A 72089-nucleotide genomic window follows, 5' to 3' on the forward strand; every position below is an offset into this window, starting at 1 on the left:
TCTCTGCGCTGCAAAACCATGAATTGGAGGCAATGGATAGGCCTTCTCCAGAAACCATGGAAGCGAGCGGCGACTCCGAGGAGAACTCCGGTCTGGGTACTGCAACGGTGACGATGGTGACCGGAGAACGCGACGGCGATGATGGTGATGCTGAGTCACGCTGTGGTGGATATGATGAGGAGGATGGTAATGATGATGGTGATGAGGAGGAGGAGGAGGAGAGATGGGTGTGTTGGAGAACATGGCTTGTAGAGAGGGCTTCTGCGTGCCAACCGGCGCCTGGAGAGGACGTAGGGGGATGGCAGGATGGTTATGATGGTAGGGAGGAGATGGTGAATGATGAGATATTGGAGGAGAACAGGCGTTTCTGGGATGCTTGCTTGGCTGATGAATACCCATATTAGATTAGCTATAGTCCAATGTATTCTCGCAACTATGTGCCTTCTCTTTGTCTATTTCTTCTTCTTCTTCTTCTTCTTTCCGCTTTATTTTTTCTTTCTCTTGTTTCTTTTCAAAAAAAAAATAATGATCAAAATATCACCAATTGTGGATAAAAATAATAAGAAATTATTCGTGTCAAACACTTTGTACAAACACCTTTTTAAAGTTCAAATGAAATAAGAAGGATGCGCATGTTGGGCTACTCCTATATATGTTTTTATGTGGAAAGGGCGACCAAAAAGTGCCAATAAAACCGTAAAATTTCAGGTTTTTTGTTATGAGAGCAAGCAATCAACAGGTTAATAATTAGCTGCTACTGCAGTAGTATAACATCATATTTCTAATCCCAGTTGTGTCTGCATCTGTTAGATATCTTTAACATGATGATGATGATGCATCAAGGCGGCATATATTCATTCACAAGGATTAGTAGAAACATGAATACATTTACCTTATTACTTGCCATCTAAGATGGGTTAGGGAGCCAGTGCAGCAAGGAAATTAATACTGGCCAAGAGAGCATCAACTGATGCTCAATATACCACTAATCATTAGGGACAAATATGGTGGTGAAAAGAGTTCGATGCCTTACATCAATATATATATATATATACACACACACACCATGTGACACAAGAGAATTGGTGCAACTCATGGAGCCCATGCAATAGATGGTAGTTTTTTGCCTTCTCATATATATATATATATATATATATATATATATATATATATATATATATATATATATATATATCAGCATTCGAAAATCCATGCTCCTTTGAGAACTGTGACCATCCCATGAATGGTCCTCCACTGCCACAGCCAAAAACCATGGTGGTCCAATTTCCCCAACTATGCCATCATCACCTTCTTTTCATCTCTTTCCACAAAAGAAGAGTCTTGCTCAACTCCTACGATCCCCTCACACAACCATCAAACAACTCCAAAAAATCCATGCCCAACTCCTCCTCCAATACCCATCCCCTCCACTCCACCTCTTCAACTCCATGATCTTGGCCTATGCCTCCTCTCCTTTCCCCTCCCATGCCTTGGCCTTCTTCGCCACCCATATCCATCCTCCAATCCCCAATATGTTCACCCTGCAGTTCCTTCTCAAGGCCTCCTCCAAATCCAACTCCATCACTCACACCACCCAACTCCACTCCATCTCCTTCAAGCTTGGGTTCGATGACTGCACCAGTCTCCAGAATGGCTTTCTCCATTCCTACTGCACTTCTGGCCAGTTGGCCGACGCCCGCCGCCTTTTTGATGAAATGCCTCACCGCGATACTGTTTCATTCAATTCCATGATTCATGGCTATGCCGAGCTGGGGGATATGAGCTCTGCGTCCTGGCTATTTGAACAAGTTCCGGTCCGAAGTCCTATCTCGTGGACTTCGATGATCACCGGGTTCGCCAATGCCGGCGATGTGGTGTTGGCTAGAAAGCTCTTTGAAGAGATGCCTCAGAGGGATTTAATTTCATGGAATGCTATGATCTCAGGTTATGTGCAGAACAGGCAACCTCTCATGGCCTTGGATTTGTTTTCTCAGATGATCTCTGAAATTTTGAAGCCAAACAGGGTGACTGTCGTTAGTGTTCTTTCTGCTTGTTCGATTGCAGGAGCTTTGGATGCTGGCAAGTGGATCCATGTTTATATACATAAGAACAAGTTTCGCTTGGACCCATATCTGGGTTCGGCTCTCATTGACATGTACTCCAAGTGTGGGGCTGTCGAGTTTGCTTCGGATGTTTTTGTGAGCTTGATGGAGAAGAACACATGCACTTGGAATGCAATGATCAATGGTTTGGCTCTGAACGGCCAAGCCGAGAAAGCTCTGGACGTGTTTAGCCAAATGCAGCTCGATAGGAGAGTTTTACCTGATGCAGTTACCTTTGTGGGTGTCCTCTTGGCTTGCAGCCATGGTGGGTTTGTGGAGGAAGGAAGGAAGCATTTTTACTCCACGACGAGGAAGTATGGAGTAAGCCTAGTAGTGGAACATTATGCCTGTATGGTTGATCTTCTTGGGCGGTGCGGGTTTTTGAAGGAAGCAGAAGAGATCATAAGAAATATGTCAATTAAGCCAGACATCGTGGTTTGGAGAGCTTTACTTGGAGGATGTAGGATTTACAAGGATGTTGAATTAGCCGAGAGAGTTGTTTTGGAGATGGAGACACATGGAAGTGGTGATTATGTGCTGCTATCAAATCTTTATGCTTCAGTTGGGAGATGGGGAGATGTAGAGAAGGTCAGGATGATCATGAAGGACAAAGGGATTGAGAAAACACCTGGCTGCAGTTCAATCGAGATCAATAACACAATCCATGAATTCATATCAGGCGACAAATCTCACCCACAACACAGAGAGATCTATGCCAAGCTGGAAGAGTTGGGGACAAGAATGAGCGAGGAAGGATATATTGCAGGGACAGCGGAGGTTTTGTATGACATTGATGAGGAAGAGAAGGAACAGGCACTTGGGCATCATAGTGAGAAGTTGGCCATCAGTTTTGGCCTCCTCAGTACTGCTCCTGGGACTCCTCTTAGGATCGTGAAGAATCTCCGGATTTGTATTGATTGCCACAATGCCACCAAGCTGATATCTAAGATCTGCAATCGAGGAATTGTGGTTCGCGATCGAGTCAGGTTCCACCATTTCAAAGATGGGATATGTTCTTGCAATGATTTTTGGTAGGATACTGCAACAAAATATACATGATTAAATTCATAAATGCTGTCCATCATCAATAGATCAATGGTCACTGTATCATCACAGTTTTTCTGAAATACTGTATGTATACTGTATAATGTGCATGGCCCAAACAAAACAATGCAATTCCAGCATGAAGTTGAGCTATATTCACATTCTGGAACAAGCCAACCACCATTGAACTCTTTCTTTGTGATTGTTTTATATAGTAAAACTATTTAGAAATGCTGAGATAACCATTGCCACAAATTATAGATTAATGGTTGGCACAAATATTGTACATGGTACATCTCTGCAATTTTGAATTTGCTTCAATGGCATCAGTTTACATTGCCTTTTCATGTTAGCTGAGCTTTGTTAAGTGCCTTAAGCTATTAAAATTTTAAAGAACAGACCAAGTGTGTTTATTGACATGGCCTTCAGGGACTGGAAGAACTCTCCTCCAAAATTCCAGTCTCTCCCTTGCATTCCAATCCCAGTTTGCTCAAGCTAGATCTGTAGATATCTTTGCCAACAGTACTTCGCTGTAAATTTTCCAATGGTTCATCTCCTGCTGATTGTTAAAGTGACTTGATTGTCATCTAATATGCTTTCCAGTACCCCACAGATGTCCAACTCCCATTGGCTAATGAACTCTGTTTGTTGTTCTGTTGATCATATGGCGACAATAAAGGCCAATCTTTACCTTTTCTAGCATATTAAAGACTTGACTCTTGAGCTAGTTTTACACTAAAGATCTTGAAGTACAATGGTAGCATCATCAGATCCACACATTACCCAGTAGCCTTCTTTGTAAGGCCTCCTGCTTCAGAAAGAGCTCCACACTATCCTCAGGTGGACCAGAGAGTTTGGGACTTTGCCCAAGGGGGGAGTTGCAAGTGGTTAAACCAAGATACAATATGGAACTATTTTTGGTATTTTTAGATGCCTTAAATCTATCAGGGCTAAGGATCACAAATGTCATTTCACGGCGTAGATAATAATTTATCATGAAAATACTTAATCATTAAAGAGCTGACATAAATCAAGTATTCCTTGCATTAGCCAGTTAATCAGATTCCATTTGATAGCATTGAAGGCAGGGAACAGTACAGGTCTGATGCAATTACATCAAGATAAGGAAAAGGAGTGGTAGGAGAAAAAGATGACTATTTTTTGAGTGAATTATATGAATACTGAATCCAACTTTTTAAAGCATATATTATAAATATATATTGTTTTGACATACCAAAATGGAATTGGTTTTGTTAGATTGATTTATATTATATCATATTCTCAAGCCTTGTTTTCCCCTTGAACTAGAATTGTATTTTTATAACAGTTAGATCCCTCTTTAACAGAAAGTAGATGAAGTGCATACCACTGGCATTTAGAAGGCAATACCTTCACCATAGCCAATGTTCTATAGGCAACCAGCAGGTAAGATAGGAAAAAAATGGTAGATGCCATAGTCAGTCATCTCTATCCACATCATCACAAGGATACTTATAGACAACTAAGACAGGGCAATGGAATGCTGATCATCTGGTTACGTCATCAAGTAGGTTTTCGTTCGATTTTTTTTTCCTCCTTTTACAAACAGATGCATTTCCTTGTCTCTTTGTATCATTACATAGGTGATGGTTACATTTTTCAATAAAAAGAAAAAGGAACCAGAACCTCATATGAAACACTTGTGAAACTACTCCATTGCACAACATGATAAGAAGTAGCTGCAAACTGAGAACATCTGCTGAGCTCTGGGGCTCATCTTTATTTAAGCTATCAAATTTGAATTAGATTTTAGGTTTGGAACTTATTTGCAGCAAGGAATTCAGAAAAAATTGTAGAAGGCTAGTACATAAAACAGAAGAGAATGTAAAAATTGACAATGAGACATTGATTCAGATGTTTGATAAGACATCCAAACTACTTCGATTGTGCAGGCTGCATTAATTTTGTGAAAATGTATGCCAGAAATAGGGCCATCTGTGTCATTTAAAAGATAAAGCATTTGATTTGCGCTGACTACTTTCGGTAAGCATTCCATATTATGACAGAACAGGAAGGGAAGTAAGGATGACATAGAATCAGGGGCTTCCTTCATAAGAATTACCATTTAAACAGACCATAGAAATCTTTTCCTGCATATTTTCAATTTGCTTCTTCACTGAGACTGGAGTGGTAAAAAATCATATCATGAAGGCTTTATCAAGAATATCAGATGTTGATACAAGGCTTGCTCAAGTACTGATAAAAATCATAGCAAGGAGGCTTTATCAAGAAATATTCTTGATCAGAAAATTTACTAATTATGACAAATTTCATCATGCTAACATATTTCATGATGGGCTAGGTAATTCGACATTCAACACCTTTGACCAAAAAAAAAAGAACAAAATTTTACTAAAATTTTACTTATGGTATCACCAATAATACTTTGGGTTTGTGGGATCACTGATTGTTTCCTCTGCATCCAGTCTAGTTGTGTGCCAGCAACTCCTAATTAAGTAGCAAGCGCTCATATATGAATGCGAATTTCTGATGTGGTCTGACTACAGAGTATAATTCATGTTTCAGTACCTGAAGTGGGAAGATTTCTCACATTGATGGAGCTTCAAAGTGCTACAGAATAATGAAGTCTGCTACTTCTGGGGTGCAATGAGAAGGGGGCACATCATTGCTTCCAACCAGAGTCTTGTAATAATGGCAATTTCTCTCTTCATCTTCCTCCCACCAAGCACACAAGGTGGAGCAGTCATGGCATGATGGTGCACACAACTATAAAGTTCATATCAACCCAATCTACTTGGTGATTATTAAATTTAAAGATAATGACCTTAATTCCTTGGTAGAAAGTAAATGAATAAATAATACAGATACATCATATCAAACAATTCTCTCACATATGGTATTATTTAGATATCGTCCTATTAAGACTAGTATATTATAACAAGTTAAGGCCAAAGGAAAGATAATGTATTTTATTGATCTATAAAGATAATCAAGTATCATGCCCCCAAGCGCTAGTTCACCATTTGGATCCTTTAATCAACCAGCACCTCTTGAAAGCCCATAGCTCGTCCACAACTTTATTCTTCTATACCATCCAAATCTGCATATTTTTATTTTGAAAGATTGATATCAGTTTTTTTTACAGCTATGGCCTACTATGTTTTGATTGAATAGTTTGGATAATTTGATTACACTGTAAATGATAGTGATACATCAGAGAAAGGTTTTGGATCTAGAATCTATCACAGTTGTTCACCATGCTACCATGGCTTTCTTTCAAATTTTAATACCATAAAATCTTACATGACAAAGTACCCACCATCTATAATAAATGCAGGAATAGAGAGATAAACTAACAGAAGGAATAATGGACAATGTTAATCAATTATACAAGGTCAAGAAGTACACCGCCATATTTTATAATTAATAAAAAATCAAGAAAAAAATTAAAGTAGGATTTCTAAATTCATCACAAAATGTAGGAAAATAGCATGCCAGAATTTTTTTCAAAAAAATCCATCAATATTAGAGCATCTGAACATACTTAAAATTTTAGTTATGCAACAAACAGATGCTGGTTGCAAACTACATAAACAGAACTATATGGTTATGTAATATGGCATGGTGGAAGTACCTTTAAACTGGAGATATCTTCAAGATTAAAATGACGATAAAATTTCCTCAAGTCTTCAGGATCTCTAATAAGAAATATACTCTGCAGAGCCAAATGAAAATGCAGAGCAATCTTTAAGAAACTAACTGTATCTGAGACCAACAGCACAGATAGCAAAAGCGAAACTTTTGGCAGAATGCAAACCCATTTTGCTTCTTTCCTTGTTAAGACAATCGACCTTTAAAGATCAAAAAGGTCTCTCCGTATCTTGTCTTCTTTATCCAACCCGACTGACTTTTCATGACAGAATTTAAGTTTGGCAGTAATTTTTTCCCCTCTGTATTGCAGTCTTCCTTGAATTAAACAAATGAATTCAAACAAGAAAACATTAACATATTATTATTATGACATCTTCGCTTACCGATAAAGGAAAAAGAGGATGAAATGGTAATAAAAGAATGCAATGTAACAGAACCAAACAACTGGAAGCAAGAAGGGAAAGGAAGAAAGTAATGAACCTACAGTTGTGACTCTTAATAGTGATGTGAGTGTGATGAACCATTGTAATAAAGATGGTGTTGTGTTGCTTTTTCTTCATCCATCAATTAGATCATTGATATGGGTTCCTCCTTCCATGCTAAACCACATAATCATTTCTTCTCATCTCACAAGTTGGATGATTTTGGCTTGGTGAACATGGGGAATAGTGGTTCTTCTCGAATTATCTGAAAGGGGAGATGTATGCACACACACCAATTTTAGGATGAAATTGATACTCGAAGATGTTTGTCATGTGCCAGATCTTACCTAAATCTTATCTCTCCGGGTTGATGAGATGATGTAGTCTCTGTCAACCTTCGGTAAAAGTGTTTTGAAAGCTTACCTAAGGCTGTCTTGTTTTGGAGAAAACAAGATTTTGTTCTTCGTACTAGACATCAGTAAAATATTTATAATGATTAACTTATTGTAATGAAGATGGTTCTTCTTCCAATCTTTGGCACAAGGTGCTTGGCCACATATGTGAGAAGGGAATACGACCCCTAGAAGTAAATCTTGTTCAAATTCAAATGTGAGTCCTTGAGACCTTGTGTACATTATTTATGTGGAAAACACCATAGAATTTCCCTTGCTAGCTGTACTACAAGAAAGAGTAGAAAACTAGAAATTTTTTAGATTTGCTTTGTTCTGATGTTTGTGGCCCTCTTGAAGTTAAATGTCTTGGTGGCAATTTAGATTACGTTACTTTCATTTATGATGCTTCTAACAAAGTTTGGGTTCATGTTATGGAATCGAAAGATCAAGTATTTGAGCTCTTTAGATTCTTTCATGCCAAGATGGAAGGGGATACTGGTGAACCACTGAAGTGTCTCCATACCGATAACAGGGGAGTGTACATCTCCAAGAAGTTCGAAACCTATTATAGAAATCATGGTATTCGGCATGAGAAGGCAGTTCCTTGCACTCCACAGCATAATAGTGTTGCTGAAAGGATGAATCGAATCATTATAAAAAGAGTTCGAAGCATGTTGTCCATGTCCAAGTTCCCCGAGTTATTTTGGGGTGAAGTAGTCTAGACAGCAGTCTACTTGATTAACCATTCTCTTTATTTTCCTCTTGACGGCGAAATCCGGAAGAGAGTTTAAACTCAAGACCGTTTTTTATTCACGCTTGAGGGTGTTTGGGCGCAAGGCCTATTTTTACATTCAAAAAAAGAAAGAAAGAAAGAAAGAAAGATCTAGGTTGGATGAGAAAGCTCCGACATGGATCTTCATGGGATCTGCAGATGAGGAGTTCAGGTACAGATTATGGGACCTAAAAAAGAGGAGAATTATCAAAGTAGAAATGTGATCTTTCTTGGGGATGAAACTATGGAAATTATGAAGAAGCAAATGGAAAGGTCACATGTCATTAGCGATGAGCCATTGGAGTTTTTCTTCCCCCCTCCCATGATGCATGATGATGGGGGAAACGTGCCACAAGAAGAGGAGATAGTGCCACCAGTTGGTGATGGTCATGGTGATGGTCATGGTGATGAGGGGGAGCCACTCCATAGTGATGTACCCCAACATGAACATCAAGTTCAAGCTGATCCACTACAAATTCAACCAAGAAGGTCCTCTACAGTGCATGTACCATCTACAAAATACTCTTCTGATGAGTACATATTGCTCATGGATAGTAAAGAGCCTTTGTGCTATCATAGGGATAAATGGTTGGAAGCCATGCGAGAAGAGATGAATTCCTTGCGTGAGAATGGCAATGGGAAGATAGTGCTCAAGAATAAATGAGTGCTCAAATAGAAATATGAAGAGGGAGGCTCACTATCAAGATAAAAAGCAAAATTGGTTGTGAAAATTATGGGCAAGAGAAGGGCATCGACTTGGAAAAACTTTTCACACCCATTGTGAATATGTCATCCATTAGAGGGGGAATGGTCTTTGCGGCTTGTCACGCCCCGAGCCCGAGGCGTGGCAGACGCCGCACGCCCGCACGGCGGGCCGCACCGGCGTGCAAGGCATCGAATCATATCAAAGCAAATACAGATGTTCAAAACTGACATAATTATTTAAATTTATTCAAAAGCAGTCTTACAAAATTTCAAATAATATATGCTTACGTAAGTCAAATACTTTAATCAATCTAACTAAAGGACCAATAACTGAAGGAATCGTCGGAAAATCTAACGCACTCCTCAATCCCGTGAGATCAAGCCTCTGGATCTGAAAAATGGACAAAATAGAATAATGAGCTACACTAGCCCAGTAAGCAACAAAATACCCCAAAGTGGGGTCAGAGCATATCAGATCAAAATACAGGATAATGTCTGGAATAAATCATAAATAACATCGTTTTGTTGTTTTCAAAACTTATTATCATTTTTCCAAAAACTCTGATACCAGAATCTCAACATAATAGGCTACGGCCACGTAACCCAGTGGCATGGGTTGCACAGAGTGCCAGAAACTACTATTGTTAGTCACCGGTGGAAACGGTGTCCAGAAACCACTATTCTAATCACCGGTGGCGCGGTGTCGAAACCGGTTCCTCACAGATTACAAGTCGACAGGTCCAACGTATAATCCCTATTGGCGGGGCCAGAACAGAACAGAACAGATCATAGCCATGCTGAGAATACATATATATATATATATAAAAACAGATTTCATAAATTTTCCAGTCATAGTTTATGGATTTCAGAGCATAATTTTCAAATGAAATTTAACATGTCAGACCCATTTTACTAAATACAAAACATATTTCAGAATTTAATCTATTTATCAAATAATTTGAAAATCACACTTGAAGTATTAAGTTACTTACCCTCTTCTCGCTTAATCCCTACTTCAGATAGGCGGATCAGATTCACCTGTTTAAATTTAATTAATTCCTTGTTAATTTCAGAGCTAAGCAAAAATTCAAAAATAATACTACTGGGCACGGCCCAACAGGGCCCAGAGTTGGTCCATAATGAACATGGCCCGATAGGGCCCACATCAGACACGGCCCAATGGGCCCACATAGACTCGGCCCAATAGGGCCCTCCCAAGGTTGGCCTCTAATTTGTTCATTTATGCAATAAAATTCGTTTCAGGGACCAATGTCTAATTACATAGCACCGTTCCGTAATAAAACTTGGGTAAAAGGACCAAACAAATATAGTTGAGGGCCTTTATGTAATAAATCTTTCCTACAGGGATCAAATACAAATTTCAGAATACCTTTTTGTGAAATAATATATTGTCAAGGGCTAAACTGAAAAATTCCATTTATTGGCCAAATGGGTTCGGATTTTGGGTTCCGGGTTTCGGGTTCTGGGTTCGGGTTCGGGTTCCGGGTTCGGATTTGAACTGGGCCCAAGTTGGGCCCACAAAGGTACTGCCCAACTGGGCCCAACCGGACTGGACTGGGCCCAAGTTGGGCCTGCAATGGATAGGGCCCAACGGGCCCAGTTTGGCCCGTGATGGGCCTCCTCCTTCCCCAAACCCCCCACGGACAGGGGAAGAAGGAAAGACAGAAGAGAGAGAGAGGGCCGGCGGGGTGGCCGGCCTGGGTGGCCGAAAGCCACCCCTCGGTCGACGGCCAGCCGACCGCCATGGCGGCCGGTGGCCGTTGCAGTGGCTGACGGAAAGGAGCAGCAACCGAGGTGAGGGGCTGAAACAGAGAAAAAAAATCAATTATTTTGGCAATAGAACGAAGGCAAGGATGAGGGAAGCTCACTGGCGGTCGACGGAGGTGGTGGGTCTCGGCCAAGGGAGGCTCGATCCGGCAGCTAGCAGCGGCGACGGCAGTGGGGCTTCCAACGGCCAAACTAGATCGAAAAACAGGGGAATAAGAAAATCAAAGGAGCTTGGCTCCCGGGGTGGCTGAACTCGATTGAAGTGGCGCACGCGGTCACCGGAGAAGAAGGAGAAGCAGGGAAGAGAGGGGAAGGAGCGAAGGTGCTCGGTGGAGGATCCAAGGGAGGACGAAAGGGGGTTTTATAACCCCATTTCAACAGCTCTCCGCCGCGAAAATCATGGCGATGGGGCGAAATCAACGGCCGCTCGTGCGGCCGTGGGGTGGCTGTGGAACAACCGCGGGGCTGCTGCGTAACGCCCGCGGCGCCCCGCCCTCGCTGCGCCCGAAGAAGCCGGAGGGGATCGCGTCTGCGATCCCCTGCTCTAGCCCCTTCCAAAAGGGGAATGGGGCTGAAGTCGGCTGGGGCTGCCGACTTCAGCCTTGTATCTCACATTCTCTCCCCTAAAAAAAAATTTCGTCCTCGAAATTTAAAAGATCTAGGCCTTTCAAATTAGAATTGCTCAGCCCATTGAGTAATATAAATCCAAGATCTCATTCTCCTCGATCAAAATCAGTGTGATAGATAACTTTGGATCAACTATCAAAAATTTTCATAAAACTCGAAAGATTAACACTAGATAAGTGACTGGCTAAAATCTCATATTGAAATTATCATCTTGATGCATATTCACTCGAGATCGGATCAGGATCGATTCACAACAGGATTGATTAAAATTAGTTGTGTTTGGGATAGAACTTGACATAAAATAGATCTCATACACTTATCGTGGTAGTGTGCTGATCCCTCAAAGGATAATGACCAACCTTAGAATCAAATCATTATATGGCTAGTAATGTAATTCACAAAATAAACATGTACTGATGATCATTAGATAGCAACGGTCTATCTTAAAAATGATTTGCATCAAATCACAAAAGCAAGTCTGAGAAGGCAAAGTATTGATACCATGATTCAATATGCCACAAAGCTTTTAACTTAAACTTATAAATCATAAGATGAGAGTAGATAATGCATGGTTTATTCAGATACTTAACAAATTAGACCATATTTGGTCAACAATCACCGAGTCATGATACGCTCAATTATTATTATTATTATTTTCTTAGCATACCCAAAAATAGCAAATTCTATCCAAGAGATAACATAATCATATCATGATTGACCTGAGAATCAATAGTATACACCTTCCCTTATTAACAAAATCTTTCATTATTGAACAGCATAGTCTTTCATAATAACATGTTACCAAAACACAGTCAATATTTTTGACCAGTTTAAATTGACTCAGTCCATCATATTTTCGCTGCGCAACTCTGATCAATATTCTCCAAAATTTCTTAATGATCCCAGATCATCAACATTTTTTTTTTAATAATATCCAAGCAAAATTTTATCCTTGCTTTCCAAGAACACTAGGTCATGATTAACCCTTGAGATAGTTGATGCCGACTTCAGCCCCGTATCTCACATTCTCTCCCCCTAAAAAAAATTTCGTCCTCGAAATTTAAAAGATCTAGGCCTTTCAAATTAGAATTGCTCAGCCCATTGAGTAATATAAATCCAAGATCTCATTCTCCTCGATCAAAATCAGTGTGATAGATAACTTTGGATCAACTATCAAAAATTTTCATAAAACTCTCAAGATTAACACTAGTTAAGTGACTGACTAAAATCTCATATTGAAATTATCATCTTGATGCATGTTCACTCGAGATCGGATCAGGATCGATTCACAACAGGATTGATTAAAATTAGTTGTGTTTGGGATAGAACTTGACATAAAATAGATCTCATACACTTATCGTGGTAGTGTGCTGATCCCTCAAAGGATAATGACCAACCTTAGAATCAAATCATTATATGGCTAGTAATGTAATTCACAAAATAAACATGTACTGATGATCATTAGATAGCAACGGTCTATCTTAAAAATGATTTGCATCAAATCACAAAAGCAAGTCTGAGAAGGCAAAGTATTGATACCATGATTCAATATGCCACAAAGCTTTTAACTTAAACTTATAAATCATAAGATGAGAGTAGATAATGCATGGTTTATTCAGATACTTAACAAATTAGACCATATTTGGTCAACAATCAACTAACCCGAGTCATGATATGCTCAATTATTATTATTATTATTTTCTTAGCATACCCAAAAATAGCAAATTCTATCCAAGAGATAACATAATCATATCATGATTGACCTGAGAATTAATAGTATACACCTTCCCTTATTAACAAAATCTTTCATTATTGAACAGCATAGTCTTTCATAATAACATGTTAGCAAAACACAGTCAATATTTTTGACCAGTTTAAATTGACTCAGTCCATCATATTTTCGCTGCGCAACTCTGATCAATATTCTCCAAAATTTCTTAATGATCCCAGATCATCAACATTTTTTTTTAATAATATCCAAGCAAAATTTTATCCTTGCTTTCCAAGAACACTAGGTCATGATTAACCCTTGAGATAGTTGATGCCGACTTCAGCCCCGGAAGCGTGGTGGGCCCATAACCCACAGGTCCCAGGATCGAAACCTGGCTCTGATACCACCAAATCTGTCACGCCCCGAGCCCGAGGCGCGGCAGACGCCGCACGCCCGCACGGCGGGCCGCACAGGCATGCAAGGTATCGGATCATATCAAAGCAAATTCAGATGTTCAAAACTGACATAATTATTTAAATTTATTCAAAAGCAGTCTTACAAAATTTCAAATAACATATGATTACGTAAGTCAAATACTTTAATCAATCTAACTAAAAGACCAATAACTGAAGGAATCGTCGAAAAATCTAACGCACTCCTCAATCCCGTGAGATCAAGCCTCTGGATATGAAAAATGGAGAAAATAGAATAATGAGCTACACTAGCCCAGTAAGCAACAAAATACCCCAAAGTGGGGTCAGAGCATATTAGATCAAAATACAGGATAATGTCTGGAATAAATCATAAATAACATCGTTTTGTTGTTTTCAAAACTTATTATCATTTTTCCAAAAACTCTGATACCAGAATCTCAACATAATAGGCTACGGCCACGTAACGCAGTGGCATGGGTTGCACAGAGTGCCAGAAACCACTATTGTTAGTCATCGGTGGAAACGATATCCAGAAACCACTATTCTAATCACCGGTGGCGCGGTGTCGAAACCGGTTCCTCACAGATTACAAGTCGACAGGTCCAACGTATAATCCCCATTGGCGGGGCCAGAACAGAACAGAACAGATCATAGCCATGCTGAGAATACATATATATATATAAAAACAGATTTCATAAATTTTCCAGTCATAGTTTACGGATTTCAGAGCATAATTTTCAAATGAAATTTAACATGCCAGACCCATTTTACTAAATACAAAACATATTTCAGAATTTAATCTATTTATCAAATAATTTGAAAATTACACTTGAAGTATTAAGTTATTTACCTCTTCTCGCTTAATCCCTACTTCAGATAGGCGGATCAGGTTCACCTGTTTAAATTTAATTAATTTCTTGTTAATTTCAGAGCTAAGCAAAAATCTAAAAATAATACTACTGGGCACGGCCCAACAGGGCCCAGAGTTGGTCTATAATGAACATGGCCCGATAGGGCCCACAGCAGACACGGCCCAATGGGCCCACATAGACTCGGCCCAATAGGGCCCTCCCAAGATTGGCCTCTAATTTGTTCATTTATGCAATAAAATTCGTTTCAGGGACCAATGTCTAATTACGTAGCACCGTTCCGTAATAAAACTTGGGTAAAAGGACCAAACAAATATAGTTGAGGACCTTTATGTAATAAATCTTTCCTACAGGGATCAAATACAAATTTCAGAATACCTTTTTGTGAAATTATATACTGTCAAGGGCTAAACTGAAAAATTCCATTTATTGGCCAAATGGGTTCGGATTTTGGGTTCCGGGTTTCGGGTTCTGGATTCGGGTTCGGGTTCCGGGTTCAAATTTGAACTGGGCCCAAGTTGGGCCCACAAAGGTACTGCCCAACTGGGCCCAACTGGACTGGACTGGGCCCAAGTTGGGCCTGCAATGGATAGGGCCCAACGGGCCCAGTTTGGCCCGTGATGGGCCTCCTCCTTCCCCAAACCCCCCACGGACAGGGGAAGAAGGAAAGACAGAAGAGAGAGAGAGGGCCGGCGGGGTGGCCGGCCTGGGTGGCCGGAAGCCACCCCTCGGTCGACGGCCAGCCGACCGCCATGGCGGCCGGCGGCCATTGCAGTGGCTGACGGGGAGGAGCAGCAACCGAGGTGATCTCGGTTGCTGGGGCTGAAACAGAGAAAAAAAATCAATTATTTTGGCAATAGAACGAAGGCAAGGATGAGGGAAGCTCACCGGCGATCGACGGAGGTGGTGGGTCTCGGCCAAGGGAGGCTCGATCCGGCAGCTAGCAGCGGCGACGGCGGTGGGGCTTCCAACGGCCAAACTAGATCGAAAAACAGGGGAATAAGAAAATCAAAGGAGCTGGGCTCCCAGGGTGGCTGAACTCGATTGAAGTGGCGCACGCGGTCACCGGAGAAGAAGGAGAAGCAGGGAAGAGAGGGGGGAAGGAGCAAAGGTGCCCGGTGGAGGATCCAAGGGAGGACGAAAGGGGGTTTTATAACCCCATTTCAACAGCTCTCCGCCGCGAAAATCATGGCGATGGGGCGAAATCAACGGCCGCTCCTGCGGCCATGGGGTGGCTGTGGAACAACCGCGGGGCTGCCGCGTAACGCCCGCGGCGCCCCGCCCTCGCTACGCCCGAAGAAGCCGGAGGGGATCGCGTCTGCGATCCCCTGCTCTGGCCCCTTCCAAAAGGGGAATGAGGCTGAAGTGGGTTGGGGCTGCCGACTTCAGCCTCGTATCTCACACGGCTTCTGTAGGCTTTGAAGTTGAACAAATGGATGTCAAAACAGCTTTTTTTTTCATGGAGATTTAGAGGAAGGAATATACATAGAGCAGTCAGAAGCATGGTCTGCCATATCGGTCCGTACGGGTCGGTACCGACCGGTACGTACCGATCTTGCCTGAGACCGGTACCGGATTAGCGTGGAATCTGGTACCTGTAGGTTATCGTTGGAGAACTGGTATGGGACCGGTACGGGACCGGTATGGGGCCGGTACGTACCGATCCGGACCGCCACTGGTATGCCGACCGGTACCGGTACAGCGGTCCTTAGTCAGAAGGATTCAAAAAGGCCCGTAAAATATGTTTCGGCTATAAAGCCAAGTAGTTGTAGTTGTTACAGAAAAGATATCTTGAAAAAGGTTCTTGAGAGGTTCAAGATAAACAAAGTGAAGCCAGCTGGAACTCCACTTGTTTCTTACTTCCAGTTGAGTGCCAAACAAAGCCACTTAAATCAAAAGAAGGATGAAATAAAGAGTATCCCATATGCTTCAGCCATTGGAAGCTGCATATATGCTATGGGGCTCACTAGACTAGATATCGCATATGTCGTTGGCTTAATGAGCCAGTTTCCCCTAAATCTCAGGAAGGAACGTTGGGTAGCGTTAAAACAGATCTTATATCTTAGAGGCACTTTTAAAAGGTGATTATGTTGCGAAAAAGGCAATCTTGTGCTAGAAGGTTGCATGGATATGGATATGGCTGAAGAGATAAACTCAAGGAAGTCTATTTCAGGTTACTTGGTATCTTTTGCAAGGATGGTGGTGTCATGGCAATCCAAGTTACAAAATGTGTGGTCTTATCTTTTTGGAAGCTGAATTTTCGTTGCTACTACCAAAGCTTGCAAGAAAATGTTACAAATGAAGAAGTTTGTTGATGAACCAGCATTAAAGCAAAAAAAAAAAAAAAAAAAAAAGGAAAAAACACAAAACAAGAAAAACATTGGAAAGAAAAAAATCGTAAAATCTTATTTTTGTAATTATGATTGTGTGCCTCTATATTTTTTTCTAAAGATTAGTTCCTAAAAGTATAATATTATAATAAATATAATATTTTATATCTTTATTATTGTATTATACTATAAATATTATATTATATTATATTATATTATATCATAAATATATTATGTTATATAATATCAAATTATGTTATATTATTATGCTATAGTATATAATATTATATTAATATATTATAATAATATTATATTATATTACAGTAATATTATATTATATCATATATTTATGTATTAATATATATTATATTTTATTATTCTTCGTTGTATAGTACTATGCAATGTCCTTTATGATCATTTTGTCATAGCAAAAAGTATTTTCTCAGTTTGTTTACCAAACACATAAATAGTTTTTTATAAAAACTCTACTTCAAAAAGCTCTACCACCAACAACTCTGTCAACTAGGGCCTAAGGTGTCAAGCAACATGATTTGGGCAAGAAGTGCCGTGAAATTTAAAGCGGGTCGGAAAGCAAGAACAAATACAATGAATGAGAAGGATTTTTTTGGGCAACATTGCTCCAAATATCAATTGGATTGGGCCAGGCTCACATCTAGCCTAACGCAGCCGAACCCAAACTAGCTTCAAGTCTGTGAAACGTTGCCCAGCCTCAACCACAGCTTCAATGTTATCAAATATGATGGGCTCTCAAGAGACCGTTAAATCCACGCTATCTACAATTCCCTCGCACTCTGCTGATCCCAACTCAGAGTCAGAGAGGCGGAGGGAAGAGGAAAGAAACAGAGGGAAGGGAAAATGGTCTTAATCTCCGCTTCCTCCCCCCTAATTTCCCCATTCTCCTTCCCTTCAAGAAAAAAACCTCTTGTGGCCTCTCCCACCGTTCCTCGTACCAGAGAATCCTCTCCACGGTTCCAATTCCCATCGCGTACCCTCCGCCCGACTCCTCTCAGAACCCTCAAATGCTTATCCCGGAGGCAATCCACTGAAGAGTTCGAGAGGCTCTTCTCCAACCTCAACCAGGCCACCATGAAAAGAGAGCCGGGTATTCGCTATTCTCTCCAACTCATTTTAACTACTTAAGCTTTAGAAAACTCGGTGGGCCGTTTTCAGGGGTTTCTTTTGGATATCAGGCAGCGTTACCAGTGGAATATTTTTGGTGACCGGCACGACGGTAAGGATTTCTTATTCAACTGCATTTAAATGTTTTAGTCATGCAAATCCATGAACAGATGAATGATATGCAGTGATATCTGATATCAAATGCTGATCTAGACAACATAATCTATTCTGAAGATTATATAGTTGTAATGTGTTATTTATGGCTGTGTTATAGTAATCGTCTTAGTAACATGCGAAAGATTTGAGGAAAATTGGGGAATATAAATTGAAGAGACCAGTGATAAACTAGGAGAGGATGAATGCCAACAACCTTAGTAGACAAAGAATCTAACATAGTTAAGGAACTAGCAATGCCATTTTAAGCCCCAGATTCAACAGACCAAGAAAAAGATGGTTAAGGGTGAATTCTGACTCCCTGAAATTACTTAAAGCTTAATGATGAGGTGAGGCTCTCTGACCTGCATCCTGTAGAGAGAGAAGAAGCACAAGGAACGAGAAGAGGAAAACAGTGGAAGAAAATTCCACAAAGATCCTATTAGCCAATCAAAACAAGTTTGTTTGAACCACTTGCATAACAAAATCCAACTGAAAATAGAAAGCCTGACAAAAAGAAAAAAAAGGAAACATACTAAGATTACTTGACTATAAAATCTGCTGGCCCCTGCGAGGTTTGGCGGAATCCAACTAATCATAGTATTGGTTGGCTGTATTTTACGCTTCATCAGGCTCTTCTACCTTGGCTCACGTTGAAGCATGGTGATTTGAAGTTCCATCAGACTGAATCACCAACTGCAACTTGCAACAATGATTTATTGACCCCAAGCCAGTTTCCATTTAAATCGCAACATGCATTCTGGCAACAGACAGCACTTTCTTAGACTCTGAAGCCTACACTAAGACCAACACCACCACAGTTGCCTCCACCATGACCCTTGTGAACAATATGATGCCCGAGGCCATTGAGCACTTCACCAAGACCACTAAAGAGATACCAGGGGAAATAGACTGATCTCTCACCTGGGAGAAAAAAATTGATACTTGATGAGACTGGATTTGTACTCAAGGTAGTATCTCATACGGGAAGGAAACTTTACTGGTGGTAAGTATAGGAGCCTGCACATTTTTGATTATCGAGGTGTGACCATGTCAAGACTCCAGCCACATGGTATTCCTCTCTTTACTTCCTTTGAGTTTCATATCTGAGTGATTCATACAAATTCAGTTGTTCAAATAGTCTCAATAAAGAAATGTAGTGGTTGGCAAAAAAAAAATTTCTTGGAGGACTAGAATTTTAAAATTCAGCTTAATTACTTTTCTGAGATTGCATTTCAGAATCACATTATCTTAAAGGCTTTTGAAATTTTGTTCAAGTCTTCAGAAACATTGCAATGGGATTAATCTGCTTCTCCATGTCATGCCACAATCAAGTTGTAATATGTGCATCTTCATAATCCCACTAATCATCCTCTCTTGGTTAAAAAGGATACTTGAGTACTTCTTCACTTTAACTCTCAAACACACAGGGTCAATAGTTGCCTTTGCATTCTGTACTTGCCATTGATTCAACAGCGCCTTTTAAAGTATTAAAAATACATATTTTGGATATGTGATTTTGCTGAAATAAATAAACTAGTTCTCGTATTTTTGAGAATCTTGGGTGACTATGGAAAGAGAACGAGGAATAGCAGAGGTAGGAGCTCAAGTAGTCGCAACTTTCAACCTTGAAGTGCACCCACTAATAAATTCCTACCTTTGTGATGCCCAATCAGCACATCTTTCTCTTGATAGCTGCTCAGGTGAAGAGAAGGCCTTCAAGCAAGAATATGTATGATGTGAATCTCACATAAATTTATAAAGAACAGGAAAAGGTGGAACTTAGCTTTAGATCATGCCAGTGCTAAGATTTTGTTAAACGAGATTCAAAGTTTTGGATGGAATAATCCAAAGGTGATTTATCTTAAGAATTTTCTATAAGATCATGTGGTCACGCATGGACTTACACCATGGATCAAATAGGCCTTAAAGGCTAGAAGCCTAACACCAATACATTACACATTCTCAAACACAGACACACAAGCATCACATGCAGCAATTAAAATGCTTTCTAGAAGAGAGAAAATAATACCTGGAGGAGAAAAGATCAGTACACATGTATAATATGTAATAATATCAAAGTGCAGCAACAAGTATCAAAGAAATAAAGAAGAGAAGAAAGAAAAGGTATTTGCACCTATTTATTTTTGCTTTGCTCTTCTGCTTTTCTATCCCCAATGTAATGCCAAAGGACCAAAATGCCTCTATACTTCAGCAGTCCACTAATAGGTTAAATATATATAACATGACTGCTCATTAGTCTAGAACTTGATAAGGATGGGCCTTGTATTGCAATAATCCTAAAACATCCTTCTAATGAATGAAATCTCCCTTCTCTAGCAAATAGCATAGTTCAAAACTTTGTTTTTTTTTAATTCTGGACGGAGGAGTACTTCTGGGAAAATTCCACTGATTGATAAACATATAAATACTATCCATTATATACAATGCAATACTTGTATGAACCAATGTTATCTTCTACATTGCATGTGATAACTTGAACAGCAAACACTAGATATGCAGAGGTGCAGTGTTTCATTTTCTGCACATGCACATGCTAAACACATGAACATGTGATGCACGGGTTATTCTTGCAGTTAAAAATGAAAGATATTTTTCACTGATATACATACAAAATACAGGCAGATAGCAGGCCTTGATGTACCGGTAAGATTGCTCCATTGCAAGGTCCGCAATCTGGCTACCGGGTACTGTATCGATATTTATCGATTCGGTACAGTACGGTATACCTCTATATAGAAATAGCTCTCCAACCATTTTTCTCAGTTTTCATCTCAGTACATACAGACCGGTACGCACTTTGGTACACCTTGGTACATATCGGTACACCTCGGTACGGATGGTACAGAGCTTGTACTGAATTGAAAGTGTGTTTTCTACCGATTTTCTGCCAGTACATTACAGTATGCCCCATACCAGGAGGTATGGCAGACCATGCTCTATTGTGACTTGGGTGTTACAGGTTCAAAACACGAAAAAAGCCTATCCACACGCGGGGGAAGGCTGCACACATTTGATCCTCCCTAGACCTCCGCAGTAGTAGGAGACTCGTGCATAGAATGCTCTTTTTACATACAAAATACAGGCGCACAGTGTGTTTGTGTGTTTCACCCTTCTGAAAGAATAACTCATATTTCAAGCATATAGTGATTCATCAGTGGTCTTTGTTTTTCTCTATCTTGTAGATATTTATATATATTTTCTTTGATAAGCTTTTTCAATTGCCATTAAATTTTGTAGGTAGGTGCAGGTATCCTTGCTATCCCTGCAGTCACACAAGAAGCTGGATTTCTGGCCTCTGCAATAACATGCATTCTTTGCTGGATATATATGGTAATAGCTCATTATAGATTGGGTAAATTATCAGAGCCATCCTTTAACAGGTGACTGAAATGCCACCAAAGAACCTTCTAAAAAGGTGCAGCTTTTTACATGAATCAATGATGTTGTTATTAATTTTGATGTAGTTCTGCTTTAATCACAGTCCATGTAGTTTTACTTTCTCACAGGAAAGCAATGGTAATTTAGCACTCCATGTTATGTAAACAATTAAATTTGTATTTGAAATAAACTGTGCCAATATTTTGTCCATCTTCTAATTTGCAGGTTGTGACAGGATTGTTGATTGCAGAAGTAAATGTAAATACAATGTGTGAGCTTGGTTCTGGAGGTGTCTCATTGGTAACTATATTGTCTTTTTATATGAAATCTCATCTCTCCTACCAAAGGCTAGTATTGTCTGTTTTAATACTTCATTACTTCAGATTTTCATAATTCTGCTTGTTTTTGTTAACTAAGTTCTTTAGTACCTTTTCTTTTCTTTCTTTTTCTTTTTGATATTAGTGCAGAATCAAGCAGTATGATTCAATATGATTGATCTTATGGTTTTTGGACAGGTTGCTGATAGCAATCATTTGTTTGTGTAGACTTTCCTTCAAATATTTGCAAGTTTATGGTTAATTGCTAGTGCAATTTTATTTATACAATAAACCTGCAAGAAAAACAGAGTTCTGGAATATTCCCTTCAGATTGTCTTTTATATTTCAAAATACTCTCAGCTTCTCTCTCTCTCGCATATATCTCATATATCAAAATACCTTCTACTCAACTCAAAAAAATCCTCCAATTAATGAAAGAGAAGGGGAAAACAGCACCCAGCTCTATCCCTGATTAGGATATTTAAAGAAAGAGGGATTTCAGGGTTAAGAAAAGTAAAGTAAGGGGGAAAATCAAGGGAAGGGAGCTGTAGATTGGCTATTAGACACGACGCTGGGCTGCGAAAGACCTATGGATGCTTTGCACAGAATTTAATTATTATGAACCCAACTTTAATATTCAAGAGATGGGCCTGTCGTAGAACCTGAAAAGCTAGTGGGTGGCTAAATTGATTTATCTAATATATTGCAACATAAGCTTATGCAACCAAGGTGCATCCCCCCAGTGTTTCTCTAGACCTGGAAAGAGTTTAGATGAAGGGGAGAATCGCAAGGTTTGGTATATGGAGCTCTTCGTGTCAGAGATACAAATCAATAAGAAAGAAAATTCCAATTAATCATTTAATTATAAAGATGCAACATGCTATCAAACTTTATGCAATGGTCATATTAGTGAGAATACTAATATGAGGAACAATAATATATCAAATAATAGCCAACTTAGTATTAATATACCAACTACGAAGTAAATGGATCTTTCAACTTGTAACTGTGTACTCCATGTATACTCAAGGTATATGTTAAGTGTCCATGGTGTTCTTACATATTTGCTTTCCTATATTCTTTTGGTATAGTCCTTCTTTTACTTTCGTCTAGGGTTGATGGTCAACAGTCTTTCTCTTTATGTTAAGCCCTAAATGCTTGTTAGAACCATGCTGTTTACCTCTCAACTATAAATGAATGGGCATATGTTGTTGCTAATGTTCAGATTATGAAACGGAAGATATTGCCAGTTACTTAATTGCAAAGATGATTTTTTAGTTTGAGTCATCTAGGGTTTCACCACAATGAATATAGTTCCTTGTTGTTAATGAAACATGGAAGTATCTGACTCTTAGCATGTTCAGATCCATATCTATTTCACAATGGCATATATGTAAATCCTTGGATGGGAAATCATCTATTACATGACATCGCTTGAATTGCAACTCAGATTCATGGGCATATAGATGTGTTGTGGCAAGAATAGAATGCAGGTACCTGCACTGGATAGTCTATCATGACTAATACAGCGATCATTTGCTGGCTTTGGTGATAATTCAGGTGTCAATGGCCACGAGAACGCTTGGAAAACTTGGAGTTCAAACTGCTTGGTAAGTTCACAGATTGCAACATATTGTGCTGAGATTGTCAATTCTAAATCTGAATCCTTGTGTCATAATTCACTAGAAGGAAGACCATTCTGTTTGATGAATGTTGAAAAATTTTGTTTGCACGAAAATGCCTGTAATGAAACTTGCTGACAATAACCATAGTTTAAATAAGAAAACTGGATATGTATTGTAGGACAAGGTTTGTTCATTATGGTACAAAAATTATCTTGAATGAATGTTTAATCTTACTAAACATCTTAGTCCCCTAGATCTTAAATTGTTATATGTTCTAGTGAACAAGTAGAGTATTATGCCATGGCTGCTATTACATTTGAGGTTATCCATATTTGACCATTTCTCTCTTATGGGTGACAATCTCCATTCTCACTCCACCTTTTTGGACAACACCAAAATGTCCCAGAGTTGTCAACAATCCTCTGTTCCATGATCTAACCAACTTCTCAAATTTTGATTGCCACTTTACCATCAACTCACTCATACCTCTACTTTATAAATGGCCTAGGTCTGACATTTTTCAACCTGTCACATCTCCTTGCCACATTGTTTATGCATGCCTCAGTATGAGTCTAAAAGGTGGTAGTCTACATACCATGGATCACTTTTATATAGTTCAGGTCATATTTTACAATGTCTGACATTCTTTCATTAGCTACACATATACAAGGCGCGGGGTGGATAGTAGAGGTTTATATATAGCACAAGAGATAAGCTAATAAAAAAATATCATTCCTTTGATCCCTATGCACTTATGATAGATGGGGGACTTTTGCTAATTTGGTTGAATCATAAAATGTGTTGCTGTTTTTCTTCAGGGCTCTTTGTTAACAAGTTTTACTAAAACAGTTCTATGTAAAATTCAAAATAAATGAGTTTCATTTAGATGGTTGTTTGATACTTTTCCACAAAACACATGTCACCTAAATTGGTTAATTAAAACTTGAAAAAACAAGTTTTATGAAAACGGGTCCATCCCTAATTTTCATAAAAGAGGTTCACAGATAATGATGTTTTAGTATTAGTTGTTTAGGTATCATAGGAAGGACAAGGTATTCTCTGTTGTAAGTACATACTTGTCCCATGAGGCCCATGAATAGTATATAGCCCTACCTGCATAAACATATATTAAGTCATATCTACATAGACTCGTACACAAGCATGTATATATACACACACATGATCGTACTCGTGTTACATTTGTACATATTACGTGCATACAGACATATATAAATGTTATACTTTGCACTCAATTGGGCAAACTGGCAAGCATTTCTTTGTTAAATCTGTAAAAACGATTTAAAGAAGGTACTCAGGCAAATTTAGTAGCAACTAAGTACACATTATACCTAAACATTGTGGATTCATTTGTGCTTCTATGAACTGGCATAGGCTGAAAAAATTAGCCACAATATTTTGAAAAATAAAAATGCTATGATGTAGCTACAAGGCCTTGGAATCTAGGAAGAAAACCTTACATTGATGTGCTTCTTGTCCTCGAAATACATTCATACTCCACTGATTTTGAGAGAATTGGAAGGAAAGGGAAGTGATCGTACAGTAGCTAAAGCTTAATTTTTGGATAATCTTTTCCTTAGCTGGATTTATTTTGTGAACTTAGATATGCATTGTCACACATATTTCAAATTGAGACATCACAGCTGCTTTGAATCCACTGCATCACCTCTATCTTTGGCCAAAATTTTTCTAATCTTTCAGCTGGATAATTTGCTTCAGCATTTTTTTCAAGGTGTTGACATCATTGTTCATCTGCCTGCAGCTTGTCGTACATATTTATACATTATGCTCTTCTTGTTGCTTATGTGGCCCGTTCTTCAGAGATTTTGACAAATTCCTTTGGCATTCCATTGTATGAACCTCAACTTCTATTTTTTCTCGTCAGCATCATAAAAAGAAAGAGAGAGTGTTAATATTCCATGTTAATCAAGTTTATGCTTTATGGATATTGTACTTAACTCTGAATGTTAGATGTAATAGTGTTCTACTTTCACTAATTTACCTTAACTAAATTTTATTTTGGATAGATGGCATGTTTCTTGTGGCTTTAGTTTTATACCGTCTGCTTGTTCCCATGCATTCATCAAAACTGCAAGTTTGTGGACTTTTATGAACTCATTTAGATCCCATTTGGCATCACTGCCTGTTTCCAGTTTTCAGGTTTTGTTTTCAAAACGTAGAAACCAAGGCAGAAATTACATTGGTAACCCAATTTCTTTTTTTAATTTTTTAAAAACCCTTTCTCAGTTTCTGGAAATTATGGAAACTAAAAAAATCTGGTTTTCAATTTTCTTTTTTGAAACCAAAACAACCTATGGTCACCATCGCCCCTCAATCACTACTGCCACCACCACCCTTGAGGGCCCCTGCTGCTGTCCACTGCCTGCTGGCCACTGCCACTACCGGCCACTGCCATCCGCTGCGGCTGCCAAATGCAACCCAAGTGACTATCAAACAAGTTTTGACTTTTTATTTTTAAGAAAGGAAAAAAAAATAGAAACTGGTTTAGTTTTCATGAAAACTAAAAACTGAAAACTAGAAGTGATGCCAAATACAACCTTAGATTATCACATCATGGCCCATAAAGGACTAGAAGTTAACTCAGTTGTATGGACTTGTAGGATCAATGTAAACATGCTCATTCAAGCCATGTATCTTTACATTAGCTAGATATCTTTCAATTTCCTTATTGTTGGTTCTTGTTTGCATGCTCATCATCATCATGTATTTTGCATCAGAAGAATTTTAGCTAAACTCTCCTGATATAATTCTAGCTCAACTCTATATGAGTTTGAGCTTCTTTGTTTCTAATATGAAACCTTCATTTTTTTTTCCATCTAGCTTGTGTTTTATGGAAAGAGTCTCGGATTTGTATCATGAAATTGGGAAAGACAAAGCCTGGACAAAGTAAAACAGTGAAAAATTTTCAAAAAGATATTGGGAAAGCTTATCGTGAAGAATGAAGATAAATGTCAAAGAAATGATTTAGTCAAACTCAAAACAAATGGATTAAAGCTTATATGCTATGGTGTGATATGTGTATATTTGTCTTTCTGTATTTCATATATTTATATTTATGGATATACATGTCTAGTGCATGTATCTGTTTTCTCTTTTTTCTAGTGAGTGGGGGGAGGGGGTAACCAATAGGATTAGAGTTTAAATTCCACAAACAAAAACTTGAATAGTTGACGGAGCATGCTAAGACTTGTTTTGAGGAGATAATTGCTTGAAAATCACTCTCCTTGGCCATTCATCTCACAAAAAGACATCACAACCACAACCACCACCTTGACCACCTCTTTGCATGCTTGGTGTTGTGATTGCAACTGCTAATACCATATCCAACTTATGTTGCATCCACCACCATAATCCTACTATGTTTGTTCATCCTCAAGCCTTCTCCTTTGCAACAAGAAAGGGGCATCTAGTGTAAGTTGAGCACTAATTGTCAGGGCAAGAAGGGCTATGGGGCAATGTGTTAGTTGTTATATTGCCAACATGTGGGAGTGTGATTCTTTCATTTATTTATTTATTTAGGGTGAGATTTTGTATATATTCAACATTGGTTTTGTAATAGAGCAAGGTAATTGGCATCACAAATATGCATTTAGTGGATCTAGCCAAGGTTTTAAATCCCATGGGATGGGGAGTGTCTCAGTTTCTCCATGGAACGGGATGCCCCAGTCCCACCTTGTCCTGGTGGTAGTCTCAGGTACCCTCCATCTCTTTCCCCTTCTTCTTTCCCATCCTCTCCTTTCTTTCTTTCTTTCTTTCTTTCTTTCTTGTTCTTTTTTCTTTACTTTCTTCTTTCTTTCCTCCCTTTTTCCTTACCTTCCTTTCTTTTCTTTTTCTTCTTCTTTCTTTTTCTTATCCCCTCCTATGCTTCTTTCTTTCCTTTTTCTTCTTTCTCTTTCCTTTCTTCCTTCTTTCCTTCCTTTCATTCCTCTTCTTGTCCCTTACTTTCTTTCCTTCCTTTTTCTTCTGCTTTCTTTTCACCTTTTCTTTTCTTCATCTTTCCTTCCTTTTTTTCTTTTCTTTTTTCTTCTTTCCCCTCACGAATGAGTTTCAGAGTCTCGACCCCATCCCAATCTCATTTTCTCACAGAAACAGGATGGGACGGCTGAGACACTCCCATTCCCCTGAGACTTAAAACCTCGAATCTAACTGAAGGGTGAGGAGCAGGCTCGGGATCTTCTTTTTTTTTTCTTATTTGACTGAAATTATCAATTACAACATTCCTACATACATATGTATATACAATTGCACCTTCATGTGCAAGTAGATAATTACATTTGTAGTTATATACAAGTACGCATAGTATTTATCCAGAGTTCTTGTTCCGGGTCTATCCCACTTTCCTGTTTTTCCCTTTCCCAAATACATGAAACATAGTTCTTTGCACTTTCTTCGTGAGTTGCATGTTGTCAATTGCATTCTAATACTTCCAGCTATTTCTCTGTTCATGATGGAAGGTAGGTGATATTTTGCAGATGGGAGAGCGCAACCTTGTTTTCATTGGTTTTTGGAGGCATATGCTACTTTGGAAGGTTATGTGGCTGTGTCTTCTCATTTCCTAATATGTTCAATTAGGCTTATGCGTGTAGACAACTAGACAAAACTGTAAGTATCACTAATATGGATTATGGAAAGTTAGCCATTACAGATGTCAACCTTTCCAAGGATGATTCTATCATGGAAGTCAAGGCTAAAGATAAGCTCTAGTTTTAAGCATTCTCAGTCTTTTAATGATTATATATTTTGTGGGAAATATGAGAATATCCCCTACCTTTCTTTATATCTTAAAGAATAACATGGGGAGCATTACCTTTTTAAAGTCAAATTAGAAAACTCTCCCAATGCAAATGCTAAGGAGTGAGGTACAAACCAACAAACCACTTCTGTTGGCAAGAGATATGATAACAATCTCACATGACTTACTAAACTATATTCATATTCTATAATGAATATCAATAGTAACCTCTAGAGATTTGATGTTTAAGTCCTCGAAATCAACATTACTTTTGCTGATCATTATATATGTTATTTACTTATGCATATTTAAAAAATATATAATTAAATGTAACTATGACCGAGGTTCACCATACTGGTGCATACTGCCTCATACCAGGTGTACTCTATTGTATGGTTACTAAACTGAGAGTTGATAGTCCAAGATCTGCCGTACCGGTACTGGTCGGCGTACCGGTGGCGGCCCAGACCGGTCTCGTACCGGTTCATACCTGTTCCATACCGGTTCTCTAATGATAAGCTACCAGTACCGGATTCCACGCTGATCCGATACCAATCCCAGGCTGGACCGGTACATACCGACCGGTACGGACCGGTACGGCAGACCATGGTTGATACGAAGTCCCAGTATGCTGAACTGACCTCAGTATCGGGCGTACCAACATTGTACTAGCATGGTACCGATATGAGGTCTGGTACTGAGACAGGGAACTTTAACCATAACCATCCATCCTTTTTTGCCCAACTATTTAGGGTCCATTTTGTGGATCCTTATTTGCCAAGTGTTCTTATTTATGGCTAACTCTGGTGTTATTCCTAGTTTCTGTATGCCCTTCTCGCAATCTCCATCCTTATTATCTCAGACATTCCCTTCTTTTTCTCACAACCTTCAACACGAATTAAAACACCTTTTCTATTGTAGCCTTTTCAAATCTTCATTATACCCGTTCATACCATCTTAATTGATTTTTCATTATGTTGTTCTTAATTTGTGCAACTCCTCTAGCTCCTCCTAACATATTCATTTCTTAATTTATTGTTTCTAGTTTTATCACACATCCATCCTTTCTAGCTCTTTTCTTGAATAGATATGAGCTTGTTTATGTGGAGGGGTTTATATATTCTTCATCTTTCAAGCTCTACAATGACTCTGAACTTACATGTTACTGCAGCCAGCGAGTTATTGGTGCAATTAACGGATGTTTGGTATTCGGTATTATCGTGTCTTTCACATTTCTTGTGGTAACTCTCTCGTAAGAATAAATATCTTTTTCTGAAATCTTTATATCCATTGGTATCATTTTTTTAAAATAAAATTTTGAAGCTATATGACTGTGGTGTTTGTCAAATTAGAACCTTATGTGTTATGCAATGCCACTTTTGTTTCAAGAGGTGTCATCCACCATACCTACCATCTTCAATGTGCCATCATGTTGAGAATTGGTGTCAATTACCATTAAGAAAAAAAAGCCTAAGCTAAACTATCTTTGATGTCATTAAGGATTGTCTTTGTTTAAAACATTTACTCATGTTTGATAGCTACATATGCTTCTGTGAGCCAAAGCATCTTAACTTTGCTTTGCTAATACTGATAGCTTCATGCACCACATGTAACTTTAATTTTGAAAAACTACATTAATACTGACATATTCAATTATGAATCTTAGTGGAAAATCAACAATTTCGTCAAAAAGTTGAACCATAGGTGATTTGAAATGTCAATTTTTTTTACAAAACATGTTTGTCATAAAAAATCAACCATCTTTGTCTCAAGACTTGTAATGTTGATCTTATCCATCCAACAATTTTAGAAGCATATCATTTGCAGTTTCTTATCTTTCACATGTTTCCATACTCATGTAGAACTAGCCCAGAAGAAAGGTGCATGGATCTCACTAGGGGCTAGCCATGGATCAGCCTGGCTTGTTATGATACTCAAAACTAGCAGGAGTGGTCATGCTTAACAATTGAGTAATATTGCGCAGCACATACAAATTGTCAAGCCAAATATGGTGACTCATTCTTGACTAACGTGACCTTGTCCCACAGCAATTATATGATAGAACTTGTTCTGGATTTTATCAGCTTTCCATTTGATTCCAAAGTTCACCCTTCTTATGTCGCAGACTGGTTGTTTATATACATGAGTATACAACTTCAGCACTTCAAAATTGTTAAAATGTTTCTTTGATAAAGATTGTTAACATGTTGCAAACACATTTTCGTTATAATATTCCATATTCCTCCGGAATGAATAATAAGCATGCTCTATACTGATAGGCTTAGACAATATTTTAGGGAGTGGCAAGCGGAGAGCTGCAATGGAATTCTCTCCTTCAGGCCCATTTTGAGGCCATCCCACAAAGTATACCGATAATTGCACTTGCTTTTGTTTACCAGGTAACCCCAACATAACACTTATAATTGAAAATTGAATGCAAGTAACTCTGTCCATTTGCTACCTTTCAGAATGTAGTTCCAGTTCTTTGTACAAATCTTGAGGGGAACTTGTCAAAAGTGAGGTGAGAATTCTTCTTTGTGAAGTTATTATTTGTACTGAGTAGCTGCAATTTTGTTTGGGAACTTCCAATTTTGGATGCACTTTGTAGTTGCTGACAAATGACATTGAATGCTTTTCTCATTGTGATTAATTACTATATGATCTGTTAAGGTTCATGATCTATAAATTCAAGTCCAAGCTAATATTATTATTTTTGGATTATGTGGCGTAAGGATTGTAAAAAAGCACTTAAAATCCAAAAAGGAGTTTTAGCATCAAACCTTGTGAATAACAAACATTACTTGGATGAAGGATAAAGCACGTGAAGACAATTACTAGAAAAGGGGATGCATTCCAAAATGGAAAATGTGCCGCACAATAGGATTTTGTTATATAATGTGGTGATGTACTGTTAGAACTTCAATCTCAATATTTGTAAATTGCATCTTAAAGAAAAGAGATGTAATTAAGAAACTATACTGGAAAAAGCATAAGGTCATGCTGAAATAGAATTACATGGCTAAGAGGCTTCAAAAACAGATGTAAACCCAGAAGGCACTCCACATATCTGGTTGTAACTTCGGAATTGGCTTCCAAGCTTTAAGCCCCTCATTTCATGTAACATGAAACATTGAAACTACCTTCTAGTTTCTGGTCATCTCAAGACCTCGAGATAATATGTCCTCGTAAGTTCCAGCCACAGCTTAAAACAGCAAATGGTTGTTCTGCCTGAAAACTTATCTAATAAGAGTTTAGCAGAAATTGTGTTTTAAGTTCGTTAACCACATCAGATACCAAATACCAACTTGAATAGCCTGCCTCATTATTCTTATTTTTGTAGCATACGGTTCTGAAAGGCCATCTGGACCTAACCTGCAACTGGGGTTTGAATTTAAATACATGCATCTTCTAAAGAAAATTTCACTGCATTATCCATCGAAATGATCAAAAGTTATTTCTCTCCACCTGGTTTGAAGGTTTTATTATGTAGTACCATTTTGATGTATGGAAGCTCATTGAAGTTCGGAGATATTTTACCTCCAAATTATGTCATTAAAGAAAGCAACCATAAAAAGACTAATGGTCATCTGTGATCTGACCATAAAGAACTTTGACCATTGGGCTGAGCAAGCTTCCAACTTTCAGAATTGATGCCTTTAGAACTCTAAGTGCAACCAAACCCGAGAGTCATTAGTCTAACAACCTTGACCAATTTAATTTTTTTGTAACCTTAATTCTTGTCTCTGTAATTACATTTGCTCATCTATTTATTGTACTAGGTACACAACACAGCATGGCCTTTTTGGTTTGTCTTTGTGCTGTTCACAGGACTGGACACCTTAGCTTGGCCTTTCTATATTACATTTACCCTACACATAATGCCATCAGCCAAGTTGAGGCTGCATCAAATACCCTACTTGTTTGTTATACATCTCTCTCTCTCTCTCTCTCCATATATATATATATATATATATATATATATATGTGTGTGTGTGTGTGTGTGTGCATATAGATACAGATGGATAGAAAAACAAGATGTACAAAATAACTAAAATTTGGGGTTTATTAATTGATAAATAAATCTTCAGGCACTACTACTTGATAGGATTACAATCATTGGTCAAATATTCTCTCTCCTTGTTCCGCAATGTACATTGCACATGTTAGGCTTCCGGTACATATTTGCCTGCATATTTCAGTGTGATGTATTTATGTGTGTATTGTGGGTAGCATATGCATACATTTTTACCCATACATTTGTGGTGGTGGGGGATGAGGGGCATGATAATGATGCTAACAATTTTTTGGCCATAGATGTGCATGCTGATTGATGCCTAAACTTAAGAGTTGGTGCTAACCATGGTATGCCGTACAGGCCCGAACCGGACGGTACAAAGCGTGTCGTACCGTACTAGCCCAAACTGGGCGGTACAAAGCACATCGTACTGTACCGGTTCGATACCGGTATCCGGTATGAATGACATACCAATACTCGGTACGCCAAAAAACTTTGCACCGTACCGTACCGACACTGTGCTAGTGTGGCACGAGTACGGGGTTTGGTACCGAGACGGCGAACCTTGGTGCCAACAAATTAATGGCTTGTGCCTCATCCTTCTACAGAGGAACTACCTCGGCAACACCAATCCTTATGCATGTCCATGGTCAAAAAGTTGTTGGCTCCACCACCAACAATTTTAAATAAATGTCTGGTATGACTAATTCAGGCACATTTACACACACATGGGTGTGTTGGTGCACGTAGAATGCTTTTGACATTGAAGTGACCGCTAATCTTACTTCATTGTATTCGCATGGAATAGAAAAGGCAAGGAGAATTTTGGTCATTTATCCAGTGCATAATCAGTTGATCTTACATTTTGGATGCATATGATGCACTGGTAAAATGATGAGAACATCTTTTAGCCTTTTCCATTCCATTTGATTAAATCCCAATTGCCAGAGTGTATTAGTTATATTGATGCTATTTATCTACAATATATGACATTTTGCATGTGCACATGTTGCAGTGCATGTGACTGGGTTTATAATACATACTTACCTATAACATGTATGAGTCTTTCATTTTGAGGTGCAAAAGATGTTATATCTTTGACCATGCTTTTTATACTGGTTAGCAGATTTCCTTGCAGCATATTGGGTAATAAAAATCCAAACATCGAGAAGGTTGTAGTTCAATACCGATTGCATAGTATCATCTTGCACTCATAGCATTTCCTAAATCTATCCAGAACATGTACTCTCTGTATGATATTGCAGGACTGCAATTGTCTTTGGCACTGCTGTTCCCCTTGTTTTGTTTCTTATTTGGGATGCTGTTATTCTTGGAACTATACCAAATCTGAGTACAAGCAGCAGTGATGTCAGTGACCCATTAGAGCTGCTACGATCCAACAATGGAATCGTTGGAGTAAGTTTGGCTGTACTTGTCCTAGAGTATTACCTGGTCATGCTCTAATCAGGTGACTGATATGGGAAGAGGAATAATGTGATGAATCAGTCTTGCTTTTCATGTAATATCGTGCAGCCAATTGTTGAGGCATTCTCATTTCTTGCAATAGCCACATCATATATTGGATTCGTTCTAGGACTTTCAGACTTTGTTTCTGATTGTAAGTAGTTTCTCCATCTGAACTTTATTTCATCATTTAACTTGGATAATATGATGTTATAGAAAAGCACATGTTATATCACATTTGAACATGTGCACATAAAATGATAACAATTTGTACATGCCATGCACATGTCTAATCAGCAAGCGTGTACTAAGCTTACCATCGTTGTACCTTATTTTTTATTTATATTTTCTTTCCTTTTCTTCTGTGAGAAATTTGCAGTGCTTAAACTGCCAAGTGGCCAGAGCAAACCTTTCCCATATCTGCTGACTTTACTACCACCTCTGGTATTATCATTGCTTGATCCAGAGATATTTTTCAAAGCCTTGGATTTTGCTGGAACTTATGGAGGTAACTTTCCATGCTAAATTATTTTTTTCTATATTCCATGCAGAAGGTAGGCGTGAACTAGCAGATTGACACAATGTTAAAATCCAACTATCTTTATCTACTTAAATATATTTCATCAGCTATATTTTTACTATCTAAACTCCAAATGTAAATCAAGCATTCAGAGTATTGCATGTAAATTTGGAACTCAATTAGAATGTTAAAATTTTGTTTTTCTCACCACCATCTCCCTGCTTGGAGCTGAACCCAATCGCCAAATGGCCTAATTTATTTGAGGCTGACCAGACACATGCATGTATATGTACACACACGCACAAAAATACATACATACCCTGATGCAGATCCAGATCATTAGGGCCTTTGTGTTACGTCGTCCCAAAGTCGGCATGTGAATTTTTATGCAGTCATTTTAGGCCTTGTAGAATGCATCCAATGGTTCAAATTTGCAATTTTTGACTCCCAACACTAAAATCCATAGTAGGTGTAAAGTCCTCTCTTTAAACTCTATCTATTATATATAATTCACTACTGCAATTTTCTATTTTGTTTAAGCAGTTTTTCTTTTTATTAAATTTGACTGAAGTCCTTTTATTTTATTCATTCTGCACATGATATGTTGTTGTTTGATCGGTTAAATTCGAGCTGTGAAGGCTGCAAGAGGTTATAGAATTTTTTTGGAGATTATATAGGCTAAGTCAAAGCAAGGAAGGTATATGGCATACAATTTCAGTAAGAACATATCTGGTGAACAAGAATTTACTCAAAGTTTATGACCTAGATTATTTTGATGTTTGAATGTATAATAAAAAGTGGTTAGCTGGAGTTGTTTAAATAGAACAGTAGGTTGCAGATTGTTTCCTTCCAGTGATATCACATTGTTTTTACTATATACTCGTTAATATAACACATCTGCAAACCTATTTATGCCATCTATTTTATAACAATGACTGTTTGCCTTCAAACAGTAAATTGTTAGACTTATTAGGCTTGTTAATTTTAGTGGCCATTGATGCACTCACATTTTATTTCTCAAGAATATCCACTTTATTGACTGGTATCCTGTGAGTTGTGGACTTGGGATTTAGCTTTAAAGTATTCTTTTTTCAGTTTTGGTGCTCTTTGGAGTTCTTCCAGCTGCGATGGCTTGGTCAGAGAGATATTTAGATGCCTCACAATCTCCAAGGCTTCCCCCACTGGTTCCTGGTGGAAAGTTAACTCTCTCCATTGTCCTCGGAGGCGCCCTGGTTGTCATATTCTCAGAGATATACAAGGATGTCATAAACCAATAGAATAGAAGATGGCACATTAGTACATTAGGAGAAAAAATTAACAGCCCACAAGAAAATCTCCCTTGGAACATCTCAGATGTCTTAAATTTGTTATGCGATGTCATGTAAAAAAAATATGCTACTTTAACATTTTGTTGCTTCTTGATTTTATACTATTCCTAAGGTGGTGGCTGTTTGGCTTGAATGTTCTCGAGAAATGGTGACTTGCTTTCATAAATCAAAATTGCTTCTTTATTGTTTCATTCCAAGTCTTGGGAATTGATAGCATATACTTACCATGTAAATAACAGGTATGGTTAATTGCCTAGTTGTCTCAGAATTCTCTAAATCAAACCCGCTTTCTCCTCCATTTGTCTTGACGGCGCAAGTCCACGTAATCTTTAAGTTTGTGTTGCTGCTAGAATTTAGGTTGAGGTGGGTCACTGCTGAGATGTGCTGAGGTCGGCCAAGATCGAGATACGCCAATATCGGTTGATGTCGAGGTGCGACGAGGTCAGCAGAAACCAAAAAAGGCAGAAGATCAATCTGTATAAAAATTCACTTGCCAAAGACTGTTTGATGCTTAAATTAATAATGACCTAGAGCGGTACTTTCAAATTATACTTCAAACGTACGATGATTTGACTTTCTCCCCGGTGAACTTATTCTTCAGATTTTACGCAGAACCCTCTGCCAAATCAAGGAGAGTTACCAAGTTGAAAAGCCGTCACAGAAAATTTTTAAACTTTGTTTGGTCATACTTTGATCCATTAAGCTTAATTTACATAAATGATAATTTGCAGGTTTAAGAAACTATTCCTACAGTTGGGAGCTTAGTCAAGACGAGCCACAACAATGATATCCTTCTTTTCTCCAAACCAGTCTCTAGCCTTACACCAAAATCCTTCTTGAAGCTTTCAACAATAATTCAGCATTACTTCACTGCATTTAATCAAACTAAAAGACAGTCTTTAGAAACAAACAACAATTGTTTCAGGTCATAATCTGATCTGATCAGCTGAACAATAAAAGATGGGGGAAGACTGTCATATCTAACTAGTTAAACTAAGTTCAATGAACTTCAAGTTTCGTTACACAATAAAAGACGAAGACTTCTGTAAAAGCACCGTCAAACTCTTATTTAGGTAAAAACTGCTTTAATCTTCTTACCTTTGGAGAGAGTTTAACGTAGCACATATATCCATTACCACCAGTTATGCTCTTACATAAGGATCTATCTCAGAAAAGACCCAGGAAAAGGAAATATGGCTGGAAACAAACAAGGTTAGAAAGAACTGAAAATTCATGCAGAGTTAAAACCGTCCCAAAAGAACAGAATTCCCTTCCTCAGGAGCAAGCACCTGACCTTATTAGGCGCAAAATACATTTCTTTTACTTGATTTTCTGCAGAATAGTACAAAGAAACAAGGCGATATATGTAAACAGGGGCCTGCCACCTCTGTGGCTTTGACCGGAAAATACATTTGCCGATGCATTATATCCATATATACATACATTAAAATTTCCACCTGAATGAAGGTGCCACCAGTTTTGTTGCACCCACATCGAAGTTACAATCCCATGCAGCATCACAGACCAGTGTACCCCGCTTCTTAAAACCGGAGTGGTTTAGTTCTAGAAAGCAAAATAATTCGTTTGTCCGCTATAAACGCATCAACAAATGTAACAGGAGTGCAAGGACCCAACGGACACAAGACTGGCCTGAAGCAGAAGCTGCACAGATAATGCCAATAGTTTTGAGATGAGGAAATTCAGATGCGGAAGATAAAAGTTCAAGAAAAAAAAAGAAATTTGGAGATGAAACATCAGCCAGTTAAACAGAACCATAGGAAAATCAGAATTATGGTTATTTTATCCAATCTAGTTGTATATAGACTCTGTTTTGCCTGTCAATTCCTTCCAGCACTAGCACAACTGCACTACTATGACAAGAAATATTGGACTTTTAATGCGTGATAAAACGAAAAATGTAAGCCTTGCAAATGTCTTATAGCATCTGACTTGATATGACAGTAAAGCAACATGCACATACAACCATCCACAACCAAAGCAAAACCAGGTCTAATGGCATGAGTAAAAATATAACAAGGCTTGCATATTTAGAAATCCTGTTTAAACATTATTTATCCAAGGCTTAATCTTGTAAGAGAGAGAGGCTTCAAGGCCATTCTTCAAAATAACCATCCAAGGTGCATCCTCTTTCCTATTTGAGCTTTTGACCCCTTAGTCTAATCCAAGACATTAATCTCTGGCCAGCATGCGTATAAGCATACTGGCATACACTACTCTCCCACATTGGAGCCCTGTTTGGACAGCTTATACACAAGGAGACAAGGGCAAAGGATTGAAGTCCAAGAATCAAGGGGGTCCATAGATCTTGTGATCGCAAGATTTCTAAGGGCAGAAATTCTGGTACCCCAACTCATTTAAGAACACCTTTTCGGCCCACAGTTTGTTTGGTTCAGGCCCATAAACATACCAGCTGTAAGGGCGGGTAAGTTCAGGTCCACCTAAAATAATATGTAGAATGAATATATCAATATATAACAACATTACATGCATTGATATAAAGCTAATATGAATTCTAAATATAAACCCTAGCTCTAAATTTACTCCACGAAAATTCTACCTGAACTTCACCTTCTCCCTCCCTTCTCACCTCTCCTCTCTCAACCCCTTATCCTTCTTGCCCTCTCCCATTTCTTCTCCACTTCCTTCCCCTCTCTTTCCTCTCATTCTCACTTTCATCCATCCGCCATTATTGCAAGGAGATCTAAAAGATCGACTGAAAAATTTGCAAGGAGTGCCCCAGCTGCCCCAGCTATCCTGACCTGATCATCAAACTCAACACAAACTCTAACCTCAATCTTGTGCTTCCAGCCAGCCAACTGGACCCAATATTTGAAACTGCCTTGACTTGACTTACAACCCCAACCTTGTTATCACACCCCCCACCCCCCCACGCCCCTCCAAAAAAAAGAAAACTCACCTGCTACTGCCAAGATGCCATCATCTCTTAGTACAAACACCCCATCCCCACCATTTAGTAACCCAATACTGCAACCATGCTTTGTCAGCAACATCAAATTCTTAGATGTCACAGTTCCTCCTCCTTTCTCCATGCACTTCGGCCCTCATATGGATCAGGTCCAGCCTCACCTACCAGCAGGTTCAAGTCAGCCAAGTTTGACCTGCTGACAGGTTGGATCAAGTTCAGGTCAGACTAGCTAGGCCTTACCATCAAGCTTGAGCTGATTGACTCATTGCCACCTTAAATTTTCAAAATCGGATATTGTTTTACATGGATTTTGCATACAGAAAACTTGGACTAAGAAGCAATGACCTCCACTGCCTTGTCATGCTTCTTCCGTCTTCCCTCGTACATAGATAGCATGATCGGGCAGCCAAAGAAGCCCTTCATCTGCAAGGGAGCACAAGTATACCACTACTAAGCTTTCTATAATGCATTGGTTTTAAACTTTATCATTCATAGTTTTTTCAACATGCCACCTTAATGTCACCATCTCTTCTGCATTGTTTTATGCAAACTGGTCTAATAGCTGCCATATTATACTGTCAGTACATCAAGTATTTAGACATAGGTTGCTCTATTGGTGCGATAGTAAGATTGCTCTGTTGTGAACTAGGTGTCATGGAATTGAATCATGGAAACAACTTCTCCATGTGCGAGGTTAAGACTGCGTACATCTAACCCTCACCAAACCCTACAGTAGTGGGATCCTCATGCACTAGAATATTTTTTATATTAAGCATTTAGACATGTCAGATAAAGACAATCTTAGGTTCAAGACTCCAAACAAGTGCTTAAATCATACACCTTGCTATCATACTAGGTTCAGGACTGACAAGCACTTAACTCATATGCATTGCTATCATGCCATGACCAAGTATTCCAGTTCAACCAAAGAACAAACAAGCCCTTTGTCTAAATAGATTTAGACTGCTTAAATAAAAGACCCAACCAATCCCAACTAATTAAAAGATGTGAAGAATAAAATGTTATTTTATTTAGTGGCTAATTGATAAAATACAGCAGTTGTCAAATGTTGCTTCATATAAAAACATTGTTGAAATGACAGTTCTTGAATTTAGTTGTTCACATTAATCATTTTAGACTACTAAAATAGGGACCTTTGCAAAGGTTTCCGCTTATCAAGGAATATGTTGATTATCTATCCCCTCTTTTAACCATGAAAAAAAAAATGACACTACATAGACTCCTAAACAAATAAAAAGTCCTTAATATGATAGTGAATACCAAACAAAATTTAGGAGACAAAAGATCTATATTTTCAGCGAAACCTGAAAAAAAAACCAACCAAACATGGGCCAAAACTGATTGAAACTACCAAGACTCAACAAAATCCAAAACTAGAGTTTAGGTTCAACTTATTCCCAGATGAAAAAGATATATTTTTGCTAAAACAGATGAGCTCTGGCCAAAGCTAAAACCCTTCAATAAGATTTTTTCTATAGTTATTTATTTTTAATATATTACTAGTCTGAATCGTCAACCCAGTAGTTGATCTGGTAACCTGGTGAACCAGCATCTTGGACGGGTCAATATCTGGTCCCAGTATGACAACTATGCTCGTCCCTAACTTAACACTGCTTTGACTTGTTCTCTATCACCAGAAATAATATATGCCAAGGTTGGAAAAACAAACTCAGGAAATCCTTGCTCGTGCAACTCTTATAGCACAGGCAACTAGCCACTAAGTTGCATCAGTGTGCCCTAATTTGGACCTAATGCATGCATAGTAAGTGCCAATATGGGACTTTGAAGCAAATTATTTAGCATGTCTGTTCTCTCTATACATGCATACATGTGTACATAAGCACAAGCACAAATGCTTGAACACGCATGCATGCACATCTGTGTAAAATTTAACACATGCATGCAAGCAACATGTCCTGCACAATTCAACACGCCTTGTTGCCTCACCCACATAACATGGAACAAATAAAGCAATTTATCTATTTCATAACTCACTCAACAGGATTCAACCAGCATAGAGAAAAATAGATAGGATTAAGCATTTAAGTTTGCTCAAGCAGGGATGGACATGATCCCATGAGGAAGGATCAGTCTGATCTGAGTAGAAATAGGTTTAAAGAACTGGTGTGCATCATGTACAAACCAACAGACTTGAGCGAAATGCTAATGCAAAACACCCTTGTATTCAGCATAATACAAAGGATCCAGAAAAGAAGTTAGTAAATCAACAATATAACATGTCTCACAGTCAAACAATATGGAAACAGAATTGTTGTGCAATCTCGCACTTTTCACAGGTCGGCCTGTAGGACCTGATAATGAAGATGCAAGCCTCAAGCTGAATGATATACACGTCGGAAGAGACAACTATCATCATGCATGATACAGATACGACAGTCTGATGCTTAAATAAATATGCAGCTAGAAACTCTTTACACAGACAGCTAACAAAAGATCAAGCCTATCAGGATGTAAGAGCATTCATCCAGTGAAATTGTGCTTTAGCCACGACTGGAGTAGAATAACTAATGACTCCATCCAAATAACAAAAGAGAAGAAGGAACTTCATATCTAAATAATCAATTGGCATATGTTGCCAACTGCAAGAGCTCTAGACCCTTTTAGTGACAACAATCCTGGATTAGGTGATGCCAATTTTTAAGAAATGACGCCACCTTAATAATCTTAGAATCAGATATTCTTTGTTTACTTTTCATTCATTGGATATTCATAACAATGTACACTTTTCGTTAAAGAGAAGAAAACCTATAGAATTCAGAGTTTAAGATAGAATAACTTAGAAAAAAAAACTCACATGTATTTGGCACAGGTGAAATTGAAGGAACTCTGTCAGGAGGTTTGGCATATGTTACATTCTCACTTGGAGGTCGTACATGAGCAAAATAAACAGCAGGCAGCGGTGATGCTGGATGCATGTTTGGAGCTGGACCTGGTGAATCTTCATGCGCATGCGGACTAATAGAATGCTGTGGTGCAGACTCAGGTGCAGCAGAATGCTGCGGTGCAGACTCAGGTGCAGCAGAATGCTGCGGAGAGGCCACGGGTGCAGAAGTCGGAACTGGATGATAAGGTTTACTCTTGGGTCTGTTTGAGTATCCAAATCGGCAATGAGAGGGAGGAGGAGTTGGGTAACTCTGCCGAGGAGGAGGAGCAGGTGCCAGATGCATGTCTGGGTGCTGGTGGTGGTGGTGGTGGTGGTGGTGATGGTGGTGGTGGTGGTTGTGATGGTCTGGCGGTGGTTGAGGTGAGGGACTAGGCGAACTACTGCCTCCACTACTCAGAGAATGTTGAAGATAAGAGGAAAGTCGGACCTGTTTTACTCTACCAAATACAGTGTGATTGAGACCAAGATTGCCTGCAGAAGAATTGCTGATGGTCTTAGCCAACTGTTTCAACCTTGGCAATAATGGTTGGTGATTCCCAACTTTAAACACAATGGAGGTCTGAACAGTTGTTGGAGGAAACAATGTTGAACCCTCTGAATTTGTCAACCTAACATACAGATTCTGCAATACATCAAAAGCAGATGTTAGTTTATTATGAAGTAGCATCAGTAAGCTGAGACAAATGCCCTTAAAACATGAAAATATACATATACATAGACTGTTGTAAATCCTGCGACTATGTATATACAGTGAAAATTCTAACTATTCACAGTTCAAAATTAAGACAATGCTTGATTGTGTAACAAAAATTAATTATTAAAATCAATAAAATAAACATTAAACGAGGTCAAAAAAAAGATCGAGAGAAACCAAGCTGCATTGTCTACAATGTTTCCCTCTCCTTTCCCGTACCATGACCTTTAAACCACTCTCTCATGTTATTGGTCTCCAATCTAAAATCGGAAAGGTGAGCCCAAGGTCCGCCGTACCGGGTCCAGCAGGCGTATCGGTTGCCTACCGGACCAGTACGGTTCTGGTTCGTATCGAAACCGGGCAGTACGAACCGGAAAGTTCTTCCCCGCCGGAGCCAGGGAAGAAGAAGAGAACGAGAGAGAGAGCGCGGCCTCGGCCTCCGCCACGCCCCTGCGGGTTCCCCCGCCCCCCGCCGGCCTCCGACGCCCCTCCGCGGCTCTCCGATGGCGGACAAAGGTGGTCTCCCTCCCTCTCTTCCCCACGCTCTCTCTCGTTCTCTTCGTCTTCTTCGTCTCCGGCACGGAACCGGCCTGTACCGGTTTTCACGGCTCTGGCGTACCGGTAGCTAGCCAGACCGGTTTGTACTGACCGGTACGGCCCGGTTCGGCATACCATAAATGAGCCACTATGCATAAACTCGCCTTAGGCCCTGTTTGGGGGAGCTTTTGGAAGGCCAAAAAGCACTTTCTGGCCCTCCAAAAGTACTTTTAAACAAAAAAAGATGTTTGGTAAAATTTCGGAAAAGTTGTTTCAGCTTTTGCGGAAAGCTGAAAACAGCTTTTGGGGAGAAGCTCTAATTTGTAGCTTCCCCCCAAAAGCTGTTTTCAGCTTTGTCGGAAAGCTGTTATTTTACCAAAAGTACCCCCATTTAAAAATCCTTTTTTCCTCCCAAAGTGGCCCATCCACCGCCTCTTCCTCTTCCGCCCATCACCCTCCTCTTCCTCTTCCGCCCATCCCCCTCCTCTCCATCTCCCCCGCCGCCGCCCATGACGCCCTCCCCCTCTTCTCCCTCCTCCGCCGCCGTTCCGTCTCCCTCGCCGCCGCCCTCGACGCCCTCCGCCTTTTCTCCCTCCTCCTCTGCCGTTCCCTCTCCCCTACTGTCGTCGCCAACGCCCTCCTCCTCTGCCGCTCTCTCTCCCCCGCCGCCGCCTCCGACATCGTCTTCCTCTTCTCCATCCTCCTCTGCTGCTCCCTCTCCCCCGTCGCCGCCCCTGACGCCCTCCGCCTCTTCTCCCTTGCCCAACCACCTCTCCCTCTCCCCCGACCGCTCTCCCTCTTCCTCAAAGCTTCTCTCTTCGGCTTCGTCACCCATCCTCCCGTCGTCGCGCCGCCGGGAGCTTGATCGCCCCTTCCATGACCATGCGGGAGAAGTGAGGCAAGGGAGGAAGAAGGGAGGCGAGAAGCTTCGGGAAGGAGGAAAAAGAAAGAAGAGAAGGAAAAGAAAAGAAAAGAAAAAGAAGAAAAGAAAAAAAAAAAGAAAAGAAAAAAAAAAGAAGAAAAGGAAATGAAAAAAATAGAGAAGATAAAATAAATAAATAAATAAATAAAAATATTAGTAATTGTTTAACCAATTTTATCATCTAGCAAGAAAATTTGTTAGGGAGATAAATGATCATTAGAAGAGTAAAAATTAATTTACGCTAATAATTAAATTTTTTTATATTTTTATTATTGTATTATACTATAAATATAATATAATATTGTATCATAATACATTAATATGTTATGTTAAATAACTTAATATTATATTATATTATGAGAAATTAATTTATGCTAATAATTATAATATTTTATACCTTTATTATGTATTATACTATAAATATAATATTATATTACATTATATCATAATATGTTAATATATTATGTTAAATAATTTAATATTATGTTATATTATGGAAAATTAATTTATGCTCATATTTTTGATGATATTGGAAATCGTGGGGTGCCCTTTTGGGCGGCGGCGTCCGCCCACGGCAACATGCATCCGCCTTGGCTCCCTTCCGTCGAGACTGCCGCTGGTTAACTACAAATGGTCATCAGAAGGATGAAAAATGAATTTACACTAATAATTATAATATTTTATACATTTATTATTGATTATACTATAAATATAATATTATATTACATTATACCATAATATATTGATATGTTATATTAAATAATTTAATATTATATTAAATTATTATTCTATAGTACATAGTATTATAGTACTATATTATAATAATATTATATTTTATTATATTAATATTATACTATATCATATTTTTATGTATTAATACATATTATATTTTATTATGCTCTATTTTATAATACTAGTAATGTCCTTTATGGTCATTTTGTCACACAAAAGTACTTTTTCAGTTTGTTTACCAAACACATGTTAAAGTGCCACAACACTTTAAAAATGTAGTTATCAAACAGCAAACAGCTTTTTATAACAGCTCTACTTCCAACAGCTCTATTTCCAACAGCTCTACTGCCAACAGCTCCCCCAAACAGGGCCTTAGATCGAAATATCGACAAACCATAATTTCATGATTTTAGAATGATCGATGTGATAATATGTTCTTCATATTTCAAAATTCTTAGTGGCTTGGGATTAGGGAAAAAAGGAAGCAGGGGACACATTTTTTAGGTGTTTGAAATTGTAAATGGGTTACTAACAAAAGGATAAGATCAATGAGGGTATACAAACTACCCAATCAAATCTTCCTTTTATCTAAAATTTTAAGAATCAAATTTAAAAGATTAGAGGGTGAGCCCTTGTGCAACAGTAAGCTTGCTTCACTTTGTCTCCTAGAAGTCGTGGTTCAAAAGACGGAACAGGCCATATGCGGGGGGAAGGCTGTGTAAATTTGACTCTTCCAAACCCCGTGATGGCAGGAGCTTCGTGCACTAGCTGCCTGCTTTGAAAAATTTAGAAGATTTGTCTCCCGGAAGTCACAGGTTCAAAACACAAAAACAGCAACTCCGAGCAAGGCTGCGTAAATTTGAAACTCCATTAAGCTTTCTCTAAGAGTCCTTAAACATAGGTAGGCTCGGATGCGATGCATGTCAAAAGATTCTCCCAGAAAATCATGTATATAATGGTGCATTCATCCAGATGCAAAAGTTTTAGATTTAGATGTATGTTCTAGTATTGAATTTGGCAAGAAAAGAATGAGATAAGAAAACAAAATATCAACTAAACCAAGGTCAACGGAACCGCTCAGTTAACAAAACTGTCCCGAACTGGACGGTTCCAGTCATTCCGAGCCGTATCGATGGCTCCCCAATGTGGTTCCGACAACAGAAACGAAAACCGTTGTTGGAGGTGGAGAAGGAGAAGGAAAGAGAGGAAAAGAGAGTGAGGGAGAGAGGAAAGGAGAGGAAGAGGGAGGAAAGCTGGCGGATTTTTTTTAATCGGTCGGACCCTTGTTTCAAATGAAATAGGGGAACCGGCCGCGGCCTCGCCTCCCGCCCAGGCGCCAGCCTCCGCCAGTGTTCGCCGGCCTCCACCGGTGTCCACCAGCCTCCTCTCTCCCTACCTCCTCCCCTTCTCTCTCTCTCTCTTTTCCTCTCTCCCACGGTCTGCATCGCCCTCTCTGTCAAAACAGGCCCGTAACGACTCGTGCCACCAAAAAACCAATACGGTTCCCAGTACCGATTCTGCCAGTCCTGAACTAAACTATACCCATTGATTTTCTAATATCTTAGATCATAAAAAATCGACTACATTAAGATGTTTCATTTTCTATATAAAATTGAAAGAGAGCTCTTTTTTTGTTGTTAACTGCTAACTTATAAAGTTATTGATTAATTCTTGATGCTACTGTAGATTTTGCACATTTGAATAGTTGTGACTTGTTTGATATGTACTGTGGAAGGTGTAATGTTTGTTAATTAGTGATGTGATCTTCAGCAGCAATCAAAATTACAGATAATAATATATAAAACATTGTTCCTTTGATAAATGTTTAGTGTCACAAATGATAGCATGTTATCTTCTAAGTGTCTTAAAAAAAGTAAAGAGGTTAGAGTTATGCATTTTAAATGGTAATGTTATCAAAGCACACATTTCACATCTAGGCTCTAAAATTACAAATGTACAAGCAGAATGGCATTTTGCAAAGTATTAAAAAATTCATCTTCAACCAAGCTCAAAGACAAGTGGAACTGAAGAGCCTAACAAGGGTCATTACCAAGTTATGGTCTCGACAATCCAAAGTCTTCAGAGGAGCAAACAATAAACAAACCTAACCAAGATTCGCAATACCGGTTTTAGTACCCATACCAGTATTATGTTAATACAATACCAATACTGATTGGTTCAGCATACCGATACTCAGTATGCCCCCTGGTTTGGTACTGGAACAGCATGCCATGTATAGGACAATATGCACTAGCATGGTGAACCTTGAATCTATCTTTTTGGCTTTTGTTTGCACAAAGTGATTATCCTAGGAACGAACCCATGTTTTTCCGCTTGTCAACCTAAGCCTTTTACCGTTGCAGCAAGCGATGGCCCCTTCATTGTTTGAAGAGCCTGATATCCAAAATTTAGAATCTAGAAACTCGGTAAGTATGTCAGCCATCTAAGGCATACATGACTCATCAATAGATGTTAGACACACATTCTGCAAGCTAGATGCAAGTTTCAAGTAATACTGAATATATAAGACAGTAGGAACTACTTTAAAATATTAAGAAATTTAAGCATTACTAGATGTGAACCGCTAAAAATAGTTAATATAAAGAAAACAATCATGAAGCAGAATATAATCCATGGGCAAACCTCATAAGAATTGAGTAGCAACCCTGATTTCATCTGGTCCTTCAGTTCACTGAGTCTGTCTTGTACTTGATAGATTGCAACGTTCAAACTGAAATTAAAAATTGGTTGCACTTTTTGCAGAAGAAAAGCACTTTGTGGAGGGATAATTGTAATCCCTCCAGGGAACTTTAGCACCTCAAAGAAGGATGAGTTCCCAAACAACGATGTGGTCAAGTGGAGAGTTGACTGCCGTGTAACCAAGGACATAAAAGACTCTCTGAGAATGCTTATCTCAGCAGATGACATAGTTGAATTTTTTGGATAAGGCCAAATAGCAAAAACTACGGTCGTCCAATTTGATCCAGCTAAAGGTTCCAGAGAACTTACAACCACCTGATTAATTAAAACCATTAGGTAAAGGCATATGCACATTATGGATGGACATCAGACATTTGATAAGAGTAGAAAACATACCAAGGAATTAAGAACACCAATTTCTTCATAGATATCATATTGAAGTTTTGAGATATTGGTGCCTAGCAGAGCAACAGGCTTTTGCAGTCTGAAACTTGCTACTATATCAGCTGCCAAAATTAATTCTCAGTGAAAAATTCAGATACCTATAGAAATTTAAAAACTACAGAAAAAAACTCAAAAAATATGGTAGCATGATTCTGAATTTCCAATATCTTCAATATCCAGAATTCTGGAAAAGGAAAATCTTCAATGTAATAAAAGGTACAGTTCGGACAAATCATGGCATAAATTGACTGTAGCTATTAACAAATGCAAGTTTATCAAAGCAGAATTCTTTAAACAAGCAAGTCCTCTCATTGGTGACAACCTGAAGCAATTTGTCATGATGCATCTCCATCTGGTATTGCCTGCTGGTAACAGCATACAATCAGCATAGGACAAGAATGCACCAGTAAAAAGTTAAATTATTGTTGGCAAACCTAGCAGTTTCTTTGTAATGCAGTCGGCTAGTTTTACCATAACTGCTAGACAAATTTCCAGTCCAACACTAAGAAAACATGCATGAAATTAGTAAAAGTTACGAGAACATCTGCAAAAGGTCAACTTAAAAAGCAAAAGGGAACACTACATCCATGCTGCGAGGTTTACAAATGGCCTTCACAGGACCTCTTCCCTAAAAGTCAGGCAGGAAGAACACTAGAGCATCAGCTATTGACACCAAATCCCAGCAATTGGCCATCACTTGATATTTGTACACACAATGTAGCTCCATCTATTTAATAAGGCATTCGATATTTATGGTTGGGAAGCAAAATTTATTGATGAAGGCTATTAGTGGCTTAAAACAGGTTACATGCACCATACTTTTGAAGAAAAGAAAAAAAACGTCTTATGCTTATCTGCTATCTCCATTCTTTTTTATTAGTTAATTAGATGTTGCATTGATTTCCTATATCTGCACCCAATACTTCACTGCTGCAAAGTCCTAAAATGCTACGAGTTGGTATCACAAGTGGCATGATACCCTATAAAACTGAATTCACTTGAACATTTCTCCTTCAATTTTTTATGATATCAGAAGATAGGATCACCATCATAGGGCCTCAAGTTCACCAGGTTCAAGTGGTGGTTCTGATTATTGTTTATGGTAATTCCAACCTTTCTTCAACTGATACAGACAAACTAACAGTTAGCTAAGAAGCTGGGTTTTTGACCAGTTCAACAAACTAAACGAATATCTAGTTGGATCTTGAAAAAACATGAACAAGTGCTACCATCTTAGCTAGTGAATAATGCCCAAAAGGATTTTTCAAGCATTCTCTGTTAATGGACCACAAGAGGAGTCCAGTTAGGGCTCATTCAATTTGTAGCAACTTCATCCTCACCACCACTGATCCTCCAAAATTGATGTCCAATTATAGTATTTCCTGAAATATAACAAAAGTGATGATACCTACTTACTCCATTTTTCATGTCGCCCAATTCGGATTTGCTTGCCAACTTAAGTGCCATCTCCAAATCATCGATGTATACTATTACTCAGTATTTAACATCTTTCAAATTAATTTCAAAGGTATCTTTAGCGCTCACAGAATTACAGGATTGTAGATTTTATAAGAGTCATCCTTGGCATTCATTGGTCATGAATTCCTCCAATTTATCCCTATTGACCTATAACTACTTCTCCTTCATGCCTGCATGCAGGTTGCAGAAAGTTTTATAGCCAATCATACATTATTTTTCCTATAAGCGTTTATGGATTCCCTTTTAACTGATTTCTACCTCTTTCACTTCTTTTGCCGATCAAATATTTGTATATCGACCTCTTTGGGGTATTCAATAACTTTGCTTGCATTTAAGGTTACTTTGTGACATCTACTTACTAGTTTATTTGATTTGCTTTACAAAGTCAACCAAAAATTAGGTTTTGATGGAAATTTTTGACCATCCACAAGTTTAATTCACTCTATTACTTTCAGCTTATTCATTATTACGTGTATTTTACCAAGCATCTAGGTTTCATGCCCCATTTAGATATAAAAAGAATCAGCATCTTCCACCTAATATTTGGAACTTTGCCATCACAATATTCTTCAGTTTACTTCAGGCTTTATGTACTTGAAATCATTGTCTTAGATTAGGATCAGAACATATGCTCCTTTGAAATCATCTTTCACATCTCATATAAAATCTGTGCCCCCATACCTAAAGATCTTCATGTTTATCAAGCAAAATTGTCTGCCAAACAGTTTCAAGCTTGCAAATCCTCAATAATGGTCCATTTTTCTTTCACTTAAGGCTTTTATATGCATCCTATAATCATCTTGTGCTGCTCAGTCATATCTCTATAGCACACATTTGAATGGACTTGGCATCATCCTTAATTTTAGTCTCTTCATCGACATCTATATCATTATCTTCCATGATAATTATTAAGCTTCAGGTCTTCAAACATGTTCATCCCCAATTAATATTGCCCAATGTTCGCAGCTAATATCTATGTATTTGCCATTTTTTCACTAATATTACTCACACCAAAAGCAAAGATTTCAGTGCCAACCTATCAGGAACCTTTATCATCAAGGATTTAAATATTGGATCATACTAGTCCATACTAGACATTGTGTCATACAGGTAAGAACAAATACTCAACACAACCCCCATATTGAGTGTCACTATCAAATGGTGTACTATACAAATACCCAGCAAGGGCATACTAGTTGGGTGCCAATATAGGTATTGAAACCAGTATTTGGAAATGGAACATTGTTTATCATTACTACCTTGGTCATGTATATTTGTGACCAAAATATGCAATCTCGATACTAAGTACCATACCAATATGTTACCAATTCAATACAGTCGATATGGTATGGTACGCACACCATACCAAGACAAATCCTAACCCCACTTTTTTCTCACTTTTTATCACGATGATGCCCAAAACAAGATGGTATTGGTTAGTGTGTGTGGTGCATATCCCGGTATGGCGCAATTCCGCTTGGTTCGGACCAGTAAAGACTGGTTCAACTCATATACCAAACCAAACATCGGTACTGTACCGGTACCTTGCCAATATGATAGGTCGGTACGGGTTTGTACGGCAAACCTTGCTTATGACCAACCACTTTTTCTTCAAATGTTTTTCAATCTGCCACTACTTTCCTCCTCATTCGATCCACTTCTTCAATATCATTTTCATGATCCTTGACTACCTTCTCACCATGCACAACATCTACAAGGACCCCACTCATCTATACTACATTTTTGTATATTCCTAGCATCATCAACCTACAAGTTCGCTTGCCATTCTTATCAATTAGTACATCCATTGCCGGTTGACTTCACAAGCCACTATATTTTGATGCCAATCAAATTTGTCAACCGTTCACCTCAACACCAATCTGCATAACAAACCTTGTAAATATGCAGTTGCATGTAGTCACTAAAAATCAGCATATCTGTCATGTGAGGCCTCCTTTTTTTAATCCTTCATAAGCTAAGTTTCAATAATTTTTAACAGCGATGGATCACTGTAAGAAGCATTTATAGCTGCCATGTCAAGTCAACTGCAAGCCAATAATATCACAACATCAATTGTTTGGTTCTTTCAAACAGACCAGACCTTAAATAAATGGCCAAGCATCATTAAGCATCATTTACCCCATCCTCTCCAATCACCATAAATTACAAATGACATGATTGTTGAACCATCTACAGAGAGTTCAAAGATCACATTCAAACCCTTTTTCACATGAAAGTCCTCCATATATGAGCCAATCTCCATGCCGGTGCTTTAAATTGTGGGGTACAAGGCCGCATATGCATATGATCCCTTGATAGCATTGTATTCCCTTATGCAACTGCTATGTACATCCGGGCCATATATGGACTGAACAGGCCACTCACTTGGCACAACATGCATGCTTATGTGGTAGGATTATCATTCTATGACCACATATGCAGCCTAGTTATCATTGTGAACTGCAAATGTGGCCTTCTAGCATGTTGCAGCCATGTATCTGACCGCTCCTATGCAAGATCATGTGAACAGAACATGTTCAAGTTAATGATTTGATTGGATTTGGGTTTTCAGACAGGCCAAATACATGTATATTAACATTATTGATTTGTTAATTATGCTATAATTATTGCTATTAAGGATAAGTTTTAAGTAGCAAGCCTAAGAGGTAGATGTTAATGTTATTAATAAAGATGTTATTGATTAAAAAAGTATTGCTACTATTGTCTTTAATATATTTTATTTATTTTTAAATATATAAAAACATTTACCACATATGCATCCACATATGTGGCCTGCATAATGAATATGCAGCTATGCATTCTCCTGACCACCTGCATACTACAAATTGACAGCCGTCTTTTAAAACACTAATCCTTGTTATATTAATTATCCAATAAGGCCCCTCTAGTGAAGTGATATGGGTATATTTTTCTTCCTTTTTTTGAAGTTCGAAAATATCAGGAATTCTACCTTAAAAATCTTTTTCATTCATAAAGCTTGGTGGTATTTAAGAGATCTATTTTGACTACTACTTATCTTCGCTATCTCTCGAGTAGAAGAACCCAATAAGCATCATAATCGTAAATTTAAAATGTCTTTCTTTTATTACTTGGCATGTTAGTGATGATTTATGTTCTCCAATATCAAAACATCAGCCCTTGAGCTTATTGTTAAGTTGAGGATAGAGATTTCGTAGAGGGAGAATTTTCTCGTGTTAATACAGCCAATGTGAAGATTTAACCAAGGTTGCATGTTTGTTTCCTTTCTCGTTTTACGACATGCATTTGTAAATAGATTTTGACCAACCAAAGCTTAAAAATTCATCAAAATGCTTTACACCTCATTTGTGGTGAGATCCTTCACACATTCACTCAAGGATTGCTGAACCGGTACCGGGTGCTATACTGGTCGGTGCCTGGTCTGGTCCGAACCGGTCACCAAAAATGCCACAACGCACGCGCTGTGGAAAAAAATGCATCTAACCAGACTCAGTGCAAACTGACTAGTTTGCACCAAGTCCTGGCCGAACCGGACGAAACCGGTCCGGTTCCGTCCGATTCGCTTTTGTACCGGGCGGTTCCGTTCGATTCGCTCTTGTACCGTCCGTTTTATATGCCCGAACCGACCCGGTTAGAGACCGGGTCCGCTCGATTCGGCCTGAACCGAGCGGTACGGCTCCGTTCGGCATTTCTTGCATTCACTTAACTAGTTTGTTTATTATTATTGTCGTAACTTCAATAGCCCCTTTGGATGGTATTTCCTCTTTTTTTGTTGGAAGAGGGGGGGGGGTGAAGTTGTTACAGAGTAGTTAAATTCAGATTTTGAGAATTTATATTCATATTACCATATACAATGTATTCTGAAAATTCCCCAAAACATCTGAAATATGATATCTGCATTATTTGTTTGTTCCTCTGAGAAATTGACCGTCAAGAAAGAATTCCATATTATGTTTTTCCTGTTGGGCTGTTACTAAGTTGTGGATTATCACAAGCAACAACACAAGTGAAAGAAAATCTATCCCCATCGATAGGCTCAAAAATTTGGATTAAGAAATCTCATATGTCAAGGAGAACGCTAAAGGAAACCAAGTTCTCAATAGCGACCCCAGGAATAACATATTTATCTCATCAAAGATTTGTAAGCCTGTCTTCTCAAACCATCTCTTTTGTAACTAAGGATCCTCCAAAACCTTCTAGAGAACAATGCTCTACATATTCAACATGATGAGCAAGTAAACAAAATGAAAGTCACTTGTTGGAAACCCTGAGGATTTGCAAAAAAATAAAATAAAACAAAATAAAGAGGAAGATACCATCCAAGAATCGCACATCAGTACGTAAATCCAGAGGCATAATCAAGGGACATAAAACCCAAGAGTGAAAAAATGGACCATGTCCCTAATATGGATAATGAGGTCTTTGGAGAAGCAATCATGGTTAAAGGACACAATCCATGTGAAAGGAAAAGAAGCAATGGATGGTTCAAGGGTTAAATGTTGTTATACTTAGAGAAGAGGGAAGCAAAATAATTGTAATCCTACCTTGTCCAGGAATTTAACAATGACAAAGACATAATTCAGGCATATAGTGATAAGGTAATATAGGTGTGCTTGTTTCCTTATAATTTAGGGGCCCAAATTCAAGTTCCCTCCAAGTGGACACTTATGATTGTTTCTTCTTTCCTATAACTCAGACTGAACTTCGGAACTCAAGTTCTCAATTTCCTGAAACAAGGACGAACTTGACTTTGAAGGGGCAAGTGCTGGGGCACCTAGAAGTCAAGTTTTGAGAGAGCAGCAAAGCATTCAAAGCTACTTTAACACTCTCCCACACGCTCCCTCCTTCAAAACAAGCCATATAAGCAATATTTAAGTGATTATGATTACTATTATTGCTTATTCAATAACTGCTTTATTGTCTAAAAGTTGCACGTTTCTATGCACCAAGTTCCTGCGAACCAAATAGAACAACTCAAGTTCTCAAAAGTAAAGTTCCCCCACCTTTAACACTTGCATAGAAACAACCATACTATAAGCAAATTATTAAAGATAACTAATTATTTATTCAATTTAATATCTTAATAATATTTATTTAATTTATATTGATATTTAATGCAAATTTAAAGTAATGGATTTAGTGGAACTGTATCTGAATCAGGCCTGACAATAACTTGGGCCACCAAGTTAGTATTGATCCCAAATATTGATCGAATTCAAATGATAAGTAGGTCACAAGTTTACTAAAACTGGATCCAGCCAAAAAAATCTAGCTAAAAATACTCTGAATTAGCTCATAATAATGGTTACAATATAAACTTGCCCTGAAGCCATTAGGAAAATGGTTTGGGAATAAGCGCAAATCCTAGATTTGATATTAGATAAAGTTCTGTTAACCTAAACATGTTATAATTCATTACCAAATAACATTCCCACAGGCAATGCACTACTTGCTTCCTTGTCAAGCAGCCGTGTTTTAAAGCTCTAAGGTGTGATCTTGTACGGCTAATATCATGACTTCTTCACCACCACATGTAAATGACATCAATATGTATTGGGACATCATTGCATTCATTGTATTGTTAGCAAAATTTGACGCAGAGAGAGAAAAAAGATCTACATTGCCAACTGAGTACATGTAGCACACCTTTTTTTAAATTTGGCATGCTTATGTTGTTATATAAAGAACTGTGTTCCATTTCTTTCTCTTAACCAAATAGCGAAAATATCCAAAATCTGAATTTTCTTCCATGTACCACCAATTTAAAAGAAACATCGCTCATCATTCAATTTATCATATTTTTGTTTCCAAAATTGTTCCAAAGCAAAAGCATGCCATGTTCTATCTACCAATCTTTCTGTTATGCAGCAAGACACTCTAGTACACAGAATCCTAGATGATTGTTGCCTGTGATTGATCAATGTGAAGTCCAATTAAATGGGGAATAGACCCTTTCTTATTGTTCTTTGTACCCCTAAAATTTAAACTTCCTCAAAAAGTTGGCTCATAAATGTATATGAAATTCTCGTCACTCAGCAGAAACTATCTATGCAATCTACATACCCTTAAGCACCACACTGTTACTCTTGTGGATGATCAAAAACCAAGTCTGTGCTAATGGTGATAAATGCTTCATAATGAAAAAAGTTGCATGGCCTCATATTTCCCTGCTTTCTCTATACAAGTTGGAGTACTTGAAGGTGAACAATACTTTCTGAAGGTAGAGACCTCCCCACAACCAAAACTAAAGCATTGTCGAAGATCAGATAAGCCTTAAGGACCTTCATCCTTGGGCTTGCATGAAGCACATCATTGGGCACTCATACATAAAAAACCCCATCATAATGAATAAAATGCCCCCTAATTGTCAAAAGTATCCCAAATCTTCAAAATAATGCTGAAAATCTGTGGCCACCTACAACATCACTTCCAGATGAAGCATAATAAATAACAATATCTCCAGTAACACGAGAAATATAGAAAGCAACCAGAATGGCTTCCAACAGGCACATATTGAAATTCCTAATGCCATGTAACAAAATCAGGTCTCCCCATCTCAAATAGAAACCCAGATGACATACATATTCGAGTATAGAAACATCAAGTCCTTAACCATCAGAGTCTGAGATGTAATCAAACATTCACTTAGATCGCACTCAAACTGTGGGTCCATTCTAACACCTTAAGCATCAGGAATCGTCCAGACTCACTCCCTCCGTGAAACAAAGTGAGGATCTCTCATCAGAGATCCTAAACAAAAACTATTCATAGTACTTACCGAACCAAATCCATCTACATTCCAATTTGCACCCACCTAATCAAAGCCTGTTAACAAAACTATGATATCATCAGAATCAAAAATCGCCACTCATTTCTAACTAATTAACAGATTCATCAAAAATATAACCATTTTTCATCTTATAAATCAGCAAATACAATTCCACCTCAACGCAAACTAACTAATTCACCGTAAAACGAATGCATCAAGCAAAATCACAAGAAGAATCAATTCAAACTGCGCGAGAAAAAGAAAACCATGCCGAGATCCAGCAATGCACCCCACTGTCGCTGCTGAAACCTCCCAAAATCCACCAACGAGTCCCAAATCCTCACCTTTAAACCAGGGGTCCCGATTCCGATCTCTCAGATCCCCACTATGCCTCAAGAAGGGGGGGAGCCAGAACACGGCCGACAGCAGCACGGCAACACCAAGAAACAGCGCAGCAACGCAGCGCGGCCGCACGATCTTGCCGATGGATCGGCACCGGGGGCAGCCATCGCCTGCATTCCCCTCGGTGGCCTCCGACGACGACGATGGACCGGTGGATAACGCCTGCTCGTCTTCGGGTTTCCCCATTGCCGCAGATCTCCTCAGTCCCCATCGCCACTGTCCTCGCCAAAAGCTCCCATTGCCGCAGAAAGAGATCCAAAGAGACGTGAACGAGGAGAAAGAAAGGACAGAGCTAGGGTTAGGGTTAGGGTTTCGTTTTCTTAGGTTAGGAGGAGAGGAGGAGAAGGGGAGAAGTGGGAAGTAAGGTGAGAGAAAAGGAGAGTTAAACTGCAGATATGAAATAGCAGCACTGCGGATGGTGCTGCTTTTTTTTTGTTTTATTTTATTCTCGTCTTTTTGTTTTGCGCGGATCCAAGCGTGGTTTTATCCGTTTAAATTTTTAAGAATAGCAAAATTGACTGCCTTGGGAGTGAGGCGAGACGGGTATTCTCCGTCATAACGGAATAACTGCCGTTATTGGGGAATAACGGGTTAGCTGATGTAACTGCTCTTATTGGCTGTTAACTGAAAAATAACAGTTTTTACCTTGCTCAGATTACAGCTTATTGAACAAAAACCTATTTTATCTAGCTGGTATAAAAAATAAATTGAAATAATTTAACTTGTTCATAAAATTATGAAGAATAAAATGTTGAATAATAGTCATTGTTCGACAAATATTTTTAATTATTATTGCTAAAATTATATGCATGCCATGCATCTGATAATGGATATATGATTCTTCGATTTTTTTTTCTTATTATTAAAGTATCATCAAATACTTTAATTTTGAAAAGCTTTCTTTCTTTTATTTTAAAAGTCATGTAATATTTATGAAAAAAATTTTATCTTCCAATCATGTGACACTTTTAAACAAATATAATTGATCTAATTATGATTATTAGATAATAAAATTCGTTATGAAAAAATCACAAAGAACGTATCTGCATTTGGCCATAGCTTTTTTTTTTTTTTTTTTTTTTTGGGTGTGCAAGAAGAAGCAACGACACCAATTAATTCATAAGGCAAATTGAGCAAGGTAAGGTGAAACTGCCGTAATAAAGTTATGACAGCCGTTATTCCTCAACATTCTGACGATGGAGAGTGAAGGCAAGAGCGGTGCGCCGTATGGGCGTAGGATAGCGGGGGGATAAATCCCGTGACGTGGGGCCGCCGGCGCTTTATCCCGTGGACGTGGTGATTTCTTTGGCTGAAAGGGATAGGTCGGAGGAGCGACGGTGGGGGAGTTGGGAAAAGAGAGCCAGTTTTTGGTGGGATTTACGAGACTGCCATTCAATAAACCGTTGGGTTCGGTTCGCTCGTCCGCGGTCGGTGGGTCTTGATTTGATGGGCCACCCAGCGTGCCGGACAGCGACCGCCCACGAATCAGATTGTCTCAAATTTCAAAACAGTTGGTGCCAAGGCAACACCAGTTATTTTTAAAAAATAAAGAAAGAAAGAAAAGTATATATACAAAATTTTCCGAGCCAAATAGGGGGAAATGTGCAAGAAATGCTGCATATCAGGCGATGGTGTCTAAGGTTTGTTCTCTTTCATGATTGCTACCCGATGTACAATTTAATGGTAATTTAAACACTGTGTAAAATATAGGCTTATGTGCCCTCTATACATGATATCTAGCTCCGGAATAAGAACGTTGTTTATTTCTCCTTTTTTTTTTGTTAAAAAGATGGGGGGAGGGGGAAGAACCTCACCCATGTAGCAGCTCTCATTGGGTATTTCTTCTACTAGAGAATATTCGATGCAGGCCACAAGTTTCCGCATACCCTCTTCAACCCGTGGGTTTTTCCTACTGGGTTCCTCACCCACGTGTGAGTACGTCACCCCGGCGCTACCTCAGTACCAACAGACCAGAAAGCGCTTCCATCGAGTGCGTCCAAGCGAGAGGCATCTGGTTTCCATATTTAATCGACGTCCGTGCGTTTCGAATATGTACCACACCGGTAGAAACTAAGCCCCGTTCCAACTGTGCTACCACCTTACTGGCAACTAGAGGTGGGCAACGGGCCGTGCCGGGCCGGCCCGGCCCAGGCCCCCCGGGCCCAAAAACTAAACTGGTCGTGCCTGGCACGGCCCGTCCAGCACGGAAGGCCAGCCCGGCCCGGCCCCAGGCCCCTCTATTGGTGGGCCGGGCCGGGCACGGCACGCCACGGGCCGTGCCAGGCACGGCCCGTAACGGGCGCAAACGGGCCGTGCCAGGAACGGCCCGCAACGTCTCCAAACGGGTCGTGCCTGGCACGGCCCGTAACGGCTCCAGACGGGCCGTGCCAGGCACGGCCCGTCTGGAGAGGGGGGAGGAAAATAGCCGTTTCCAACGGCTATTTTCGTGAAAATGACCCTTTTACCCCTCCCAACAGTCTAATAACGGCTGAATTGAGGGGTATTTTGGGAAAAAAAAATTTTGAGCTTCTATAGATAGCCCATTCCTCCCTCATTCTCACCACACCAAACCTCTCATTCTCTCCTTCTCTACTGCTATTATTTCTCTCTTCTAAAGTGCTCTTCTAGCAATTTAATTTTTAGTTTATTCAAGTGCTACACAAGAGGAGGTTCCTGTTGAGAAGAGAAGGTCGCTTCTGTTGAGAGCACAAGAGGAAGCTCGGAATCTCGGCTCTGCCTCTGCCCTCCGACCCTCTACTCAATTCCTCCTTGCGGTTAGTTTTTATTTTTTGAATTAATCATAGATATGTCATCTTTTGAGGAAAGTCAGTTTGGCATTCCTGTTTCTGAGGGAGAAGAAACTAATCCCCAACCCCCTGTTCCTAGTTCCTCTAGAACTGGTGAACCGAGTGAAGGTCAAACCTCTTCGTAAGAGGACTAGTACTGTATGGAATGAATTTGATAGAGTTATGGTTGAGGGAGTCTGGAAAGCTAAATGTAAAAAATGTGCCAAACTTTATAGTTGTAGTAGTAGTGGGGGAACGGGCATTTAAAAAGACATCAAGAGAGTCATAGGATGCATGATTCTCATGCTCAAACTCAAAGTACCCTTAATATACAAGGAGGATTACTTGTAGGTAATTTTGCATATAATCATGAAAATCAAAGAAAAGCACTTGTAAAATGGATAGTTAAGGATGAATTACCTTTTAGTTTATGTGAATCTTTTAATTTTGAAGAATATGTTCAATTAAACCTACAACCTGCTTATAAAAGAACTAGTAGGCGTACATTTAGAAGAGTAGCTATGACCAATTTTTTAGCAATGAAACAAAATTTAATTGAAACACTTTCTACTTTAAATGTAAAAATTTCATTAACTTCTGATATTTGGTCAGCATCTGTAGGTAGTAATTGTTTTATTGCCATTACTGCTCATTATATTGATAATGATTGGCAATTAAATAAACGTATTCTTGCTTTTCGTGCTTTTGATTTTCCACATTCTGGGCAACAAATTTCGAATATAATTTATCAAACTGCATGTTCATATAATATTAATGATAAAATTATGTCTATTACTTTTGATAATGCATCTAATAATAATTTTGCTGTTGTATTATTAAAAGACTCATTGCATCCCATATTAGATGGAAATTTACTGCATATTAGATGTGCATGTCATATCTTAAATCTTTCTGTTCAAGCTGACATGGGCATGATTCAAGATGTGATTTCAAAAATTAGAAATGCAGTTTCTTTTATTCATGCTTCTAGATCAAGACTTCAAGAATTTAAGGAATTATGCATAAATCATGGTAAACGTTTTAAAAAATTTAAACTTGATGTAATTACTCGTTGGAACTCCACATATAGCATGATACATGATGCATACCCATATAAAAATTTATTAAGTGCATATATTAATGATCGTGGATTAGGATTTACATTGACTGAAACTGATTGGAATAAAGGAAAAATTTTGGAAGATTTTTTGCTTAGTTTTTATAATGCTACCAATGTTCTTTCTGGTATTTATTACCCTACTTCATGTTCATTTTTACAACAAGCATATATAATTAGTCAAAAATTTGCAGAACATAGATATGATGATGTTTTAATGCCTATTATTGACCTAATGGAATCTAAATGGAATGAGTATTGGGACAGGATATGTCCTATGCATAACTTAGCTGCTGTATTTGATTCTAGAGTTAAATTAAATGGCGTGCTAATTTTACTTGATGCATACTCTGAAAATATGAATCAAGATGCTGAATCTGCTAAAGATGAGGTAAAAAAACTTCTTTATGATATTTATGCTATATATGATGAAAAAATTCGTGGATCTAGAACACAAATACAAACCTCTATTTCTCCTTCTAGTAGTTCTCGTTCGTCATCTATTTTTTCATTCATTGCACAAAGAAGACACACACATGCTTCAAGTTCCTCTTCATCTTCTTCATCTTTAAGTAGTGAACTAGAATTTTATTTACGAAATGATCTTCATTCTGCATATGATGAAAATCAAATAGAGAATCTAGATGTATTATCTTGGTGGAAGAATGTTAGAAATCAATATCCTGTTATGTCTGCAATTGCACGCGATATTTTAGCTGTGCCGATGTCCACGGTAGCATCGGAATCCGCTTTTAGTGTAGGTCGGCGTGTTCTTGACAAAAAGAGAAGTAGGATGACGGGCGAAACGGTGGAGATGCTTCTCTGCTTCAAGGATTGGCTGGATGCTGAGGCAAGACTTCAAGATAAAGGTGGACATAATACAACATCCTCTGATGATGATGATACAAACACTACTGAAGACTGAAGACTGAAGACTGAAGAGTGAATACTGATTCACTGAATCACTGATGATTAGTAAGATTTCTTAATTTTTTATAATTGTACATTTTTATTGTATTCTGGAGGTCAGACCAAGGTCCAAACTTCGGCCCTTTCTTAGTTTCTTATTGTATTCTAGAGGTCAGACCAAGGTCCAAACCTCCCTTCATGTACCATTTTGATTTAAATTAATAAACTGGTAGGGGTCTATGCCAAACCCCCCACCATTAAGGTGGCTTTATATTCATAAATCATAAATTCTTAGTGTTCAATATTTATTAATTTATTAAAAAAATTTATGAAGCATTAATTTTTATCGGGCCGAGCCGGGCCCAGGCCCGGACCGTGCCAGGCCCGCGTGCCAGCCCGGCCCAGGCCCTTATGGGCCGTGCCGTGCTGGCCCGCGGGCCGTGCCGTGCTTGGCCCGCGGGCCTAGACCGGGCCGTGCCGGCCCAGGCCCGAAGCGGGCCGTGCCAGGCACGGCCCGCTGGCCAGGACCCTCTAGCCCAGCACGGCCCTCTCAAAGGGGCCGTGCCTGGCACGGCCCGGCACTGTAGCTGGCGGGCCGTGCCTGGCACGGCCCGCTTCGTGCCGTGCTGTGCCGGGCCGTGGGCGGCCCGGCCCGGTGCCCATCTCTACTGGCAACGTAGTTTATTCGAGTGTTGCCATTAAAACACGATTTAAAGGTCTGAGCAACGCTGATCGATCGGCATGGAAAGAAGAGGCGCCAATTTGCGCACACAAGAAAGATGGGAGGTCATTAAATTTGATCCGGTTGAGAATCCTTCGATGCTTAAGATAGTAAAAAAATTTTGGAGAATAGCAAAGAAGAATAAGACTTAAAATAAAAAAAGTAGAGATTATTATATTGTGTGTTGTATAGTCTCCGTATCTAGTACATCAAGCCTCTTTTTATAGACGAAGGGTTTTGGTTCCGCCGGTGTTGAACTCTTGAGTCATAATTCAAATGAAAAACAAACGGTTGCTCTTCTAGCTTAAAAAAACTGATCTAACTAAAGAAAGTTTTATTTTTTCCCTCGGCGCCACATATCAGCTCGTAATTGATAGATCGGATTCAGGCTACATCACTATGCAACTGACATAAAGTTCCCCCTTTAAAAAAAATCCAAGTTGTTTTATATTTTTGTTTAATGACAAACTAGAATGTCTAAGGATTTCCAAAATTCAATAGAGGAACCTGTAATCTATCAAATTTTGGCATTGGTAAATTTGAGCTAAACCTAAAGGACAAGAAAATGTTAAAGAAGTTGTGTTTTGGGTCTTCTACTTCACATAGAGAAGTAAGTTCACCATGCCATCCCAACTCATCCATGTTTGTGGCTCTAAAGCATACCAAGCTCATTCATTCGACGATAGTTTCAAAAATTATCTAGAGCTTATTTAATTCTTCGACTTCACCCAAATGCTTACAATTATCGAATTGCATTTTATCCCATCTCTTGGAATCAATTTGCATATAGTCCGGCATGGTCTGTTTGGTAATTAGCCCAATTCAGTCTTTGTATCAATTTTATGCAAAATATCATGCAATGCAACAAATGCGGAGTTTGCCATGGAATTAAGATCGTCCATGCAAAATGATTGTCCTCTTGGAGTTGAAACGACCCATTCAAATATCTTTTTCAGTGATTTAGATCCAACAAGTACCAATAGATTTCCTTCTTTTAAATGCTTAATTTTGCATAACAATTTACACCTTATCACCGCTTTAATCATTACAATGTCTTAACATCCACATAATAGCTTTGGGACTTATTATTGTCTAAATGTTATAGTTGCATCATACAATAATTACAATGATATTAAATTACTAAAAAAAGCACAATGTTCAAAAATTATTTTTTTAAGTTTGTATCTCTAAAACATATCAATGTTCCAACTGCTCAAGACAACAAATTTTCATAGTGTGGTTATTTCATTGTTATATATGATCTTGTTCTTGATAAACACACTCTACTTTCGCTGGTATTTTTCTTCTTTTTCCACTGGATTGCGCAAGAATTATGGATCTTAGATTCGTTAAAGCGGACGATTTTTAAAGAATGCTTCAAGGACCAAAGGTGAAGGCTCAAAGTTATTTGCATTGTAAAGATAAAGATGTTACAAGATTGCCAACTTTCATAAAATTTTTCTCTTCTGCTTATCCTAATTTATTCAGAACCCTTGACACAAGCACATGTTCTATCTGAGTGGGTGTCAAGAGGTGTTTTAACATCCAAAACCAAAATAGAAAAGTCTTAGTTAAAACTAAGATTTTGTTGTACTATGAAAAAACCTTCCATATCTAAGATACCTAGAATCTCTTAATTAATGAGCCATTATAGTTTTTAAAATACAATTAGAAGCAATGCAAAAGTCTAAAGGGCCTATTTAGATGATTAGGCTGAAAATCCTATTGCAATCATGAATTGAGTCAGTACAATCAGTAAAATTATAAGATTCCATACCGGACTAAGTCTATATTCATAAGTACCTAAAAATAGCATTGGAGTGGATCGGCCAGAATCCCAAAGGAAGAAAAAAAAAAGTATGCTCTTAATTAATAAGCCATTATAGTTTTGAAAATCCAGCTAAAGCAATGCAAAAGTCTATATCTTTTCCTCTTTCTCGCTAAAGTTCAACTTTACTGTGCCATGCGTTCAAACAAATGGTTTGAGCTGCGTGTGTTATGCCTCAAGTAGGGGCAAAAAGAAAGCATGGCATGTGAAGTTTCCCATATTATAACCATAAACCAAGCTTCGTAGAACGTGATTGGATTAAAAGAATACGTGTTTCCGTGCGGAGGAGAGGATTTAGGTGTACCTTCCGAGAAAATAAAGGGTTCATAAAGCAGTGTTGAGGAAGTGTATGTGGACATAAGAGAATTAATATAAGGTGGGGGAATTAATGAGTGATGACATAAAGTGAGCTTCATGGACAGTTGAACTATATTAGAATTTTTTTTCGACGAGGTTTGACCTCCGAAAGCGTTCACAGGGACCATGGCAAGGGAGAAGGGGTGGGGTGCATCTCTTTGAATGGAGTTATGGCTCTTATCGGGGAAAAAATAAAAGAGTTATGGCACTTGAAACAACTCATCTTTTATTTGTAGCTGGATCAAGACCACAGAACTTGGACCATGCGTCATGCAACCTGACCGATGCCAGACTGGGACTTGGATGGAAATGGGGACCAAGCAAAATTCCCAAAATTTCTCAGATGGCTGATGAGTTTCATGAATACCGCATAATGAACCAAGGTTCATGAGCAATAAATGCTCCCAATTACATCATTGTGTTACAATAGCAACAAATAGTCATTTTAACTATATATAATGTAACAATTTAAGATCTCATTCAAAAAAAATAGCCGAAAGATATTACTTAAGTTTTTTGATTACTAATATCTTATTGGTGTATAATGGATGCATGACTAAATAATAATAGCTCTCAAATACTCTTTTTGTATAAGCTCTGACGTCTTTGTCGAGTTAAGAATCCAAATTTAATCAAATCCAATTATAAATATTATAACCGGCTCAATTATGAAAGAACCCATGTTGCAATATATTTACACCAAATCCATACCAAGAATTATGATACGAAGACTGGTCACTAATAGACCTTGAAAGGTCATCCATCCGGTATAGACCAGGTAATAGTAAATTTTCAGAAGAAACATCTTTTGCAGGCCGAATAAGAAGTTCCGGAAAGATGTCAAACTTCGATCAAACACCAAGGTATAGATCAAGAACATAATCAGTAGGCTAAATTACTCCGCCAATAGGCCAAAATACATGGCTAGTAGGCTAAGTTACAGTCGATCAGTGGGCTGAAGTACTTAGACAATAGGATAAATTACACAATTAGTAGGCCGATTACTACTAGAATGATGCCAACCTTAAACCAAGTAATAAAAAAAGTAGGCTGTAATACCAATAGTGCAGGCCGGTATGCTAAGGATGTAGGCCAATATGCCTACCTGATACACCAAAAGTGCAAGTTGATATACTAAGGGTGCAGACTTGTACACCAAGGGTATAGGCTTGTACGCTAAGGATGTTGGTCAACACACTAAGAGTGCAGGCCGATATACCAAAGGTGCAAGCCGATACACCAAAGGTGCAAACCGATACACCAAAGGTACAAGCCGACACGTCAAGAGTGTAGGCCGATACGTCAAGAGTACAAGCTGATACACCAAAAGTGTAGGCAAGTACACTAAGGGTGCAAGCTGAGACATCAAGGGTGCAAACCGAGTAACTAGGATGTATACCTAGAGAGGGAGAGTTATCAACTTAGGATAAGATCTTAATGGAGCATAGTCTTAGGATTATGGCTAGCCAACTGTTACTACTGCCCATGATGTGAAAGAAGCGATCATACCACCTACCATGAGTAGAAATAGTGATCTATGTGGCACACAATGGAAATGATGAGTATCCAAAATGAATAGTAGTATCCATCTCTCCACTACCCATGACGTCATAGGAGGGTAATACTATCCACCAAACATGGCAATAGCAGCTTATATGGCACATCATTGCAAAGATAAGTGTCTAAAATAAATAGTGGTTCCTACCTTTCCGCTACCCATGATGTAAAAAGAAATGAAGCACTACTTACTCTGGCAATAGTGGCCCATATGGTATACAATAGCGAGGATAAGTGTCCAAAGCTAAGTGTTAGCACCTATTCTACTAGTTGAGAGCACTTATAAATATCATACTGCAATCGTGAAAGAGACAAATCTCTAGATAATGAAATACATATTTTATCTTTAGTATTCCTTTCTTTATTATTTTATTCCACTTCAGGTTTATATAGTTTATGCAACAATTTGTTTTTTTTAAAAGTGCTTGAAGCTTCAAGACATCCGAACCTATTCTATTTTCTTCGAATTCCAGCAACAAGCCGGCAGGTGGCACACCGTGCAATCTTTTTGCTCGACCATCAACTTGCTACCTAGGGTTTAACTTGAAACTAAGGAAAACATAATATCCCCTAGTCCATATGAGCTATGGGCAGATCCACTATGATACCGTTTGCAACAAGCCAAGCTAGGACCTCATTGAAAAAGGCTAGGAAAGAAAGTGTTATTTGGATTTCTTGGTCCGACATATGTATCCAAGAATTATCTAGCTCATACTTGATGCAATACTAAACACATGCTCGCACGAGCCCTTGCATACTTTTTCTATTTAAGCCTTGGCATCCTCATCAAGTTAAGAGTCCAGATCCAATCAAATTCAATCATAAATATCAAGATCAGCTTGTGGTCAACCTAAAAGGGCGTGTGCTATAACATCCTCTATTTACTATGGCCTATGAGTCAGGTTCGCTCTGATATTGTTTGTAACTATTTAGGATCTCATCCAAAAAAAATAGCTGAAATGTATTATTTATGTTCCTTAGTTCTGTATAAGTACTCAATATTTTTCCAGCTTATGATGGATGTAAGACTAAATACACGCCAACATAGGCTTGCACATAAAATTGGGTGCAACACAAAGACTTCCTAGGAGGTCATCCATCTTAGTAGACTCATGCTAGTATGTTTAGCTACAAAGTCCTAATGGGATCATATGAATTAGTGCTAGTATGATTACCATACACAAAGATGGCATCATCTTTGTGTGTAAGGATTTATGCACGTATTCTAGTCATACATCAGCTATGCACTGAGTACATTTTGGATACTTATACAAAGCTAATAAAATTCAAACAATAGCTTAGCCTTTCTGGGTGGTATTAGAGCAAACCCAGTTCATGGCCCATGTGGACTAGACGACACTACAGAATGGGCTCTTTTGGAGCTGAGAACGGGCCGGTTGTGGTATTTATGATTAGATTGATTAGGCTGGTTTTAGCCAAAAAAAAGATTGATTAGGCTTGGACTCTTAGCCTGATGAGAATGATAGGTGTTAGAGCAGAAAAAGGGGTTGCATCCCGATGGAAGGTATTGTCCACTGAATGAAGCACGTGCGCCGCCTTTGAAGACAATATTCTCCTCACGGCTTTGCCCTTTAAAAGGCGCCTCTCGTGGGAAGGGGGTGTGCTCCTCTTTGATGCGGGATGAATGCGAGGGATTTAAACATAAGGATTATCAGTAAGTTATGTTGATTAACTAGCCTAATAGCAGCAGGAAATTCAGTCACATATGGGATAAGAAAACATTAACATGAACATAGTAATTTCAAGACTAGTTACCCGCATGTACTAATTCATTTAGGACTTAGAAGAATGGACCGTTGTGGTTGAGAAACCACTTGATTAGGACACTTCCTTCAATAAATCAGACCTAGAGTTGAGGTTTACCAAACATTGAACTTCTGGATTTTTTTTGGAGGAGGATCCTTGATCTCACTCTTGAAGGTTGATGATTGGATGACCAAGCTTCATCTTCCGTTGCAACAGGGCCCTTTTGCTATTGGTTTGGAAGGATAATTGACCCAATGACATGGAGTACTTTAAGGACCTGCAAAGAAACAGGGATTAGAACTTTGGCGTGAGAGGAGAATGGAAATCACAAAAGAAAAAGGAGGCGAGAGGAGGTAGGGCAATGGTGGATGTGGTTGTGGCTTTAGGGCCTCACGCCCAACTTGGAACAAGGGCCTCACGCCCAACCTTCTCTCAAGGTGACGAAGCAAGATTGCTAAGGAAGAAAGAAGCACTTTTTATTCATTCATCAATTGCCCTACCTCCTCTCGCCTCTTTTTTCTTTTGTGATTTCCATTCTCCTCTCACGCCAAAGTTCTAATCCCTGTTTCTTTGCATGTCCTTAAAGTACTCCATGTCATTGGGTCAATTATCCTTCCAAACCAATAGCAAAAGGGCCCTGTTGCAACGGAAGATGAAGCTTGGTCATCCAATCATCAACCTTCAAGAGTGAGATCAAGGATCCTCCTCCAAAAAAAATTCAGAAGTTCAATGTTTGGTAAACCTCAACTCTAGGTCTGATTTATTGAAGGAAGTGTCCTAATCAAGTGGTTTCTCAACCACAACGGTCCATTCTTCTAAGTCCTAAATGAATTAGTACATGCGGGTAACTAGTCTTGAAATTACTATGTTCATGTTAATGTTTTCTTATCCCATATGTGACTGAATTTCCTGCTGCTATTAGGCTAGTTAATCAACATAACTTACTGATAATCCTTATGTTTAAATCCCTCGCATTCATCCCGCATCATTTTTGGTATCAGAGCAAGGTTAATTAGGACACGCACATTGATTATGCTGAAATTCTGCACTTGCTGAAATTTCTGCACTTTTCTGAAATCCATTGATGCCAAAATCCTAGTTTGCATGCCTTATTAAGTTTATGAATTAAATCTGAATATTTCAAATTTTAATTCTGAATTTTAGTTATTAAAGTTGAGATCTGATCTCCACAAATTTAGGATTTGAAGTTAACAATTTCAAAGTTAAATTTGAAATTCTAGGTTTGGGCTCCAAATCTGAAATTTCCAAATCTAAAATTTCCAAATCTGAAATTTCCAATATGACTTTTGCATTCGAATTTCAAAACTTGAAATTTTGAAATATTAGATCTGAAATCCAAATTTGAAATTCAAAATTCGAAATTAAAAATGGAAACTTAAATTGAAACCAAAAAAATTTGAGATTCAAAATTTAAATTTGAAATTTAAACTTGAAATTTGAAATTTGAAATTCAAAAGCTGAAAACTAAAATTCAAATCTGAAATTCAAAATTCAAAAGTTTAAATTCGAAATTTGAAATTTGAAATTTTAAATCTCAACTTGTGTGGACATTTAAAATAGTTGCATCCATCATAAATCATATTAAGGGCACTCTAATTGCAACATAAGGGAAGGATTTCATCACCTTTCCTTAGCCCAAAACAACCACCCTCATAAATCTAGAACCTACGCCTAATTTAAAACTCAACTAGCCAACTTAACTTAGAAACCACAACGAGTCTTTAGGCTAATTGAATTTGGCTAATTCCTTGCTGTCTAGAAAAGTTCCGATCAGGGTCGTGGCTACCATCTTATCTGCCCAGCCTCGTTAAGCGGTTGGTGTCAGCTAAGTATGGTTAATGGCGGTTACACGAACTCTTGGTCCAACTGGCCTGGGCAAGTGGTGAACCAATTTTGATTAGATAAGTCTTTGATTTAGATTTAGCAAACCCTAGCATAGGCTAGTCATTTTGTTTTGTCTTGAGCCTTGTATGACAACTAGATCAGGATCACCCTACAACCTATCACATACACAACCCATTGAAGCCATGGACCCCAATCTTGAGACCATCCTAAGGACTATGACTGAGCAGTTCAAACAATTGAACAATAGGTTTGATCAAGTTGAGGAGAGGCTAGGAACCCTAGAGGAAAATCAACAGACCCGCGTGGAACCTGAATTGATACCCCAACCCCATCGCCACCTTTTTACTCCTGAACATAATCAGCGACGACCACAACAGGATCATGTAGACCAGGATGAACGAGCCCTTAGGAGTATCAGACTTGATGCACCCTCCTTCGAAGGAAGTCTAGACCCTAAGGTATACATTGATTGGGAAAATGACATGGATCAATATTTTGAGTGGTATGAAATGTCGGAAGAAAGAAAATTCAAATTTGCCAAGCTTAGGTTGACACGACATGCAAGGTTATACTGGGAAAATATTGAGAGGATCACTAGGCAAAGAGAAGAACTACCTATCAATACATGGAGACAGATGAAAATTAAGCTAAGAGAGAAATACGTCCCATTATCCTACGAACAGAGGTTACTAGATCAATGGCAAAGATTAAATCAAGGAGGGAAAACTGTATCTGAATACATTGCCAAATTTGATGAGTTCGCTATGAGGTGCAACATAGTCGAGTCAGAAGCCGTAACCCTATCTAGGTTTAGAGCTGGTCTTAAGGAGGACATTCAAAGGAAATTGTTCTTAAGGAAAATTCATGATTTAGACCAAGCCTACCAGATTGCCAGAGACTGCGAACGATTCCAGAGGGGACCCATTTTTCGACGACCTGAACCCAATAGGATTAGCAACCCTGGAAGCAGGCCAAACCCAAGTTCAAACCCATCACACAGACCCAATCCTATCACTCCACAGGCTCGTAGGGACGACAAAGGAAAAGCCCTAAGGTACTGGAGACACTACCTTCTGCCACTAGAGTTTGTCCTATACTCCGATCATGAGGCCCTTATTCCAAGTTGGGCGTGAGGCCCTAAAGCCACAACCACATCCACCATTGCCCTACCTCCTCTCGCCTCCTTTTTCTTTTGTGATTTCCATTCCCCTCTCACGCCAAAGTTCTAATCCCTGTTTCTTTGCAGGTCCTTAAAGTACTCCATGTCATTGGGTCAATTATCCTTCCAAACCAATAGCAAAAGGGCCCTGTTGCAACGGAAGATGAAGCTTGGTCATCCAATCATCAACCTTCAAGAGTGAGATCAAGGATCCTCCTCCAAAAAAAATCCAGAAGTTCAATGTTTGGTAAACCTCAACTCTAGATCTGATTTATTGAAGGAAGTGTCCTAATCAAGTGGTTTCTCAACCACAACGGTCCATTCTTCTAAGTCCTAAATGAATTAGTACATGCGGGTAACTAGTCTTGAAATTACTATGCTCATGTTAATGTTTTCTTATCCCATATGTGACTGAATTTCCTGCTGCTATTAGGCTAGTTAATCAACATAACTTACTGATAATCCTTATGTTTAAATCCCTCGCATTCATCCCGCATCATTTTAATCCTTATGTTTAAATCCCTCGCATTCATCTCGCATCACTCTTTATAAGGCACAATCCTTTTCATTACTCAACCGACGTGGGACTAAGTTTGGGCCCCCCTTCTTCTCTCCAACACTAGCCCCCCTAGTGGGAAGGATTCGTGCTGACCCGAAGATTTTACGGGGTTATGGAGGGGTCCACGCTCACCGCACCATCTGTTAGAGCAGAAAAAAAGAATGCGTCCCCACAGAAAGTATTGTCCGCTTTGGGGCAGGTAGAAGCCTCCCTCACAGTTTTGCCTTTCAAAAGGCACCTCCTGAGAGAAGGAGTTTTTGCCCCTCCATTTAAGGCACAATTCTTTTCGCTACTCAACCGATGTGGGACTAAGTCCCTAGCTCTCTCCATCCCCAACATTAGCCCCCTGAGTGGGAAGGATTCGTGCGGGGTCCATGGAGGATCCACGCTCCCCGCACCATCTGTTAGAGCAGAAAAAAGGGATGCATCCCCACAGGAGGTATTGTCCGCTTTGGGGCAGGTAGAAGCTTCGCTCACAGTTTTGCTCTTCAAAAGCGCCTCCTGAGAGAAGGGATTTTTGCCTCTCCATTTAAGGCACAATTCTTTCCGCTACTCAACCGATGTGGGACTAAGTCCTTGGCCCCCTCCACCCCCAACAATAGGGCTTCAATCGGGAGAGTGCATGAGGATCTATGCATGCATATGTTTTGTTCCATATCGGCTGTGCAATTAGTAGATCTTGGTTATAGGCCAAGGAACCCGAAAAAATTCTTTCTTGCTGGCCATTTTTTGGTGAGACATTTTATAACAACAAAATAACTATATTAGAAGTATTTGTCAAATGAAATGTCACATGATAACAGAGATGGTAGTTATGTAGTGTTGTCATAAATGCTCAGCATACATATATAATTCACAAGCTTGTTAGATGCTATGCATATAAGATTTTGTTGTCTATTGGCATTATTCTCATCGGCTGTACAGTTCACTAATATACCATTCTTCTTCGGCTCAACTACTTCGGCAACATGTTATTGATTCTTAGAAGCTCTAGAAGAGTTTTAGCCCTTAGAAACTTGACAAATTGATATGGTAGCTTGTTAGGAACCTTGATGGCTTTGAGACATGACATAACCAATGAGGCATGCATAAACGTTGGTTTCAATTGTTCTCAACCTTGTGTAGTTTTCCTAACAATTTGGAGGATGGTCAGGGACTCTAAGAACTGTTAAATAAAAAACTTAACGGTTAAAAGCTTGTATGTAGATGAATTAGAGCTATTTACTCGAGGTAACTTGTCAACATGAAAGCATTGATTTGCCAATTTAAGCTCATGTAATTTGCCTGTTAAATTTAACAACTACAAAAGACCTGGTGAAATGTCTAAAA

At 38.8% G+C, this 72089-nt stretch overlaps 3 protein-coding genes across 7 annotated transcripts; 2 read left to right on the top strand and 1 right to left on the bottom strand.

The window, feature by feature from the left end:
* Positions 1 to 1161: 1161 nt before the first annotated feature.
* Positions 1162 to 3380, top strand: LOC103720557 (pentatricopeptide repeat-containing protein At1g08070, chloroplastic-like). Its single transcript, XM_008810318.3, has one exon. It carries the CDS (start codon positions 1296 to 1298, stop codon positions 3135 to 3137), a length of 1842 nt encoding a protein of 613 aa, XP_008808540.2. The 5' UTR covers positions 1162 to 1295; the 3' UTR covers positions 3138 to 3380.
* Positions 3381 to 17653: 14273 nt separating this feature from the next.
* LOC103720558 (tyrosine-specific transport protein) lies at positions 17654 to 35773 on the top strand. Of its 5 annotated transcripts, XM_008810319.4 has the most exons (14): positions 17656 to 17970; positions 18059 to 18099; positions 21402 to 21494; positions 21768 to 21842; positions 23420 to 23469; positions 25265 to 25354; positions 27996 to 28052; positions 29427 to 29496; positions 30553 to 30654; positions 30724 to 30776; positions 33536 to 33686; positions 33804 to 33888; positions 34114 to 34242; positions 35350 to 35773. In XM_008810319.4, exons 1-14 carry the CDS (start codon positions 17724 to 17726, stop codon positions 35529 to 35531), a joined length of 1425 nt encoding a protein of 474 aa, XP_008808541.2. In that variant the 5' UTR covers positions 17656 to 17723; the 3' UTR covers positions 35532 to 35773. The 5 variants fall into 5 exon arrangements, with proteins under 5 accessions (XP_038975073.1, XP_008808541.2, XP_038975071.1 ...); XM_039119145.1 differs by lacking the exon at positions 35350 to 35773 and having other exon boundaries at positions 17654 to 17970; positions 34104 to 34242; XM_039119143.1 differs by lacking the exon at positions 21402 to 21494 and having other exon boundaries at positions 17657 to 17970.
* Positions 35774 to 36860: 1087 nt separating this feature from the next.
* On the bottom strand, positions 36861 to 56546 carry LOC113461640. Its single transcript, XM_039119142.1, has 5 exons — positions 56077 to 56546; positions 47437 to 47546; positions 46984 to 47355; positions 41366 to 42077; positions 36861 to 37244 (listed from the first exon to the last, which is right to left on the bottom strand). Exons 1-5 carry the CDS (start codon positions 56318 to 56320, stop codon positions 37174 to 37176), a joined length of 1509 nt encoding a protein of 502 aa, XP_038975070.1. The 5' UTR covers positions 56321 to 56546; the 3' UTR covers positions 36861 to 37173.
* Between the last annotated feature and the right edge of the window lie 15543 nt (positions 56547 to 72089).

The sequence above is a fragment of the Phoenix dactylifera genome, unplaced genomic scaffold, assembly GCF_009389715.1.
Source record: "Phoenix dactylifera cultivar Barhee BC4 unplaced genomic scaffold, palm_55x_up_171113_PBpolish2nd_filt_p 000491F, whole genome shotgun sequence".
In the NCBI taxonomy this organism is placed as follows: domain Eukaryota; kingdom Viridiplantae; phylum Streptophyta; class Magnoliopsida; order Arecales; family Arecaceae; genus Phoenix; species Phoenix dactylifera.

What these genes read in the sequence shown, in the direction of transcription:
- LOC103720558 (XM_008810319.4), top strand. Translation starts at nt 17,724, where the DNA reads ATGGTCTTAATCTCCGCTTCCTCCCCCCTAATTTCCCCATTCTCCTTC. An exon ending in CACTTGCTTTTGTTTACCAG is followed by an intron (nt 30,655 to 30,723) that starts GTAACCCCAACA and finishes GCTACCTTTCAG; the next exon opens with AATGTAGTTCCAGTTCTTTG. An exon ending in TTTTGCTGGAACTTATGGAG is followed by an intron (nt 34,243 to 35,349) that starts GTAACTTTCCAT and finishes TTCTTTTTTCAG; the next exon opens with TTTTGGTGCTCTTTGGAGTT.
- LOC113461640 (XM_039119142.1), bottom strand. Translation starts at nt 56,320, where the DNA reads ATGGGGAAACCCGAAGACGAGCAGGCGTTATCCACCGGTCCATCGTCG. An exon ending in TTGGTGTTCTTAATTCCTTG is followed by an intron (nt 47,356 to 47,436) that starts GTATGTTTTCTA and finishes TTAATTAATCAG; the next exon opens with GTGGTTGTAAGTTCTCTGGA. An exon ending in TTCACCTGTGCCAAATACAT is followed by an intron (nt 37,245 to 41,365) that starts GTGAGTTTTTTT and finishes TTATCTGTGCAG; the next exon opens with CTTCTGCTTCAGGCCAGTCT.
- LOC103720557 (XM_008810318.3), top strand. Translation starts at nt 1,296, where the DNA reads ATGCCATCATCACCTTCTTTTCATCTCTTTCCACAAAAGAAGAGTCTT.